The following is a 60,948-nucleotide window of genomic DNA, read 5'->3' on the forward strand; positions in this document are numbered from 1 at the left end:
CTCTGTGGATAGCTTTAAAGCACAGCTCAAGACCTATTTCTTTGTGTTGTTATTCATGTCCTCACTGTTTTGCCTGATTCACTGTTTCATGCTTTAGCTTTTATTTTTTTGCTTTATTGTTAAATTATTTGTACTTTTTCTGTAATTGTATTCTTGCTCTGTAAAGCACTTTGAGCTGCATTTCATGTCATGAAAGGTGCTATACAAATAAAGTGTATTATTATTATTATTATTAAGTGGTTAACCAGAGTCACAAGTGGACGAGGAGACAACTGGCTGGATGGCTGCAGTGATATTTTCTCAGTTCATTCTGGCATATTGGATAATTTTCTGCATTTCTTTAGTTTTTTTTACGACCCGTCTGTGATAAATCAGCAGGGTGCACAATTAAAAGTTGCAACAGATTGTAAAAAGGGGATATGATAATGACTATGGCATATCGTTAGAAAATGCTGTTGTGATAATAGAGTGAGAACAGGCCTGACAGTGAGGCTGGGAGCAGAGAGACTTTCTCTCAGAATCTTCTGCCATTTATGCTTGGGGGGGGGGGGGGGACATACATGGCTCCTGTCTGGTTTCCATGGCAACCTGAAGGCTATTATCGCACCTTGCCATTCATTATGAAAGGACTTCAGTTGACAGAGAGAGAGAAAGAAAGAGAGAGAAAGAGAGAGTGGGAAGAATGGAGGATAGCGTGATGCATTTTCCTAGTTAGGGGATGAAAACGAGAATCCACTACAATAGCATGTACAGATACGTACTGTAGGCCTTTTCAGTTTCCAAACACTGAAAATAGCTGATTAAGCTTTCAATATAAGCATTCATACTTTTATTTACTACACAACAGTTTATTGCATTACATTAAGATAGGTCAGAAAATGAGGAAAATGCCACTAGATAATAAAAGGATGTTAAATCAGTTACAAAATGCATAAACATCGTACGGTTAGTACAGACACTACCATATCGTTGCTGTTGGGTGGAAACCTTGTATGTCCAAACCTTTTACTTTTCAGGAAAGAGAAAAAAAGAACATGTGTTCCTATGGATCGGATGTGGTTATTACTTAGTGATAAGCTCTTGTTAATTATTTTTATTGGTTGAATATTTGTTATTAACCACTTTCACATCACTTATATACACATATTATTTGTGCCCTGGTCCCCTTAACTCTTTCAGTGCCATGCTTATTTATGGAATTTTGGTTCTGAGTGCCACAACCAAAATTAATTGTAAAAAAAAAAGTGCTTAGGAGCCGAGATACAGCCTTTTTCAGTAAAAAGTTAAACAAGAAGTGAATGGATGTTTCTTTTTTTTTTTCATGACGTATTTGACGTCTTGTGGCACACGGGGCGTCAGGCCTCATGACGTATTTGACGTCTTGTGGCACTGAAAGAGTTAATGTAGTGCTGGAAATATTTTCTTCAATTCATTCTAGACTTTTTTTCATTAATTCTGCAGTCACATGAGGCGTGGTTTCTGAATTGTGTGTAGTTGCGCTGCATGTCAGTATCATGCTCAGAATCATGTCAGTATCATGGTCAGTATCATGTCAGCATCATGTCAGTATCATGGTCAGTATCATGTCATCATCATGTCAGTATCATGGTCAGTATCATGTCAGCATCATGTCAGTATCATGGTCAGTATCATGTCAGCATCATGTCAGTATCATGGTCAGTATCATGGTCAGTATTATGTCAGTATCATGGTCAGTATCATGTCAGTATCATGGTCAGTATCATGTCAGTATCATGGTCAGTATCATGTCAGTATCATGTCAGTATCATGGTCAGTATCATGGTCAGTATCATGTCAGTATCGTGGTCAGTATCATGGTCAGTATCATGTCAGTATCATGGTCAGTATCATGGTCAGTATCATGGTCAGTATCATGGTCAGTATCATGTCAGTATCATGGTCAGTATCATGGTCAGTATCATGGTCAGTATCGTGGTCAGTATCGTGGTCAGTATCATGTCAGTATCATGGGCAGTATCATGTCAGTATCATGGGCAGTATCATGGTTGGTATCATGTCAGTATCATGGTCGGTATCATGTCACAGGGCTGAGGCAGGGCCTGACATCCCTGTCACAGGGCCTGTCACAGGGAGGTCAGGCCCTGTCACGGGGATGTCAGGCCCTGTCACATTAGGCCCCTCTCACAGCACTGTGACAGTCATGGTAACATGTTACAATGTTACTATGGTAACATGGCAGGGCCTGTGACTGGGCCATGACAGCCCCGCAATTCAGTGCAGTGACAGGGCCTGATATCCATACAATTTTCTACTTCTGATCGTAACAGGCTTTCTTCCCTCTCCCTGGGAAGTAGGCTAATAATTACATACTAACAGTCCAGTTTGATGTAAAATTGGATATTTGGAAATAGATTCGATGTTTTCTTAATTATATATTGCAACACAATACAATTTGAATTGGGTGTGGGGGGCGGTAAGGGACCTGGATATTGGATAGGGGGTACTGGCCCAAAAAAGGTCACTGCCTTAATGTAAATGGTTTATTTTTGGATAATTGCTTAAAAAAACCTTCATGTAATAAATGTAGCCAACTGTACATGCAGGAGTAATCTATTCCCATTCAAGTTCATGGGTCAGAAGTAGGCTACAGCATTTAGACTAGTTCTCAAACAAACAGTCATTACTGAATACAGTTCTTGGGCGTCTATCTATTGTCCATTGTTCACTGTTGATGGAACTCGTATGGAGCCTACTGTAGCTTCATGAAATGCTTCAAATGTTTTTGCAAAGTGAAACAATACACACAGAAAAGAAAAGTTCCAGTAGACACTTATATTTTTATGGATATGAAGGCCTATCAGTAGAAAATATAGAGGCGTTGTAACAGATTGAGTAATGCTTAATTCATAGGCTAAAATAGCAGATCTACAATGAGCTTGAAGATATTACAGGTGCAAGCGCAACAGCATTATGCTATGCAATGAAGTAGCGGCTACTTCATTGTATAATGCTGTCGCACGTGCTACTTAGTAGCCTATAAATCAGGCTTAACATGTCAGCCTGATTAAATAATTTTCAACATGACCAACAAGTCAGAGATTAGTGCTGAGCTGGGCAGCTGTGTGGCCACTGCTGCTGCTCTGTGTGTGTGGCGAAGGAAGGAGAGAGGCCAATGTGCCAATGCATTAGCAGCCATCGTCCATTCCCCCCGTCCCCAGAGAAGACATATTAACATTCTCCTCAGAAGAGCCATGGGATCTGCCTTCAATGCTGTCTGACCCTGAACAAAAGACAGTGTGTGTGTGTGTGTGTGTGTGTGTGTGTGTGTGTGTGTGTGTGTGTGTGTGTGTGTGTGTGTGTGTGTGTGTGTGTGTGTGTGTGTGTGTGTGTGTGCGCGTGCGCGTGTAACTGTGTAAGACGAGGAGAAAGCGACAGGCAGAGTGAATGCAATCTAGGAAAGAAATCATTTCCATTATGTATATGGATTTGCACTGTACCTGTCAAGTGTACCATTTAAAACAAAAACAACTAATCTCTCCAAATGAATACTTTGAGAAACGTTGAAGGTTGGTTTTACTGTCATACAGGCACTTGGAGCCAATCAATCTGGTTCACCAAAGAACTATCACCTATACAATGTTTATAATGGCCATGAAGCTTTGTTATTAGTTCCATACTCCATAATTTGGCTATTGGACACAAAACCAGGTGAAAAGATAGAGAAATGGAAACTAACTTAAAAACTGTAATGGATTATACAACATCGTTTATGCTGGATATTTGTTTCAATTTAGTGAAACAATACAAACTAGACCGGAATGTGGGATTTCGGAGGTGGTTTGCAGGAATACGAACCAGGAACGTTCAACGCCAGATTTAAAGTATTGGGTACAGTACTGCATGGTATCACTGCTTTATGTGCTAATGAAAATGGGCTTCGGGATCTCAGGGAAAAATATGGTCTTGAGAACTGTCAGGTACTGTGCTGGCAGTTAAGGGAAAAGAACAGGTCCTTCCATGGATGCAACAGTTTAATTAATCTACAACAAGAGCTGGTGAAATGCAGGGGTGACTCTGTGCTTTACATGAACTAAACTAAATTAATAATGAAATCTCAGATCAAAACATTGGTTTAAATTATAATTCACATACATGGAAAGAGTTCTGTAGTTTTGAAAATGTAAAAACTTTTATGTAATGGAAGCTTAATGCATGTTTCTGTAGTCATCATGTAAATTCAACATGAAATATACTGTATTTAGCTTAGCATTATACCAACTAAAAAGTACTGTACAATAAAGATGGAAAGGCTGAAAGACCAAGTCGGTGTTAGAACAATACAGTATGTTAGTTTGAAGCTGGCAAATGTCCCCAAATCAGGCATACACTGTAGAGTATCTGCAGTATTTGTCAATCAAATGTGGTACAGGATGGGGCGGTGCAGTGCTAAAGTACCTGCCCACCACCACAGTCTGGGGGTTCGAATCCATCTCGGTGCATCTGGCTTTGACGAGCGTCTACAGTGTGTAGACTGACACAATTGGCCCGTGTTCAGGGGAGGGAGGACGGCGTCGGGCGGGGAGGGTGGTATTAGTCACTGCACGTACTCCCTACGGAATGGGGCGGCACCTGTCAGCAGGGAGTGTTGGGCAGGAGGAGCAGGACGAAGGCACGACGACTACGTCCTCCCGGTGGAGGCTCCTCACTGGCAGGTGAGCCAGTAGGATACAACAGAAGTGACAACACACAGAAACGTGTGTGGGGAGGAATCAATTGGCATAACGTCTAAATGGGGGAGAAAAAGTCAAATAAAAATGTATAAAAATGAAATAAATGTGGTGCAGTATTTTTCAATTAAATGTATTATACTGTAAGTTACTGGTATAATTTGCTCAAGATGTGAGAGTGACATGTGTACACATGCAGCTTATTACTTAGATTATTTTCTCCTCAATCATAGTAAGGAAACAAGTATAACTAGAAAAAGTGCTCCTCGGAGCACAGGTCTCCGCCAGGTCAGGTAGGCTATTGTGGCCCCCTGGTGGCGCTATAATAGGCCAATGTGAAAAGGGTGCCAGTTCTTCTTAGGCCTTGCACGACAATCGGACACTGACTGCATTCATGATTTGAGGCATTTTGTTAAAAATATTTGTTTTGCTAAATTAGACCTGCTGGTGGCGCTATAACACGCCAATGTTAAAAGGGTGGCATTTGTTCCTCAACATAGTGTGAATGTGCGTGCAAAGTTTGACCGCAATCGGACGGTGCGTTCATGATTTGCGGAATTTTGTTCAAAACAAGCCAATAATGCAAACTTTAGATGTCAATCTTAGCCAATCAGGATGGAATATGAAAAATCAAACACATCCGTCTTGATCACATGACTATAGAGATCATGTGTACCGATTTGCGTGAAATTTGGATACAATTGGAAAGAGTAGTATAAAATAATGTGTTTTACATAAGTCGGCCTCCTGGTGGCGCTATAAAAGGCAGATGTGAAAAATGCAGGGCAAAGGTTTTTCCTTGACCTCTAGGGAGTGTGCATACAAAGTTTTACACAGATCGGTGCAGTTATAGGTAAAAACACGAATCGGCCAGTTATAGCGCCACCATGAGGCTGATTTGAAAATTTGTATTTCTTCCTCTGCCTAATGGGAATGTGTGTGCAAAATTTCACGGAAATCGCATGCTGTGTTCATGATTTGAGGCATTTTATTCAAAACGGAGCACTCCTGCAAACTTTGGAAGACATTTTTAGCCAATCAGAATGGAATCTGAAAAATCTGAAAAAACAGTTTTGTTTAATGACTATAGAGATACTGTGTACCGATTTGCGTGATTTTTGGACAAAATCTGTAGGAGTACTGTCAAAAAATATGTTTTGCACAAATCGGCCTCCTGATGGCGCTATAAAAGGCCCATGAGAAAAATTTGGGGCAGAGGTTCTGAATTGACATCCAGGGAGTGTGTGTGCACAGTTTCGCTGCGATCAAGCCAACGGTGCCGGAGATTAGCTGGTCACAGACGGACGGACGGACGGACGGACACACACACGGACGGACGGACACACGGACGGACAGGGGGAAAAACATACTCTCTCGCCATGCCTTTCGGCCTGGCGGAGACAATTACAATCATTTCATTCAGAATGAGTAAACTCCCAGAAAAGAGTCTGGTGCAGAGGCCAGGTCCTGCTTCACATCATCCCTCTCAACTCTCGTTACCTCCAAGCTTCCTCTTTCATCTTCACTTTACTCAGCTGACCCTGTTGTCGTTTCCACTTTTCTGACAAGGTTTTAAACTGAATAGCTTCTCAATTCACAGTCTATTTGCCATAGCCATCTAGTTGTTCAAGCCAAAAACAAAGACAGAAACGTCTCCCTTTGAAAAAGTCATAGTTCAAAGGTCTGAACATTAACTTATTTTCATGAATTTGTACCTGCCCAGATCAAGCCTGTTCCATTATTTTCAAGTTTACCAATGCACCTGGCTGACTGACAGAGTGGCTTATACTAGAGTTGCTGCTTGGTTGCAGCTAAGATTCTGATCAGATCTCTGGTAACCAAAAGACTATCTGGTGTTCCATTATGAGATATTCAAGTTAGAATTGAATATAATTAATTGAAATTGAATTATGCTCACTTGTACAGTATTCATTAATTCTGCATCACACATATTGTTAATTGGATAGCCGAAAAAGAATATGCCTGCTGTTTAGCTACTATAGCCTATCATTATTCAGAACACCTGAACATTCAGTAGTCAATTCAATTAGGGAATGTTTGGCATAAGTACTACAGGAAGCTGCAATGAAATAATTAAGCTGTATGTGAGTTATAATTACCTTAATTGCCAAGCACAGTTCATGTGTCTAAGTTTGTTTTTACGGTATTGCTGTACAATTTATTCAATTTATTATGCACGCATTACCTGCTAAACAACATAATGTAAATGATCACTGTGCAACAAATGAACAATAACTTCAGTGTCACAAAATTGTTTGAATTGAAAGAAATACCCACTCTTCACCACGAGAGAATTATGTGTTTATTCTGTCAACATTATCCTACGGTACAGCAGCCGAGTGTGAGATGGGCTTATGAAAATCACATTCATTTAAATCAGTCTCAAACAAAGCATTTCGGTTGAGGGAGAGATCATCAGTGCTGCTTTCATTCATCTCAGCCATATTTCAATTTTGAATCACACAAAGATTTGGTGGTCAGAGCGAGATCTGTACACTGCTTAGTAGCTCTGATTACACAGCTCTGTGATTGGTTCACAGCTGGTGGGACCAGGGCCTAAACCATCTCCACTGACCTGAAAATGGGGAATGTTAGACAAGGCTGAAAAAACTCTTCAACTGTTATGCAAAAAAAACATTAGGGCCAATGTGTATTATAAATACCTACTGCATGAGACCCCAGGAAGAGTAGCTGCTGTAACAGTACAGTAAGCTAATGGGGATCTACTAAATAAATCAAATCTATCGCAAAACGGATGATTACATTAACAGAGGCTGACAAAATAAAAACGTAGTCATACAGATTAAGAACCGTTTCAATTTCTTAGTTCTTTTTTTATATCATTGGTAAAGGGTCTTTTTTGCTGGGTGTCTGGCTCACTCTGACAATACTCCCATCCATATCCCTCAACAGTGTTTCTCAAACTTTTTAATTTCAAGAAGCCCCCATAACTCAGTGAGTATACAGATGTATACTCAATGAGTTAGAGACCTGTAAGGGTCAATTTAGAACCCCCTAAACTAAGGAACCATGAGGGTCCCTGGATCCCACTTTGAGAACCACTGCTCAGAATATTCAGTAACACAAACATGATTACACACTACACAACTGATGTAACAACATAGAAAGAACTGCAGGAGCAACCACATGTTCTGCAGAAGTTTCAATGGTCTACAATACAAATATATATACATTCTTTTTTGATGAGGTCAGATACGTCAGATACTGGATTTACATTTACAATACAATATACAATAGTTGTTGACGCTTCTTTTTCCATGTTTAACCATTTGCACTTCACCTGAAACAAACATGACATTCTGTTAGTCCATAGTATTGCAAAAGAAAAACATAATCACTTTCACAGCAATAAACTTACAAGGTATGTGTCTGTCTGTCATGAGAATAATGATTAAGTACCTGTCAAGAAGAGTTACTGTATCAGTTCTTCCTCTTCCTCATACATCCCACCCCCCACACACACACACACACACACACACACACACACACACACACACACACACACACACACACACACACACACACACACACACACACACACTATGTAAGCATACAGTATGAGAGTTTCATATGCTCCCAACATACACTGACACCAGAACATGACACATGTCAGGAGCCGGTACAGTACATACAGACAGGAAGGCTACAGTATATCTATATCAAGGTTACTAGGTGACATCATCTGCAGTAATAGGTCACTGGTCTCTGTTCCATGACAGCTTTACTGTTTTAGAACAAGAACGGGCTGCACATGGAAAAGTGTCAGGTAAGCAGCTTGTGGCTTAAAACTGTGGCTATTAGCCGGGCACGGAGAAAATAATGTGATCCGCTTGTCGTAGGAAGGCGTTGGCAGGAGAGAAAAAAAAAGAAAAAAGAAAATTGTGGCAGGAGACAGAGGCTGATTTGGGTCGAGTGCGGCAGAGGCAGAAAGCCTGGGAGTGCGAAACGCACAAGATGGCGGCAGTCTGCAGCAGCAGCAGCAGCAGTGATGGGAGGGGGTTACAACTCAGCTCTGTCCGGGCCGGCGAGAGCCGAGGCTTGAAGCGAGAAGGTTAACCTGCACAGGGCACTTGGGTGCCAAGTATCACAGTGACTCGGAGCCAGCCCCTTCCCACAGCCCCCCGTCCAGAGGGGTGGGGCAGGCAGAGTGGCGCCAGTACCCAGAGAAACATAGCTAGGTGAAGAGGGAGGGTACAAGAACAATAGCATGCCTAGCGCCCAGACAGAAGCTGCAGCACTGCAGTGATAAGGGAGGGAGCAGGGTGGGGTGGGGGGGGGGGGGGGGCGCACCTGCGACAGGCTGAATGAACCCAAATGGACTGAGTAACCGAGCTACATTCACAGACATGGGTTCAGTCTTCCAGCCAGGGAGCAGAGGGCATTTCAGGTCTCTCAGTGAGCATGAGTGGGCAGGAGGATGGTGGCACACAGTGGCTACTCTCACTGGTGTTAGACTACTGTATACTCTCGCATAACGCTGTTACAGATGTGTGCATTCAAAGAAAGCAAACGAAAAGAACTGCAACTGTAAATGCATAAAAGATGTTTATGCAAAATGCGAAATCTATTAAGGCTTCGTTGGGGAAAATGCAACCTTTTTTCTCTTAAACACTCCTTTTACCCGTCACCTGTTACAGATTGAAAATGTTCTGATTAGATTCTGAAGTCCTACTTGCTTGCTGGTAAACCCCTAAAAACAGGTTGTTACAAGGATTAAACTTAGGAGAAGGAATCCTATGCTGTTAAAACTGAGAGAGAGAGAGAGAGAGAGAGAGAGAGAGAGAGAGAGAGAGAGAGAGAGAGAGAGAGAGAGAGAGAGAGAGAGAGAGAGAGAGAGAGAGAGAGAGAGTGTAGTAGATAGATAGATTTATATATACAGTAGATATCTCCACAAGTGAAATCTAGATCTTATTTTCTGAGCTTCATATTTCATCTGAAATCCAATTAAGGTGATTAGTTCAGACATAATCTAATGAGCAAATACCGTACATACTGTAATTGCCAAACGTCATCTTCATAGTTTAGATAAGTCTATATGACCATCAGCATCTATACAAAACTTGAATGAAAAAAAATTGCAACATGCAAAACAGTGAAATCAACTTTTTGTTCAACAAGGTGTCAATTTGCTTTTTCATTATCAATTGTCTTGTCTTCATGTGCACGACTGTCCTGCTCGGTGATATAATTAATGCATCTCATTAATTCAAAAAACAACTAAAAACAAAACCTACTGTGATTGAATTGAGTTCTAAATGAATATTGATGGGATTGTATGTGTGTTAAGTGTGGCAGAGTGGCTCATAGCCTCCGCCTAATGACCAAAAGCCTAGTATCTCCCCCCGGGCAAGGGGGAATTCCCCTTTAGGCTAGTGGCTAAGATGTTGGCCTTCCACGCGGGAGACCCGTGGTCGAATCTCTTAGCACTGCCTCTGACTTCAAATAACACCTGTTGAGGTGTACTGACACGTGAATGTCACTGATGTTTGATGACCAAAATCACCGTTATACTATAGGTCTTTAAATTGCGGGTTGCAGTTTAGATGGACGATCTGTTTTTACGGTAAATGACTGGCCAGGAACGGATCCAGGAAAGTTTGTGCCACAAAGATTTGTTTGTCAAGTCTGAGAGTGTACAAATGGAACCGAATTGGACCCGTATGGGTCCATTTGTACACTCGCAGAGTAAAATTAACATTCATGATTTTAATGTGTACAGTAAAGCATCTCGTTACAGCTGGAACATACCGAAAGAGGAGATTAACAATGTCAGCATTTTAATGATGTCAGCAATTATTAAACAGCATTTCTAGAAAATATTACACCAGAACCAGTTTTTATTTTCTTCTGAAATGACTGATTAAACCAAACAGTCAGGAGATTATTATTTAATTTATGTAAAACATTTCCCATGCATGTTTCATGTAGAAAAAAAAGCCTTGCCTAGTATTTCAATTAATTTCATCCTCTCCCAAGGAAGGTGTACCAATTATATGACTGTATACCACACACTGTGCCAAAGTTCATAGTGACAAATAACATACTAATCAATGTTCTCAAACATTTGAAATCATCAAAATCTATTAAGTAATTAAAGGAAATGCCACTGGGATAAAAAAAAATAAGCCGGAAAGCCTGACAATAACTTCAGAGATGTTCTAGTGTTGCTCGGAAGCATTATGAGTTTTCACTTTGAGACAGTAGTTTCCAAACTTAATGTGCCCAAGGTTCAGGAAAGGGTAAGTCAGAATCTCAAGGCACTCCTGTATTCATAACATTACATTACATTACAGTCATTTAGCAGACGCTTTTATCCAAAGCGACTTACAATAAGTGCATTCAACATAGGCAGGGAAAGAAACTACTAATCACCAGAAGCATTAAGTGCATTCTCTTCTAAAACAAGCAACCAAGAGTATACCTAGCGCTAAAGTAAAAGTGCAATATATCAGCTAACCTACTTTCATAAACGGATGAGAGAAAATAGGATGGGCTTGTTGATCAGCTATTTCTGCTATTTTAAAATGACGCCCAGAATAGGGACGCCAGGTTGAAAGTGGTTAAAATATATATATATTTAATGGTATATAATTTGTCTCTGAAAGGTCATTCGTAACTTATGTAAGGTTGTATTGCAATAGTACAAAATCCCAAGGCACACACGGACTTGTCTCATGGCACACCGTTTGAGAACCACTCCTTTAATACACAATGAGCTATAGTGCTGTGTCGATGGTCGGCCATTTTACAACTTAGCAAATATCTGGCAAACACTGGGTGGCAGTGGTGAGGTAGAAGGTCTGGTCTTCATTACTCTTGCGACACACACACACACACACACACACACACACACACACACTAGGGGCGCATGTCATCCCAGTGTACCAAATTCAACCCTTCAGAATGACTCAAGCACGTTGGTCAAATATGTACTACTGTAGTGGTAAATAATGGCACATCAGCAGCAACACTATTCCATCACAGAAAAGAGATAATATTGCAAGCATTCTGGGACATACACGCTGAAATCGGATCTGTTATCAATCTACACATTTGCCATCTATAGTACTGTACGGTCTACCCATGTCCCCCATGTGCGTTCTCTCTGTCTCTCTACAGCTCCAATCCCTCCTTTTCCCCCTGTACTCACTCCCTCTCTCTCTCTCTCTCTCTCTCTCTCTCTCTCTCTATCTCTCTCTATCTCTCTGACTGTCTGTCTGTCTGTCTCTGTCTCTCTCTCCCCTCCGTCTCCCTGTCTCTTCTCAGTCTTTGTGTGTGTCTGCTGGCTGAGGGAAACAGTGCCATTCTGGCACCATCAGCAACACACTAAACTCCTCAATTTAACTTTGAGAGAGTACAATAGTAACCAAATGGGTCATGCATAATATATTGTTCACCATATTGGTATCGTTTTGAGGTTTACTTAAGAATACAATATCGGTATCAAACCAATATCAAAATAATCCTCATTTTTAGCCGATATTTTATTTCATATTTATGTTTGAATGTGAAGAAAAAGCCTTTTGTGATGAGTCAAGGCAGCAGATTCAATCAGTGTTTTCCAGGGAAGCTTTCAAAAGCGTCTACCTGTAGAACAAATAAAAGCAAACAAGTTGGAAAAATGTTAAGCAAAAATTAAATGTTTCTGTATCTTTATTACATTCAAGTGGTTTGATGTGCTCATCTCCTTCAGTAGTGAAAGCATACTGTACATTTAGAAACGTGTAGTGTTCATCAGTAGGCCTAATAAATCAGTTAATAAGGATGCACTGTGTTTTAATAGTCTGCACTATACTATACTGTATAACAGGTGTAAGGTAAACCCTACCGTATTGCAATATCAGTATCAGTATTCAAATTGGGTTGTCCATTTGGTTCCATTTGTGCACTCCCAGAGTTAGATTAACACAGATTTTACAGTGTACTGCTGTATACCTATGGCTCCAAATGGGAAAGCCTGATGAGCTCAGATGGCACCACATGCAACCAGAGGACAGCACGCACGCACACGATTGCACAGATTTTCACAAATGGTACACAGTAAAGAGTATTGATTTATCTTATCTCCACTGTGTTGCAGTACACACACACACGCGCACACACACTCAAACCTTTATGTAGACACACTACATAACATGTATATACAGTAAAAGACAGCAGAATCACACAAAGTGGATTTCTGCTGCATCCAGCATCATGCACACTCACCCACTCTTTACTACTATACGTACAAAAGTAATCTCACACACACACACACACACACACACACACACACACACACACACACACACACACACACACACACACACACACACACACACACACACACACACACACCCCCCCCCCCCCCCCCCTCCTGCATTGAGAATCCAAGGATTGTGTGCACGATATTGGTGCTGTAACATGTACTGCAGACCACTGCAACGGCAGATCATTAGACCGCATTCAGCTTCATGCCAAACTCCTTAGCAATCACCACAACATCCTGTTGGGTTTTATTAGGAGGAACACTAAAATGTATGTCATTTGTGTGTCTAAGTCCGTTGTCTCCCTCTCCCAATGGAGAGGAAACTGCAACAATGTCGGAACTACAATAAAGATGGCGACGCAGTGTCCAATCAGGTGTGCCGTCTGCTTCAAATAACTGACACTGACATTGTCAACCAGGAAGTGTACTACCTGACACCAGGGTTGAACATTTTCAATAGAAGAGTGAAGGAGAGGGAAACCACCTCCAACCACTGCAGATGTGCTAGTTATATCGTATTAACATACTCTACCATACAGATAGCGTAAAATAATGTTTTATTCTTTATCTTTAAAATAAGTCCTGGATGATTTGAGACCGATTTTATATACGTGTCTGTCTAATATTGATGTTGGGGCCATAACAGAAAACAAATTGTCCATCAATTGTTCATCTAAATACAGCTGAAAATACCCTAAAAGTTAAACTAATGATGAGAATTGCAACCTCATAATCATGCCTCAATGTGAAGGGAAAAGAAGATTGGAGAAAAAACATTAAACACTATCATTATAATGAATATGAATGGAGCTCATTGAAAGACAAAAGAGACGAACATAGTCGACACGTGAGGGGTTACATTCACAGAAACCATTTCTAAAGTGATATTTTCATTCACTAAAACCTCTGCGTGTTTTTTTCAATGAGTTTTGAGTAGTGAAAGCACCACATGGCAGACGACTGGCCAAAAACCTAAAATGACCTGTCTCTCAGCCTTCCATCAATCACTCCATCTTATCCGTTCACACTTCCTCCAATCACATCCATTATTTAATGGCACACAACTGTCAAATATAAATTATTATGATTAAAAATAGATTAGATTAGATAGATATTTGGCTTGCAGCTTTAGATTTATTAACCACTTAAGCCCTATTTTATACTTCAGCTAATCAAACAAGCTCACAATGCGTGGCATCGCGATGTGTTCTGAGCTAATAATTCATCATTATTATTAACTTTTTATAAAACATTTTGCCACAATGCCATGCCCAAAACAGGGATGCCAGTGTTAATGTGGTTAAAGGGCGTAGGGTCGAAGCTGCCCTGCAGTGCACAAGCAAAACTAGAATGAACTTAATTCCATCTAGGATCCAGTTTCACGATTCAGCATCCTCTACATTCAATAGTGAAGTGATAATGAGAACCTCATGTCTCATTGCACACAAGGGGTTATCATTGCAATGGGCCATATAGACATGCACTGCCACGGACACATGCCATGGTGTGCAAATCATATACTCAAACACACAGGCACAGAGATCCCCCCCCCCCCACACACACACACACACACAATGTTACACACACAACGTTTTTTGGAAATCGCATTGACTTACACATTTATTTCATATCTAGTTATCTTCAATAACCCAAAACCTTTACCCTCACATATAACCTTAAACCTAGCCTCAGGAAACTGCAGCAACGTCATACACCAATTTCATCCCATGCGTCCTCAATCAACTGATGTGATGTTCAGAATTTGTCCCAAAATGTGGTCTATGTCGGGAACACACACGCACGCACACACACACACACGCGCGCACGCAAGATAGGCAGACGAGAATTTCCATGAGGTCAAGCACAAGTATACTGAGCTTTCAGTATCACGCTCTCTCCAGTACTTTGTGCTGCTCTCAAGATAAGGCATGCAGAGCTTCTGGACAGAGGGAGTGGAGTAAGTGGCAAGGGCCATTATTGGTGTGCCTTTTCTCTGGTTTGTATGGAAAACATGTTCAATGCTTTTCAATATGCAGCCTCAATAAGATTAACGGTGCACTGGAACACTCTCAGACTCATCTCATTATCGTTTATCTCCTTAAAAGTGTTTTCTTGTGCATACAAGAACAATGCATTACACTGTACGACACTCACTAGTATGTCCTAGATGACTGCTTCCTCACCGCCAGTGCGGTATTCCTATATTGCATTGTGTCTGTGTATTTGCATGTACGCATAACATATATGTCTAGATGTCCATGTCGCTGTCAATGTGTCTGGGCATTTCTATGGAGTCAAATTCTTTGTGCATTCTTTAACTGCTTAAGCCAGACTCATACTTTGTCGTACAACGGTGTCGCACGGCTAAAATAGTCGATGGACAAGTTCACAACGTGTTGTGAGCTTGACAATCGGGTGTATTCGCAGTGCGACACCAGCATATGATGGAATATAAATTAAAGGGATACTTCACTTTCACATAAAATAAACATTAAAAAAAATATTTTAAAAAAATGAAAGAAGTTATGGCAAAATAAAGGCCCCCTCACACATTAGTAGGACACTCTAATGCGTGAGGGGGCCGTGATTTTTCCATTACTTTTTTCATTTATTTTTAATATATTTTTTAAATGTTTATTTTATGTGAAAGTGAAGTATCCCTTTAAGAATATATACAGTAGGCGTAGGTTATTTTGGGGAATATATGACATGCCCTAGTAAACAGGGAGGCCAGGGTTTATGTGGTTAATTCAGGGCCCTCCCCAAAAGATTCAGTGTGGTTCTGCAAGTGACAGGATGGTGACGGTGTCACCTCACACATACAGTACAGTAGAGTAGCCACTGTCTGGTCGTCCCTTCATTCTAGTCACATGTGCTTCAGGCACCAACATTCCACTCTCCATGTTCCCCCCCCCCCGTCTGTCCTCTGTGCCCTGCACCCTACCCAGCAAAAATCCTGAGAGTTAATCAAACTCCTAGAGTGTAGAAATGGACCTGCGAGCGTGCAATTTTACACTCTCGGAGTTCAATTAGCGCTGAGGATTTTGCAGCGTGTATGCCTCCCTCTGGGTCTCCTCATTCTGAAAGAAACTCAATGTTCTTCCCTTCTCGTTTCTCTCTATCCCCGTCTGTATTTTCTCACTATGGGTGGATCGAGCCAACATTCCTCGCTACCTTGCCTAACGGATAGAATTTTTTTTTTGAATAATGATTTCCCTATTTATTTATTTTTGCATCTTTTGTTTCTCCGCCATTTTAGCTTAAAATACTTTCCCATTCCCCCCCCCACACTCTTTTTACAGTTATTCCTTGGAGACGTGTGAGTGCCCCTCGCAGCTCCCAAGAACCCAACCCGTGCACATCACAGCAAAACGTCACAAGTTAGGGTCTCAGGGAATGAGAGAGGTACAGATTGTTTTTCGGTTTGGCTTTCCCCATAAGCGACATACAGTACAGTAGATAGGATATCTGCTGCTGTTTTAGAGTGCCATGCCTGTGTGTGAATGGAGCAGACAATGGAAGCTTCCTCCCTCGCTGGCTTTGTGCTCCAGCACTGTACATCTCAGTCTTCTTATCACATAGATACGGAGTCCAGCCTGGACAGGACAAGTCCAGACCCACACCGCTCTACCTCCCATGGACAAGTGTCCGTAACATTTGGTGTATAAATTGATATGCATATATCCAGACAGTAGCCAAATACTGCTATACATACACACACTCCAAAAAGCAGCACACTGGATTACTATAACACAACTATAGACCCACAATTCATGTGCAAATTGACCTGGACCTACACACACCTACACAGTAAAATCCCAGTGTTAATCTAACTACAAAGAGCGTACAAATGGAACCACGGGTCCATTTCGGTTCCATTTGTACTCTTTGGAGTTAAATTGACACTATCGATTTTACTATGTACTGAATGGTTGCCACTGCATGCCAAGTCACACCCAGGCACACAGCACTTTGCTATTACATGATGTTCAGAGCCTCAATTATCTTCTGGCATCGCTGTCACACCTCCAGTCTGGCTTGGCCAAACTAAGCATGGGACATTGATCGATATCGGACGGCCCCTGCCTTCGCTGACCACACAAACGATACCACAGACAGCAGCACAATACCGACTGCAGCAGACGGCCCAAATACACTTGATCATGATCCTACTTTCGTGGAAATGCCTCCACTTTGTTAAAACGGCCCGAATTCCCCCCACTAGAGCTCCACGATGCCCCCGTGTCGAGGGTTCCAGCCAGCATAGACAGCATCCATCAATCACACCAATATAACCGCTAGACCGTACTCATTTATATGGTTCACACGGAACTGACTTTTAAGGAGATGGTGAGGATGAGGAGGTGGGGGGATGGGGGGGGGGGGGGGGGTGACATGAGAAAAGAGGTAGAATGAGAAAGAGAGAAAACTCACCCAGCTATCCATGGTGGCTGAGGCTGCCTGCCGCAGTCCTCTCTCCATGTCTAATGCTTGTCATTCTAACAGATGGAGAGAGACAGAGAGCGAGCAGGAGAGGATGAGGCGAGAGGAAACGGCAGGACGTGATGGGGTTAAAAGAGAGAGGGGAAAGCTAGATTGATTAGAAATAGATTTCAGCGTCACTCGCTCTGGCTTTGTTCGCAAGGAATCCTACGGGCTGCCACATGAGGCTGCTCGAGCAGACTGCTGTCTGGCCGTCTGCTGCTCAGACATGCAACGGCTCCACCATGTGCAGCGAGCGAGAAAGAGAGAGAGAGAGAGTGGACGAGGGAGAGAGGGAGAGAGAGAGAGCGAGAGAGAGAGCGAGAGAGAGAGAGAGAGAGGGGACGAGGGAGAGAGAGAGGGAGAGAAGAGAGAAGGACAGGTGAGAGGTTGATACACTGAAATGGGTGAAACAGGGAACATGGAGACGAAGGGGGGGGGGGGGACAAAAGGAACAAACTGGTGCTAAAAAAGAGAGAATTAACTTCTGAGAAATAAAACAGAATGTCTAAAATGGGAAGAGGATAAGAACATGCATGTACCATAAGCCCAGGCAGCGGTGCAAACATTTTATGTGCCAACATTATAGATGCAAAAAAAATAATAATGAAGAAATTAAACAATCCAGAGAAGATCAGTTAAGTTAAGTATGGTTAATATGGCTATCCAGTTAGAAAGCATGCAAGCAGCAGGGTGAAGGCAGGAATAAAAGCACAGGGCCAAAATATTCAGTCAAGCCCTGTCCCTTGTAGAGACAGGCTACTAGACGAGAGCAATAAAAGCTGACACACAAAGCATCCTACAGACCTCACATATGATAACGTGTACCGTATAGATATTGTTGTGCCCATGATCTCAGCGCACTGCATGCTAAAGTTTCCACATTAGAGAAAAACAGACGGAAGCGGTGCATTATCATCCGTTTTTTTTCCCAGACAAAAGTTTGAGAGCTACGAAAACAGCAGGCAATGGAGAGCTGGAACGGTCACGCTACTGAATAATAGGAAAGAATGTGTCAACTCCTGTTGCTGTAGTCTCTCTGCCCTCCTCTCTCTCTCCCCTGTGACAGTGGAACCCATCTACAGTATGCCACCTTTTTCTGTCTCTCGTTTCCTTCCGTCTGTCTCTCTCCCTCTTTCACACACACGCTCTTTCTTTTGCCTCTGGGTTTGCTGCTTGTACTTTCTTCAGTTTCAATATGTCTCACCTCTCTTTTTGTTCTTCCTTTTCTTCCTCTCTCCCTGAACGCTTGCTGGACCGCTGCAAATCTCTAGGGCAGAGGAGCCGTAGCGGACCATCTGCCTTGCCCCCTCGCTCAGCCTGCTAAAGAACAGCATCCGACGTAGCCGTAGCCTCGCTAGACAGAGAGACAAATAAATAATATCATCCATTCATTTGCTCTCCCACAGCTGAAACGAGTTGGAAGCCAGCAAGAGCGACAGAAAGGACAGAACGACAGAGATGAACACAGAGTGGCAGAGAGAGAGAGAGAGAGAGAGAGAGAGAGAGAGAGAGAGAGAGAGAGAGAGAGAGAGAGAGAGAGAGAGAGAGAGAAAACGAAGGAGCTTGTAGAGCTTAGGAGAGGAAGCATGGAAGGAAAGGAAAGTCAGCCACATTTTGTCTTACACTGTCTCTCATCATGCGCCTTTTCATTAAAGGAAAGAAGAAAAAAATCTGAATCCTTTTCCAGTCAGTGAGTTCGGCATTCGGCTCCCCCCTCTCTCTCCCTCTCTCGCTCTCCCTCTGTGTCTCTCTCTGCCCCCCGCCCCCCCCCCCTCGCTCTCTCTCTCTCTCTCTCTCTCTGTGACTCTCTGTGAGAATGAGGCATTACAGCGTGTGTTTCATGGAGAAGAAAAAAAGGAGGGTGGGAACAAGAGAGGGCTGAAAGAGAATAGGAGTGAGTGAGAGAGCAGAGGAAATGTGGAGCGAGTGCAGGGAACGATGGAGGGAGACGACAGCGGGGGGAATCCTATGGCGGTCGGGACGTCTCTTCGCAGCATTTCGTCGCTGGCGAAGCCGCGTAAAAACGGTCACGAGAATAGGGCCGGGGGGGATATGGTGGAAAAAGCGAGACGAATGGGGTGAGAAGTGAACTGCCCCGAGAGGGTTCCTCCGACGGACGACACAAAGTGGGCTGAGATCAGCGACAGCAGACAAAGTGGCCTATATACAGTAGCACACTCACCCTGTGTTCTTCTATTATTAAACCATTCCCGTTGGTTTTCCTATAGGAAATTATTTACTTTAGAAAGCACAAGCAACAACAAAGCACAGCATCCTCACTTCAGAGTCCCATTCATTATGTCTTCCATCTCCTATGCCTACACCGCTAAATCCTGAGCTTTCATCCAACTGTCGAGAGTGCAAAAATGGACCCTTACAGCTCCAGAGAGTTAGATGAATGCTCAGGATTTTGCAGAGTAGTATGTGCATTTCCAAAGCTGATGTCTCTCTGGGTCACAGACGTCACATGGTGCATTGGCTCATCAGCATCACATGCACTTCAGGCAGTGCAGTGTTGTTTCACCCCCACCATTCTGCACACATTCTCTTTGTTTCTCTTTCCCCACATTACTGTCACACATTACGGCCGACGACACACGACAGAAAAATCGTCAGATCGTCATCAAAACAGGAAAAACTATGTGTATAAATAGTCAGCGGAGAGACTCCATGCTGCATTGTCATCTCACAGCTCACACCACATACAGTATCACACGAGAGCTAGAGAGATATTGCAGAGGGCTTTACTCCTCCTGCTGTATACAGTAACACACTACGCTCAAGTCTCCAGAACCCACAGCTTACAGCTAATGGACACAAAACCAAACCACTTTTGATCGAACTTTGAGAAAGCACCCAAAAAGGGATAATTATGTCTTTTGAGACAGACATCGCCAGATTTTAATAGGCAGCAGTTGACTTTTCACCCCTTTCCTTCATGCTGTCCCATACCAAAAGCCCCCCACACACACACACACACACACACACACACACACACACTCCGTTCTTGCCTATAGAATTCCCTCCCACCCACAGTCACCTCACCCAGTGGCCTTGGGACAGAGAACAAAGTGTTAGAGCGGAAAATGTTCCTCATCATCACATCACTCCCCTGCTCCACACCAAAGAACACTATGGTCCAACACATCACAGGAGGCCACCACTGCCATCTGTCCTTCAGAGGGAGGTATAGGCCATACAGTACATGCATGCAAGAGTGGAACAGGTTTAGACATAGCACTGGATGGGACAACTAAAGACACTGGTATTTAGTCAGAATTATGGAATTCCTATATAAGTCAACTGGAAATCCTGTTTCCAGCAACTATAGTTCCACTTCAGCCAATGTACAGCAAATGCTGCCCCCATTTCTAGGAAAGCCTCTGCTTAGATCTGCACAAATAATGCAATCACTGCACAACACTAGCTTAACAGTGATGCCCCTCACAAGTCACATTTCACAGGAATGCACAATGGGTCGTTTGTTTGGAGCGGTACTGTAAGGTGGCATTCTGAAATGAACCCATAACTGGAATTCCAACACCTCAAAGTCAAGAGCTTAGAGAATGCGGAAGGGATTTAAATGTAACCCACGACAGAGATTCAAAATATCCAGCTAAATGTCATGCAGTTGACGGCAAAGCACAACAAACTGGCTTGGATATGCCTGAGAGTGCGATAAACAGTAACGGCAATATGTGATTCACACTACTGAGACGGACATGATTTCAGGGATCTGTGATTCCCCTCGGTTTCATGTAGTGAAAGTAGTCATTGGCTGTTTTGTTCGCATCAGTTTCCTTACCACATAGTTGTGTAGAGGAAATATGTCTTTTTGGTTAAGTGAAAGTGAACTTTGTACATAACTGGCTGCCAAGTCCAAGTTCTCCCCCTGCGGCCCAATGGTTTTTCCCCTCAGCTGCATCTCTTTCATTAGAACTGCCCACAATCCTCTCTGCTCCACTATGTTGCACTATATGGTGTTCTCTCGCTTCAACTCTTCTATATATATTTGACCTCATTGTCTTTCACTCTGTGACTTACATCTTTATTATGTCTTTACTGTTCTTAATCTACAACTAGAAAAGTGTGCTCCTCTGAGCGCAGATCTCCACCAGGCTGTCGGAATGACATTTTGATCACATGACTCCAGAGAGTCGCAACTTCGCAACATTATTTGGAAGTACAGGGTTGTGTATATTGCATAATGTCAATTCTGAAGTGCGATTGATGAAAGGGAGTGCAGAGCCTTGATTTGTGCGGATCACAGGTTTATCTCCTTTTTGTTTGTAAGTCACAAGCACGCTCCCGTGGATATCATTTGTGATGTTCCACGCCCTATTTAAGACCTTAAAAGGCAACTGGAAACATCCAACGTCATCAACATCATCACTCTTCAAAATGAACTGATCTACAAGCTTACAATGTGTCTCGGCCCACCGTCTTGACAACCTGTAGATCAGTGTATTTTTGGCAAGCGAGTCCCTCACGCGATCGATCCACTGAACGTTAATAAAGTAATAGCCTATAATGAGAATAAGAGGTTTACAAATTTTAACCTCAAGACCAAAGGCTAATGAAACTTGGATATTATATACTGTATATAAGCCCTTTTACTGAACAGAACAATTGCTCAAATGAAACATGGAAATGTACGGGTATGAGCAAGTACAAATAATGTGCGGACCCGAGCTTAGTGAATGAGGCCCAATGTGTACCAATTTGTGTGGGTTTTGGACAAAATCAGTGGGAGTAGTAGCAAAAACTGTGAGAAAACGCAGAATGGCAGAAAATCTAGTCTGGCACAAATGGATGGGGCCTATATGGGGAGTTGTGTCATGAGCCAGAGAGTCCAGGGAAATTGTTTTTGACAGACAGTTCAAGAGTTATAGGCTAAAACGTGAAGCGGCCTGTTATAGTGCCACCATGTGGCCGATTTGAAGCCACCATGTAGCCGTTCCCAGACAGACTGACAGACAAACAGACGAACAGACAGGGACAGGGGTAAAAACATCATCTCTGCCCTTTGCCGGAGATACAGTAACAATCTTACAATGTTCATCCTATACTGTGTGATGTTTGTTATAAGAGTATCTCTTCCTGCATCCTGGGGGAAAAAAAGTGAACAATATTTTTAAAAGTCTGCCATTTCCATTACACATGAGTGAAAGAAAACTAAAAACAACAACAACAACGGTCCACCTGACGACACAGCCTCACAAGGCAGCCGGTGCATGCGATGATGTTGCTCGATCCAGAGCGTGAGGTGTTTCCTCAGGGAAAGCTAGGAGGCTGTACAGTTATCTCCTGTGATGTCACTCTGAACTATACAACCTACTACCTCAGCCTGTGGAACACTTTCTGGAGAGATTGGGAGGGTAGGAATATGTCAGCAGTAGCAGTGGTAGTTGGAACACATGACTTTAGGGTGGGAATGCCATGTAACCTATGTTTGCGCTCAAGAATGGAACCAGAATATGGTGATATATATAGTTTAACTCTCTCAGTGCCAATGAAATAAAAACATATGTTCATACTGTGTCAGCAAAAAAAATAAAAAATCAAAGTAAAAAAAAAAGTACTTACAGTAGGAAGCGAGATACAGCCTTTTTCAGTTATAAGTTAAACAAGGAGTGGATGGAGCTGCAAATCTTCAGATAATGATATCTTGGGTTCTGATTTTTTTTTCTCCAAAAAAATTATAATAAAAATAATAATTATTATTTCTATTTATTTTTTAAAAACTCAGGATTTTTCGTTCTTGGCACTGAGGGCATTCAGAAAAAACTCCGGATATCTTGTTGTGTGGCACTGAGAGAGTTAAGTGGGGGAGTCCAGGTACTGTATGTTCTGCTATTGTGCCGGTGCTTTAACCCATTCAATCCGGGAACGCATCTCTGTCATTTTAGATTTATTTGGCTATTCAAAAATAGCAGATCTACAAGCTCCTCTGTGAGCTTGCCTTGTAGATCTGCAAAAAAAAATTTAATCGTGATTGTTTTTCTGAAAAACTATTGTTGCTATATCAGTGGTGCTCAAACTTTTTCTTGTCAAGGACGCCCAAAATTATGTTTTCGGTTCGCCAAAAGTATAAAAATAATGGTTATAGCTAAAATCTAAAATGACACAGACGTGTCCCGGATTGAATGGGTTAATGACCAGGTAGACAAGTACAAGTACTACTTGTTGACCCTGTTCTGCTATGGCATTGGTGTTGCCAGGTAAGACACATTCCTATAGATACAAGCTTGATAAGCACTTAAAACCTATACTTGGCTGACCAGTCCCTCAGGGCTCTATAATAGTGACTTCTCTCTATTTGCTTTACATTAACCCATTCAATCCAGGAACGCATCTATGTCATTTTAGATTTCTTTGGCTATTCAAAAATAGCAGATATATTATGAGCTTGTAGATCTGCTATTTTTTGGAAAAGTCGTGAAAATGTGTGCAAATCTTTGAATATATATATTTTTAAAGGGAACATCTGTAACTCAAATCTTTGCCTCTGAGGGTCCCTGGAACACAATATTTTACAAATATTCGCTTTAAAAAAATTCAAAAGATTTGCACACATTTTCACGATTTTTCAAAAATAGCAGATCTACAAGCTCATGGCGCGGCACTCGGTGCAGCGCTGTGAGGTTGTATATCTGCTATTTTTGAATAACCAAAAGAAATCTAAAATGACAAGAGATGCGTTCCCAGATTGAATGGCGGGTTAAAGATCTTCGCTGAAAATAGCCAAATCTACAAACTGGTAGATCGGCTATTTTCTGCAAAGGTCTTTCCCCACAATATGGATGCTGGGGTTTTAAGTGGTCAACATTCTTCTATAGTGACGTGCTGTAAGGGTCAGGTCGATAAAATACCTACGGTATAGATACGAGCTTGTTTAACCACGTTCTGCTATAGTGCCGGGTGTTGTAATGGCCAGGTAGACACATACCTATAGATACGAGCTTGTGCAGCCAGTCACCACAAGTTCGGATCTACGGGTTTGTGACAGTTGGCGTCTCTTCAGGAACAAATAAGAGAGGAAGTGGCACATGGCAAACTTTGAAACTAAAATGTCTTTGTGTTCTCAAATGAGACCTAAAGCAGAGAAACCTTCAGGTTAATGTTCTACACATCCCCTCATTCAGTGTGTTCACTGCAGCGATCCAAGCCACAAGTGTCACACAAACAACCACTCTCATTCACCGTTAGGCTACCTCGATGGATCTCAAACTTTTTCATGTCAAGGACCCCCAAATTGATATGTTGTTGGCCGCAGACCCACATCGGATTTTTTTTTGTGGCAAGGACCCCCAGAGGAGGAGGTTTGTGTTAAAAAAATGATTAAACATTTTCAAAACATTTGATACTTTTCCAAAGTAAAACAATTTCAAAAATAGCAGATGTACACGCACGTTTCGTGCCGCGAGCTTGTACATCTGCTAATTTTGAAATGCCAACATATAAATGGATGAAGTGGTTAAAATGATTGTGCTATATTAACTCCTTTAGCTGGGGACCCCCTCAAGGACCCCTGGGGGTCTCCGGACCCCACTTTGACCACTGGGCTAAATAACAACCGTGCTACACTACTAATGCGATGAACAATGATTTATTCACTGTCAATGTCAATAAATATTGATAGCTACAATAAATGTTGATATCTTACCTGTGATGTTTACTGTTTACACATTCAAATCAATTTCTATGTTTTAAGGTCAATAATTGTAAAAAAAAAAAAAAGAAGCTTCTTCACGATACATCCTTTATTTTATTTGCAGTAGTAAAAACTATTTGGAAATTGTGACTAGTTCAACGAAGTTAAAGAATATGTCTAATATTATCTATCTATAATACTGTACATACAAGTAGCATTATTATGATAACTTATCATATAATTATGTACTTATTAATATTACGTTGTTGATAGATATGTTAATTATTTTATATCCTTAAAAGAAAATCATATTCCATGATTACTAATGTCTCATTCGAATAACTGAATGTAGAATATAAGGCACCAAACCAAAATCATAGTGCTATATCATCTGCAACCAGAGGCTAACTGCTTGTTATTATATGATGAAATATGGTAATATGAATAAAATGTTTTAAGATTACCAAACTGTTCTTCCAGGTCAGATTGTTGAATTTGAATTGAGAAAAAGCCAAAGACCATTGCAGTGTTCACTAAAGACCAAAAAGATAATTTTGCAACAAACTGAAAAAGTGCAATCGCAACCGAAAACTTGAATATGACATGGAAAATGTGTATTTAGTGAACTGCTACTATTCATCACTTATAAACTATTTTGTATTACTGCACATAACGCCATTTTGTTCCCTGTAACTATTTCACCAACAATAGACAGTAAACAACATCATTTCATGAGGAGGGAAGAAGACATGGAGAGACACAGCAGTGACTGAACACCTTACAACACGTGCAGTGTCAGGACCAAGAACCCATTCTTGGCATGAATGTACTTCTTAAACTTTATATTAATAAGGAAATGCCAACATACCAGTGGGTCCCTGGACCTGTGCTGGTCAGACATACTCTGGCATCGAAATGGAGACAGGCTTGGGGGGGCAGTGTAGGCCGATCGTCCAGCAGAAATGTGAAAACCTAGACAGACAGATACAGTAAGTATCCCCATCATCACAAACACACTGTGAACATAACAGAAAGTCCTAAATCCTGAAATAAGATATCCATGCGTACACACCCAAAAGCACACAGTCACACAAGCACGTGCCAGCCCAAGTATGCCCTTAAACACAAAAGAGGCTTAAAACTACAAGAAAAAAACAGTTCCGTTAACAAAAACGTTAAAAAGATATCGCTAAATGACAAATACAAGAGAAAAGAGGATATCCCCTCTTTCTCTCGCCTACCCTGTTGTCCAGTCCCCATTTTTCAGAGTTCAACACCTCAAGATGGCTTAAAAAAAAAGAAAAAGTACGGCAAGAGAGAAATGGCAAAAGGTTGAATGCGGTAAGATGTGGACAAGGAGGAGTTGCAGCACAGGGCTGGCTACAGAGAAAGTGGAATTTGTGACCAAGCAAAGGAAAGGGTGGTGATTTCTCTTTTTTTGGTGCTTCATTCTGCTTGTTTTTTCTTTTTTTTTTGGATCCCAGCAGGGTCCTTGGCTGTAGCTCTGTCTCTCCTTAGTGCTGCCAAAAATTTGGACATGTCCCTCTGTATTTAAAATTCCCTTGCATAAAATGAAATTGGGGGATAACAAAAGATATAACCTGAAAGAGGGGGTGAAAGGAAACCTTGAACGTCAAACAGAATCAAAGTTCTAACAGGAAAAGGATTGGAGAAAGACAGGCAGCAATACAAAGGCAAAAAAAAAAAAAAACAACAACAAAAAATGGCCACGGCTTTAACGGCAGACTAAAGAACAAGAAAAAAAGTGTAGACCAAAAATGGTTGCTTTCAAAATCATACTTTTCTCTGCAAACATGTTATCTCCCACGTGCGAGCCGCTCCGCTAGCTGCTTGACAACACAGCAGCCAAAGCCTATCCAATCTTTGCCACGTAGTGAGGGAGAAAGAGAGAAGCCACTTTTTTAACCCTCCAATATGGCTGAGGGCCGGAGAAAAGAAGCAATGAGCTGAAAGGGAGAATGGTGCTAACCGTCCTGCTTTGGGGAGGGTTTGACGACTCTACGATCATCTCTCTCTCTCTCTCTCTCTTTCTCTCTCTCCTTTTCCTCTCTCACGCCCTTTGTCCCATTAACCCTTTTTCCAGGCCAGAGAAATACACTAGAGTACAGCTGTTTTGTCATCCTATAAGAAATTGTGGCGGCAGCACTGGATACGGCCACTGTAAAGCGGTAATGGTGATATAGGCAACCTTGTTGCCTGTCTCTCATATACCCCACCCCCCTGCAGGGATCCTCTACATGTATCTCTGGCTGTATACATGTGTCCTCCTGTTGATTTTATAAATGTCTCTTTATGCACATCCATGTAAATATGTATGGGGGATAAATTAAGTTCTCCATCATTCAGCGGTGATTCAATGACGTTTGTATGCAGCACTCCATTTTAACATTCTTAATTTGCATTTTATGTGATGTTCATTACTATTTTCACTATTAGTTGTGCCTCACTTTTGCATGTGATCTTTGCATCACCTTAAGTGTGTGACAGTTGGGGATTTGTAACAAAGTTATCTTTTTGTATTCCATAAAGCTGGTATAAATGTTAAATTGATTATGTGAACTTAAATGTGAACAGACACTGCTTAGATATGTTCTGTGAAGGATAAAGATTTCACTATTGTAAGTTTATTTGACCTAATAGCTCTGCTGATCTCTTAATTACTCTTCTTAGAGGTTTTGTGGGAATTACAGGAGTATGTTCATTGGTTCATTTCATAGTATGAAATAGTGTCTTCATGAAGGGTGTTCACTGTCACCAAAGCTAGTTCAACACAAGTATAGTCTATCTTAAGGTTCCACCTGGATTGCTTAACTAAATGTGCTTAACTACAAAATGAACTATTAAACTACAACATGTTGTCATACAATTTTATAAGTTAATAGAAATGCTTGGACTGTGTAAAATAATAAATATACTTCAAGTAAATTCCATTTATGTATGATTCATTGATGAACATACTGTATGAGAAAAAGGTTTCCTTAGCTCATATAACCCATGTATACAAAGTATTGCTGTTGTGAAAAAGAAAAACGTATTGAGGATAGTGAGTGCTGGATCTTAGTCTGCCAGAGCATGCCAAGAGTCCGCTGTCTCTATGCTATGCTCACCACTTGAATCTAAATGAACAGATTTGACTTTCAGGATATTGCCAACAGCCTTGTCTCAGTGCCTACACAGAGAATGGTTTCTCCAGAGCAGAAGGGTGAACAAACAGACTGACTGACAACGGCAGAACACTAAACCCAATCTCATGAACCCCCTCACACCAGATCTTGGGGGGAAAAGAGAAAGAGAGAAGATGGCCGCCAGAAATGAGTAGGCATTTAGCGATTCACTCAACTCACGATACGATTCGAATCACAATACTAGGTTCACGATACGATTTTCAAGATCTTTTAAACACAAAATTATTTTCCAGACAAATGACCAAAAAATCTTTTTAAAATGTATTTCTCTTACACAAATCCAGTATTTTTTTATTTTTACAATACTGCGTTTTCTCTTATCTGCTTTTCTCAATTCTCTTACAAAGATCCTGTATTTTCTTTTGCACATGTCTTTTCACACTGACGAATCCTTGGTATTTTTATAACCAGCTTCGAGCATAATGGCTTACGTCCATGCTACTTCCGTGTTGCTTAACACATCGGGTGCCAAACACGGTCTGAACCGTGTTTGCGCAGAGTAGCGGTCCGGTGCCGAACACGGTCCAGACCGTGAAATATGTCTTTTTGTTTTTTTCGTTTTTCTCCACACGGGCGGGGCTAGAGCAGCTCTGGGAGTACCCATTGTGATCTTGAGAAGGATAGGCCAGATAGATCACCGGAAAAACAAAAACATGGCTCCCATCCACTTCCTGTCTATTTCCTTCTTTAAAACACCTATATCTCCGAATCTGTTTCCGGTGGGGAAAACCGGTCATGCGCGATGCGCGATCCCCCCCCATTGTAACTCGCGAGTGAAATGTTATCGTTCCAGGCTGTAGCCAGGGTCATCGCGCAACATGAATGGATGTTTTTTTTTACATGGATTTGCTCCTCGTGGAGTCTAGAGCTTTAAACAGCAAAGCGCAGTCAATGGGGAGAATACTGGCACCCAACGTAAGTTGTTATGAAAAAATGCTGGCACCCAATGTGTTAACAGTGACATCACTGTCGAATCCTTGGTGTCTTTATCGTAGCCTTTCAACGTGTGTTGATCAGCGATGTCACTACAGGCTGTATTTTGATTTTTTTCACGCTTGTGCTAATGAAACACTAAATGGGATTATTATTTCATGTCAACATTCAAGTACAACTATCAGAAGATGTAACCCAGGTAAAGTAATGTGTCACTCTGCAAGTTTAACTCAAGTTTTCCACCTGTCCAAATTTTCTTCTGGCAATTCTTTGCATCGTGATTCACATTTTATTAAATCGATTTAAATCTTCACCAGTTTGAATAGATTTTTTATCGATTTACGATAAATCATTACATGCCTAGAAATGAGCCAAGATAAGTATGAACTTGCTGATGGTGTGCATTGCAACTTGGTCACACAACATCAGGCAGGACAGAATGGACAAGCATCATTGAATTTAGTTTGATCTTCTAATACTTTCACATTTAGCGTATCACTACTGTTCTCCAAAGAAGGGCCTTGTCCTTAGTGCCTGACTTCCATATGCAAACATGCTGAGCATATAAAAAAAGATGAAAAAGTATCTACAAATGTATTTACATTCCACTGTTAAAAGATGAAGTCAAAATATTCCCATTAAGCAATTACTTGTGTAGTTACACAATTATATCGACTTCATCTTTCTCCTTTCCCTGCTCTAGCAGGATTGAGGTTTTTGACAAGTGGACACAAAATGACTTAATTAAAACCTGCTCTTGCAGCCAAACTATTTCCTATATGAAATAGTGAACAGTGAACACATTCACCAAGGTGTAGAACTCAGCGTGAGTATTCAAGGGTCAATGCCCACTGCCCTTTTTGCTCGCGGTGCCCAAAATGCCCATTTCACATCTCAAAAGCCCTTGAGTGAAAGACCAATACTCTAGTGGACACTTCAGTGCTTTAGATTTGCCCTACGACTATTCTTTTTTCTTTAATAGAAGTAGGATTAACTTCAAACCCCGCCCGTCCTATCTTGAATGTTTATAACAAGATCAGTTGCTGGGATACTGAGTTTCTTCTTTTTTTTTCTTTGAATAATGCATCATACTTGTTGTAAACCAGGCTATTAATTGCTATGGTACATTACGTTCATTTCACCTTTGCATAGAAGTCACCAGAAATTAATATGTACAGTATAATGAGTTTCTTGATGAAACATAATGTACTCTGGACCATTTTGTTGAGGGCCTATAATGCACAACTCTGGACAGACATGTAAAGCTACTAAGCCAGACATGCTATTGATGATTTGAAAAGTATATAACACTGGAATCTCCTCATTAAGATAAGTATGTATGTTTATATGTATTAAGTATGTTTAGAAGAAATACTGCTCAAGAGACCAGACATGGACAGCAGATTTCAAACCTCAAACTGATTATCATGATAGTCATGTGACTGTACTACATACTGTATATATTTTTACTTGCCGGAAATGCTGTCACCCTGATGCACTATGACAACTTTGTAACGGTTTATATACTTAAAATAAACGATTGTAATACTTTATTTGTAATATCGACGTACTTTCAGAAATCAACTCTATTTCTGAAAGTAGACAGATAGGTGTCTTGGGGTTTTGTTATCCACCAACATGAACTGTTAAACGGTTAACACCTGTATAAGAATCACACAAAACTTGTCCGCAAGTTGCATGAATAGCTGCATAATGAGGTAACTACAGCTGCGTACCATCTTTGTTCTTCCATAGCCTCATCAATATTTGGCAACCTCATTTTGCTTTTCTACACAAAGGCCACCCTGGCCTGGATTTGAGCTTTGTCTTGCCATTGGATTGTACTACTGCAGTGTGCGTAACATCTGTTTATGCCGACTTAACACCCATTAGTTTTTTATCTCTGTATTCTGCCCTGTAAATTAACTTAACCACTTTAACCCTGGCATCCCTATTTTGAATAAAATGTCACAATTCTACAAAATGTTACAATTTGAATAATTTAAAAAAAATAGCTTAAATAGCTGATCTACAAGCTCAATGTGTCACGATACGTAGATCGTATATTTTCACTATTTGTTGTACGACAGAGTATATAGGGCTTAAGCGGTTAGAGAAATTATCTGGAAGTGTGTGTCTATCGTACAGTCGACTATGCAATCCTAGACAGCATTAGTATTTGTTACAATACATGTTTGTTTTTTTGTCACGTGCATCTCATGTTCCCGACGTTTGGCTTTTGCCATTTTTCCCCCCAGCTTCTTTCCTCATTTGATCTCGAGAATCTCTTGCCGTGGCTTGTCCCTCACTTCACTCTCTATCGCCTCCTCTCCCTCCCTGTTGCAAATATTCTGCTCACGCACAACTGCGGCACCCTTTCTCCCATGCACTCCATTAATCCACACCACAGACATCTTGGCCCAGTGTCTCGTCTCTCCCAACATGCACTCCAGAACTCTCAAAGTCGAGGCGGCGGTGGTAAGAGTAGCGACCTACACATTATTCACAGACCATGAGGTGCACTGCTGAACACGCTTGTTACAGGATAAAACTATAATTAGTATTTTAAACCACTCCTCCTCCCATGGAGTACCACTAATTAGAAATACTTGGCACAGTGAACGTGTCGATTGCAGATTTTCAATAAATGACGGTCTGTGTTAACTTAACATTCTTTTCAGGAGAGAAAGTAATCTTTATTTCCACCACTGATACCGATAGAAGGAATATGACAGATGTAACAGGAGAGGACACTATTAGTAAAGCAAAATAATTCAACATTATTGAATGATTATACAGTAAATATAATAGATGAGTTATCAAATATACTACCTCCTGATTTTCTAACATCCAACTATAACATTTTATGCCTGCCCGTATTCAGAATAAATCAAGGAAATCATATAGCTTAATTCCTAATTTATACTTCTTTATACTATGCTGTTTACAGAAAATATGTGATCTTCAACTGAAAAACATGAAGCATACAGTATTTTCAGTGAGTAGCATGGTCGTAGGACAAAATATAAATTTGACTTATAATCTCCATTAGAAGTGTTCAGCTAGGCTTAGCACAGCCATTTTATAAGAGCAGGTACTGAACAGACCTTAAATGAACATTTAATTTCAGCACCTGACTGAAATAAACTATAAAACAATTTGACAGATTTATTAATAAACAGGGCTAAAAAAGGAAACAAGAAATTAGGAGCACATCTAAAATGTTTTTAATGTTTTAATTTCGTATTTATTTTCAATACAAAGGGTTATTGAATTATCAAATAGCTCCCTTTGAGAAGAAAAAACTAAACAGATGCATCAATACAACTTATTGATTTTGTCCACACACTGACGATCAAAACAAACCTTTTCATTTGATTTTATTGGTAATAAAGAACTGCCACCTCAAAACCTTTTACTTTCAAGCCTTGATTCTGTTTCATTCTAAGATCCAGGGTTCTAGGGATCCTAGCAATAGATTGCTCTATTTTTCTTGTCTAGTTGAAATGTTAAATATGAGCAGCATTTGCACTGTGGTAAGCACAAGGTAAAAAGAAATTATCAGTAATGGGTTTCATGTGGGTTCTTAAAGTGTTTTCCAGAAAGAAAGTTGAAAGGACAAGAGCACAATAACAGAGCAGGGGTGAGGTTGAAAGAAAGAAAACAATTTATGAACGGCTTCTTTTCTATTCATCTGCAGGACAGGAGTCGCTGCCTTGGGCTAATCACACCGAGAACGCAGCCAAATATTGCATTATTAACACATCTTCTATGACAGGCCGAAGAATGAGTCACGAAGCAGCGGCATTGAGACCCATTAACCCATTAAGACCGGGAACGACATCTGTGAAACCACTTTAACCATCATTTTATACTTTGGCTATTCAAAAATTGAGCTTGTAGATTTGAAAAATCTTGAAAATTTGTGCGAATCTTTGAATATATATATTTTTAAAGCGAACATTTTGTACTCAAACCGTTGCATCTGGGGGTCCCTGGAACGGCATATTGGGGGTCCGCGGCCAAATACATATCATTTTGGGGGTCATTGACATGAAAAAGTTTGAGCAACACTGATATTATAGCAGCATCAGTGTTTCAGAAAACGGTTAGGATTTAGAAGACATTTGTAGAATCCTATCTCAGGTCTTAATGGGTTAAAGAAAACAACCAATGCTGGCCCTCTGGTTAGTGGAGCACAGTGGTGGACAAAGCAGTCAACCCTACTTGAGTCAAAGCATAGATATACTCCTGGTCAAATATTATACCCACTACAAATGAAAGTTGCTCTGTCAATTGTTTTACTTGAGTTAAAGTACTGGAGTAATTGCTTTTAAAAAATATGTAAGTACAAGTATTCAAATGTACCAATTACAAAGTGCGTTTTCTTTTTAATGCAATGCACTGTATTGAAATTCAAAAATTCAAAGATTTTCAAGAAATATCAATAATAGAGAAAATTGTAGATCTACAAGCTCACAACGCATCGCGATGTGCCATGTTGTGAGCTTGTAGATCAAAAGTACAATATTTGTCTATGAAATGTAGTGGCGGAAAGTCATAAGTATCCAAAAATACAAGTAAAGTACAGATAATCAAAAAATGTACTTGAGTACAGTACTCAAGTAAATGAACTTATTTACAGTCCACCACTAGTCCACTCAAGTTATCGAAGGTGGAAGCAGGCAAGGAACTGCAAGGAGTGCAATCTTCAGATTTTATCGTATAGTGTGTATTAAAACACAGGGTAAGTAATGATAAGTATTCTAGAGATGAGATCTGCTAGTGTGGCTTGATGCCAATACTTTTGTACTTTCAGTCAAATACATTTTTTAATAAAGACCTTTTACTTTGTAACAGAGTATTTTCATATCATGGTATTGCTACTTTTCTGAAATAAACACAAATCTGAGCACTTCTTCCACTACTGGCGCAGACCACACATTTTCCCCTGATCCTTCTTCGTCTCTTTTCTCACTCTCATTCATTCAGTTTAATGTTGAACTCTGCTCTGCTAGACAAGGCAGAGAGGGTAAGCTCCATGGTTACCTGGCACCAAGCCATCTCATAACAGCGCCAATTGATTCTGGACAACCGCCATATCCGCTGCCCCCCTCCCCTCCCCTCCCCCATTCCGTCCACCTTCCATGCACCCTCCTAGACTGTCTGTAGTAAAGCATTCGTAAGTCATAACCAATAGGAAAGGAATCGCTCCAATAACTAATTGGAGCTATTCCACCAAATCTGAGATTTCCACTACTACTGTAACATGACATCCCTCCCTATTATAGGGCATTTCATTATAAGCAAACATTTTGAAAATAATATATTATGTACAAAACGAAAAAAACAACAATCTGACATTTTCACATGACACCGTCGTACAACAAAGTATAAAATAGGGCTTAAGTGGTTTTAAAGCACTAGCATTCATACACTTAACATTCAATAAGAACAGTGATCCCAAAACAACTTACAGAGTATAACACTCACACTCTCATTTGCAATTAATTTAATTAATTAAATAATTCTAACAATAATGATGAATTAAAAAACAGTATTTTACTCATGTGACCTTTCAAGAAGAAGCTATGACAGACTACAATATACTGTACCTATGGAAGACATTCATTCTGGATGGCATGGTATGCACAGCATGTTTAATAGGTTTTAACATTCAATCATTTGATAAGGTGACAGAATGCATACACAGAAATAAGCCACTAATGTATCGTAATATCCTCCTATAATATCAATGATGTCTCCTGACAACTCAACTGTCTGCCATTCAGAACTCAATCAATGTCATACTGTATGACTCATCTCGCCCTTTAAGACCATCAGTCAATGACGGGCAGCAAAGGGGCGGTTTCTACTACTGTGCCCCAGCTTATGGGGCTGTGACTCAGCTTGCCTCCCTGTCTGCCACTGCCGCCAGATGCCAGGGTCATGACCTCTGGGTCACATGGGGATTTGAGGAGATCAGGAGTCAAAAGGAACCATAAAGCCATGTGTTGGTGTGTCCACTGTGCCAGTCAAATCACCACGTTTAATAGACATTCACTGTTCCCGTTAAATACAGAGAGCATAGTAACTCTTTTTCACTGTCATAGAAGAGAAAGTAGGTCAAATTACGAATAAGAATTTTGCTCATTCAAGCTACAATGCTGTGGGCTGGATTCTGTGTCATGTATCGGTTTTGTTCTGCTCTCTAAGCTCATGCGATCATGAAAACCTTGCCACCATGCAATACACAGCAGAGCATTGTTCACAGACATCAGTGATGTCTGTAGACAAAATAACGGATTGGCAGATTTCTATGAAACTTGGTGGGAATGATCAGAAGTCTGCACCAAAGAGATTATTAAGTTTTGGGTCAAAAAGATCAAAGGGAAAGGTCACAATTTACAATCAAGGTCAAAGTAAAAAAGAAAAGAAAATCTAGATTTTTTTCATGAAACTTGGAGGGAATGATTGGTAGGCTGCCCTGAAGAGGTACTTAACTTTTGCTTTGAAAAGGACAAAGGTCAAGCTCACTATAAAGATCAAGGCCTATATAGTCATATCTCAGTAATATAGAGAAGTAGAACACAGGACGTTGAGGCGGGCAGTACGGTTGTCAATTTAATGAAATTCTGTATCGACGATTAATTGTCGTAGAAAGAATTGCGATTCACGATTTAATTGTCTTTTTCGGCATTAAACACTAAAATATATAAATCAAAATTACATTTCCGTTTGCCTTTTAGGCTTTGTGAAGTGTATGAGATCAATCTGGAGAGATATACCCCGCAAACTGCCACTTGCACGTTCAAGAGAATATTTATTGATGCAACAACAACAACGCTTGTCGTAGACCTTTCTCAAGTTCTCTCTCCAGATTGATTCTCATAGCGTTTGTCGCTTACGCACCTGCTCTGAAACTGACTGGGTGTGCGGACGTCTTTTTCACCAGACTTTCTAAACAGATATGTAATTATTCTAAACAAAACCAATGTTCAAAAATAGCCACGTGGAGCAAGTATCTCAACCCTGGAACACATCCACTCAGAAAATGTATTGCATAAAAGTGCAAAATAAACACATGAATCGTTGAAGCATTGGCCATCATTAATTGAACTTAGCTTTTCTTTCATATTGTAGTAAAAGTGCATGGGTGTTTTTCTGTTTGGTTTTATTTAGTTTATTTTCCCCATGAGAACATGGATCATACTGTGAACAACAGTTTACAATATTGAACCATTAAGAAAAATCATGGAAGTTAGTTGAATCATAACCACATGTTTATTTTCATTCTAATGTCCATACCAACTTTAACAACTTGAACCCCAGCATCCATATTCTGGGGGGAAACATTAGCCAAAAACAGCAGATCCACAAGCTCAAAACGTGTTGTGTTGCGACTTGTAGATCGGCTATTTTTGGTGGTGTTGACGGGAAAAAAGCGGTCCAAGTACAGTTGTAACTCAGGTTGGTTTTACTAAGAATAGAGGGTTTAAAGGGATATTTCACTTTCAAAAAAACTTTTGGTCATTTTATCATCTACTCAGGCCTTTGTGAGCCCCCCAGACAGTTTTTACGTTGCTTGATTCAGTATTTAGATATTTCATATTCATTTTATCAGACACGCCCCCTTCCTATACAAACCCATTGTAACTTCAAACTACATTTTAACCATGTTAGATTCATCGAAAACACCCGTCCTTGGTTCTGGTGACTCACCCTGCCCTCCTAATGCATGAGGGGGCCGTGTTTTTCCGATAATTCTTTTAATTAATTTTATTTTTTTATTGTATTTTATTTTTTTCATTTTCCTAAAAAAATATTAAAAATAAATGAAAAAAGTAATTGAAAAAACACGGCCCCCTCGCGTATTAGGGGGGCGGTATGAGTCACCAGAACCAAGGACGGGTGTTTTTGATGAATCTAACATGGTTAAAATGGAGTTTGAAGTTACAATGGGTTTGTATAGGAAGGGGGCATGTCTTATAAAATTAATATCAAATATCTAAATACTGAATCGAGCAACTTAAAAACTGTCTGGGGGGCTCACAAAGGCCTGAGTAGACGAAAAAATGACAAAAAGTTTTTTTGAAAGTGAAATATCCCTTTAAGTGGTTAATCACAGTTGATTTGTGCGATTGTCAGGAAAACGTTTTACTTCGCATGAAGCTAAATAATGTTAAATGCTTGGCAAACTAAAATAGTACCCTCTTATGTATTGAACTTATAAAGGGACATGTCTTTACAATGAACGTAATGCATCACCATACCAAAGGGTGGATCTCAGAGCTCAGAAACCTGGGGAGATTACATGACCACAATGTGGATTGGCTTCATACGTTTGGGCCTTGAATATGAAAATAATTGAATTCAGTGAAGCACGATGCGGCAGAAACCTGCGTTTGATAGATGCTCCTCATTTGTAAACTGTATTTGGAATGTTTACATCCATGGTATTCCAAGAGACCAGTCATTATTATCCTTATAAGATGATATCAGATGCCTCTTGTCTTGATATTTATGTTTATGTTTTGACATTACAGTATATGAATTAAAATGTAAGATTTTGATTGAATGGAATCAATTTGGAGCTATGTTCACGTAGCCTACTGCAAGTGCCACAATCAGAAAATCTGTAGCAAGTCTCAATAAATTCATGTAAAAATAATGAGGGTCTTTAGAACACATTTTAATACAACATCAATATGGCTGTCAATTACTGTAGTTATTTTATAAAAGTGTGCCTATTCTAAAATCGATTATTCTTTATATTCTGAAATCATATTAAAATCTTACAACTACCAAATTAATCCATTACAAATGTCACGTATCAATGGATTAATGAATGGCAATCCCGTTAATGTCGATGATTGCAATCATACGATTTACAGATCGGGGTTAGGCAAAAATGGATAATGCAATAAAGGGTTTAGAGAGTTTGTCTCTGCAAAAAAACTGAAGGTTGGAGATGGGCCTCCCCACTTTGGGGCCCCTTTCCTGTACATACACACGGGTTGTCTAAGGACACAGTGAACTGGGCTACCCATTCTAGGGAAGGGGCCATGCAGGGGGAGCCGCGACGGGACGGCCAGCTGGAAGAAATACTCTTAGAATCCCAAGAGCTCACGCTGCCTGCTTAATGTTCGTGGAAGCAGAGAGCGGCGCTTGGTAGAGAGAACGGTGATTGGCTGGTCTGAAAAGCGAGGGGAGGAGCCCACTCTCACGAGGAGGCAGAGATAGATTTACAGACAGCTCTAGGTAAAAAAAAAATGGTGGGGGGGGGGGGACTGAGTCAGGTCCAAGGTAGAAATTTCCCCCTATACTGTAAATGTACAGTGTACTGTAGATCAAAGGCTATGCTCTTACAGATCAAACTGAATCCATTTTAAATTTAGTATACAGAAGTACCTAAAACAAGTACACCTAAAACATATTTGATGTTTTAGGTGTTCTTGCGTGTTCTGTATTGACATTATGTGAAAAGTGCGCTCTCAGCAACACCATCGTGCCTTATGCATGGACACCGAAGCTTGATTTGTTATCACCAGTTATTTTAATTCAATCCGTTTTCAATGAACCTCCATCACACCTGCATTCTGGAGAGAATGGGAACTGCCACACAGACCTTCTCCCATTGCCCCCCCCTTGTTGTCTCTCTCTTTGGTACCTTCTATCCCCTCTCTACTGTGCTCCTCTCCTCCCGTTGCCCTGTGTCTGTGTGAGTGTGTCTGGGTCCTGCTGGAGGGGCTTTGTCTGGGAACACTGGAGCCCGGACCCAGCCCACAGGGGCCAGAGCCATGAATACCCACAGAGAGCCCTACTCTTTCACTTCACACTCTACAGGAATGCCTGAGCAGTGAGGTAAGACACATACGCACACACAGACACACACTCTTTCCCTGCCTCACACACAAGTGTGTACGTACACACACACACACACACACACACACACACACACACTGAGTGAGTCATGCAGTGATGAAAAGCCAGTGTTTTGTGTGTGAACCCTCTCACCCTGGACTCACATCCTGAGAGCCTTTCTCCTTCATCAGTTCCTGCCAAGCTTTCCCTCTAATTAAAAATCATTGGGTCCAATAGCACAAGTCCAGCCTCCTCAGACCCCCTAGACCATGCCCCATCCCCAGCCTATGGAGGTCCTCCTCCCCCAGACCCCTAGACCATGCCCCATCCCCAGCCTATGGAGGTCCGTCTCCCAAGTAGACCCCTAGAACATGCCCCATCCCCAGCCTATGGAGGTCCTTCTCCCAAGCAGACCCCTAGACCATACCCCACCCCTAGCCTATGGATGTCCTCCTCCCCCAGACCACTAGCCCATACCCCTTCCAGCCAATGGGAAGGTGCTGAGGTCAGCTGATTGCACCTAAAGGAGCTCTCTCCCGTTCCTGCAGGACATACAGATGATAGCAAGGCCTTGAGTAGGGCAAAAAATTATTTTGAAGGAATTTGTATTAGGTGATCCAGATCATTCTGTTTTTGCCTGGGTGTCGGTGTGTCTGTATGTGACTACGAGCAGCAAATCTTGGGCACCGCTAGACCGATCGGCGTGAAACCTTTCACGCACATTCCCAGTAGGCCAAAGGGTAACCGGCGACCGGTTTGGTATTCGGCCAAAGAAGAGCCTCCACCCACATTTTTCAAATGGACCTCATGGTTGCGCTAAAACAGGTGGTACAACATGTTGGCTTGAACTGTAGGTGGTATAATCAAAGATTCTTTTTCCTTGGAGCCATTTCGCATTTTCTTCAAAACACAGTTTTCTTCAAAACACAGTTTTCTTCAAAACACAGTGGCTACTACTGCTACACATTTTGCCCAAAACGTACACAAATTGATACACCTCATCTCTGGATCAACATTTTTCATTTACCATTCTGATGGGCTTCAATCGTTTAGCAATCATCAACAATCATAAATCATGAATGCAGCGTTCAATCTGTTCAAAATTGTAATCACACATTGAGGCACCTCAAAACAACGCAGACCTAAAAGCTCTACAAATGCTACAGATGTCACATTCTGTTGCAGAAACGTGATGTTTTTCACCAAATTAGGCACAAATGCTCTCGTGTGTCATGTGACAATGACCATCCAAACACAAACAGGGTTTTGACACTCCATACCATTTGCCTGTAATTAGATTCACAAAAGTGTGGGGGATTTTCTTACAAAACATCAACATCCAATCATCCCCAAATTGGAATCGCATGTTGAGGGGCTTCTATAGAGAGCATCTCCAAAAGTGTTTTCACTTCAGGGGCCTCCACAAATGCTAAAAAGTTGCACCGTCTGTTGTGCAAACTCCATTTCTCTCTGCAGCTTCCTTGTGTCCTGACGGCTGTACCCCACGACTGACAGAGCCCTGGGTAGGCAACCCGGCCTGGCGGAGATCTGCGTTCTGAGGAGCGCACCTTTCTAGTTATATTGAATTGTGTACAGCCTCTGCAGAACATGTCCCGCCAACATTTCGCTGCTTGTCCATTCACTGGATATGTTTATACTGAATTATTCTATTGGATGAACTTGACATTAAAGCTTCTTGCATGAAATAATCTTTGAAATACATTGTTAAATGATCTTATTGCTACAATAATCAAAAGAAAATATCCCATATCTAATCAATTTATGCATGGGTTAGACATGCTTAAATTTGGCTTAGGAAGATCATGAAATCACCAAATCCATTCCTCGATGTTATCCAGGAATGGATTTTTCTATTTAATATAACTCCCTGTCCACTGGGACATTGTAATCTCTTAAATATGTGTGGTTCAACCCCACCTTAAGAAACCTATCTTGAATCTATTCACTCCCTGAAGCTAGACTATGAATGAGCCAGAGTCATTACTTTACAATCTGTTGACGCAAATAATACAAATATGTTTTCGGAGAGAATCCACACCATTAAATTTAATTAAGAACATGCTGAAAGACAAATATTAACACAAATAAGAAAAGAATAACTGTGATGCCTCTGTACTACTACTTTAATTGTAGTATTTGTGTGTGTGCGAGTGCAAGTGTGTGTGTGTGTGTGTGTGTGTGTGTGTGTGTGTGTGTGTGTGTGTGTGACCTGACCAACATGTGGATATGCAAAATATTGCACAAACATTACAAGGCTGTTACACATGCTGGCAAAGTGCTAGACTGAGACTGACCACTATGTTGAGTCACAAGAGGCCGGCAGAAATTAATCTGAGATGATTGGAAGTAGGCGTCACTGGAGGGTAACAAATACAGGATCAATAATATATTTTTCCATCACGAACCTAGCCTTTATTATCATGACCTGAGTCAGTGTGATAGAAGCCTTGAGAGGGTGATAAGCTTGTGCTCATTGGTCAGCTGCAGTATAACACCTAGGGCGGATACGGCAACTGACTGATCAATGGCAAGGTGAGCGGAACTGGCACCGCGAGCGACCATGTTAAGGAACTCAATATGTCAACCATAGATGAAACCCAGCCGCCAAACACGGTTGCCTCGTAATTGACGCTTTGTCACGTCTCGCCTGTGATCCCACCCCTCTTCCGTGACGATTGGTTGCTGTTGGTTCCTCTCTCCCCATCCACTAACATAAAAGAAACGTGCATTTCAGTTGCCTCGTATTAATATCTAATGTATTCAATTCTTATTTTGAACTTGGTCTTAGTAAAAAGGAACATCTCAGGTGCAGTATAATGACTGGGCATAACGTTTTTTATCCACCAAAACTGGACATTTTTCTCATGTTTAGCAAACTCTGCATAAATCTTGAGAGTCAATGTCTCAGTCAAATAGCCAGTCACCGTCAGTCCCCCTTTAAACAGATCCTCGCTCGATCATGACGTTAGTGTTGGCTTTATTTCCACACTTCGCTACCGAGAACAACAATGTTTATGACAGATCAGCTGTCGAGATTGCGTTACCTCCCCCATACCGAAGGCCTACTCAGGATCAGACGGGACGGTCCGCTCGGCTCCCAGAACAGGATGGCAAATAATCCGAATCCAATGCTTCTTCCAGGATCATATCAGGACGGACAACAGAGCCATGACCGCAATCTAATTTAATATAACCGGACTGGTTATATCGCGGGGTCAAAGGTAGGCCAGCTAGAGGCAGACCCGACACCTCTGCGTCTCCTCCCCAGTTTGACAGCCGGCTTGTAGTACGTGCCACACTTTGAATCCATTCACAAATTACTCGAGGGGTGTGTATGTGTGTGTGTTGTGGGGAACGAAGTTAAAGGCACAGGTCGCCACAGTATATACAGTGGGGTTTAAGTGGTTCAACTGTAGCATTCAATATGGTACTGCACAATCTGGGAACCCATTCGGTAAAAAAAAAGAAGAAAAAAAGAAATTCTTTTTTGGAACTCGGTTAGGCTCCTCCCCTTTCGTAGTTCACTTCCTCCCGGGTGCTTCTGCGTTTATTCCTACTAACAACACTACATGTTTAGGGCAGTGGTGCTGACAGAATCTGTCTTGAGAGATTAGGTACTACATAGCCAACAATGGTTTCCCTTCCACAGTATGGACTGCATTCATTGACGGGTTTCTATCAAGGAAGTATTGTCTGTATGACATCTGGAGCAACAATTTTTGAATTGTTGCTCCAGATGTATTAAGGAAAATTGTATCATTCTCTTTCTGGAACAACCAACTTTGTTTTCTTGAAACAATAGATGCAACATGTACTTGGGTGGGTCTTTCCAGTTCCCTTTGAGACATGATTCAGTAACAGAACACTGGATCTTCCAGCCACTGAGTGCTGAATACTCTATATTCTGCTCTACAGAATATCTATGTAGGTAGCGATATTCTACATTGTGTGTGTGTGTGTGTGTGTGTGTGTGTGTGTGTGTGTGTGTGTGTGTGTGTGTGTGTGTGTGTGTGTGTGTGTGTGTGTGTGTGTGTGTGTGTGTGTGTGTGGTATTGATGACCACAACCGGGTGTATGATGACTCAGTTGGTCTTTCATTTGTGGCAGGGATGCGAACTGAACTGGTCATTCATATTTTCTTCCACATCCAATACTCCTATCCTAGACCACACACACACACACACACACACACACACACACACACACACACACACAACACAATGAAGTAGTACACTCCTCTTAGTCATATCCTCATGCAGTAGGAAGGGCAGACACACCCAAGTCGACACATGCTCTCCTCACCCTGTCTGCAGACTCACTCTGCACACACCACCCTGTCCGCGTGTGTCATGCCTAAAGTTTGGAAGCTAGGAAGGACATGGGCGTTGTGTGGGGGTGATGCACAACATACAAGGTATGTAGGCTGCACAATGGCATCTCTAGAATCTTTCTCGCTAGAGCCTAGACCACCGAATACCAATGTTTTTACAGATATTTAGTCAAAACGTTTTTAAAAAATCTAATCAATTTGAAAAACATTGATTTGATTAAAGTAATCAAATCAAAAATAGCTAATTAAAAATAGGCGATCTATAAGCTCACAATGCGTTGTAGATCGGCATTTTTTTACCAATTTTGAAAGCCTTCACCTAGAATGACACATCGGCAACATAATTGCCGATAACGATGTGGTCAAAAAAGACAAATAATGGCCGATACATCAGCCAGACCGATGTATCATAGCCTGGCTCAACTCCTTGTACACCACCCTGCACTGAAAGACAGTCGACACAGTGTGTTCACGTGTTCTCCACAGAATGTCTGTGTAGCAGGAGAGAATGCTTGGTTTGTCTTTCCCAGGTCCTCATGAGTGAGGCTGGTGAGAAGAGGCTGCAGTGGCATTCTTCTCGTGACCAGGAATAAACAGTAAGAATGTGAAATATGTGGCTGCTGGCCCAGTGGAGCTTTGAGCAGAACGTAGAAGAACAATAAAACAATATTAGCGATATCTAACCCAGATGGCATTACGGTCTGCGATTCAAAACCAGGATTTGATTACATACTGTGTATGAATTCATACAACTGACAGAGGAACAAGATGGAAGATACTCCAACTGTGTAACATGCCATAAGCACACATACTGTACAGTATTTTAGAGATGAAGGATTTTACTGTATTTTTCATTGATAGTAGGGAACACTTTTCAGACCTTTATATACAGAGCTATCACAACAAAGCTAGATGTTTACATAATGGTACAACATTTTGCAAATCCTTACCATCTAATTTCTGCAAGAATGATATAGTGCTTGGTGTTATAAATGATTTTTGTATTTATTATTATTATTATTTAAACTGAGAGTAGAGAAAACATAAATGAAAACTACCTTTAAAAAAAATGTAATAGTATATCAAAATATAAATTACAGTATAAGGGGTCAGTAAGTTTCGCAGTAACAGGTAAATAAATGTGAGTTAGACCCCAGATCTACAGTGTGTAGACAGATGAATTCCTTCTGTATGGCATACAACTGTAACAAACTGAGCTGCAGTTAAGGTGTGGCCCTCTCTGCAACATGAGAATCAATCCCTCATTGATGCACGATCACGTATTTAAAAGTAGAGCAGAGGAGTAACATTCTATCACACACATCACTGCATCACACGATACTACACACATACAGCCCTTGGAATTACAGTTAAGTGACCTAAAGTTTAAGTGTATAATTGTCTTCAGGCCATCCACTATATCAGTGGTTCTCCAACGTTTTCATGTCAAGAACCCCCAAAGTGTGTATTTGGCTCCGGACTCCCATCTGAAAAGATTTTGTGCCAGGGACCCCCCCATACAAGATTTGGGTTGTTAAAATGATTTCCAAAAAGACAATTTACAAGATTTAGTTTTTAACCCATTGAGAGCTGAAGCCGATTCTACATGTCTCCTAAATCTCAACAGTATTCTGAAAAACTTATGTTTCTATATCAGTGGTGCTCAATCTTTTTCACGTCAAGGACCCCCAAAAGTATATGTATTTGGCCGCAGACCCCCATCAAAATATTTTGTTCCAGGGACCCCCAGAAGCAAAGATTTGAGTTAAAAATGTTCGCTTTAAAAATATATCTATTCAAAGATTTGCACACATTTTCACGATTTTTCAAAAATAGCAGATCTACAAGCTCGTAGCGCGGCACTCGGTGCCGCACTATGAGCTTGTAGATCTGCTATTTTTGAATAGCCAAAGTTTAAAATAATGCTTTTTAGCTCAAATCTAAAAATGACACAGTTCCAGGTCTTAATGGGTTAAATAGACACTTTGTGAGCTTGTACTGTACAAGCCCACATGATGTAACGCGTTCTGGGCTTGTAAATGGTCTATTTTGAAATAGCCAATGTATATACTGTAAGTGGTTCAACTGATTTTGATGCTTATTAGCTCATTTGGCTGGGGACCCCCTGGAATCCCCTCAAGGACCCCACTTTGAGAACCACTGCACTTATAAAGTAAAGGCTTACACGAGACAGAACTTAAAATACTCAACAACCCTGAATTGTACAAACTACAAAGCTCTACCTGCACCACCATCTGACCTAACCACAAAAGACATGATCAATACTGTATGAACGACCTCAGCATCTACGAATCGACCTCGGCATCCCATTTGCAGAAAATGGTGGCAATAAAATGCCGGTCATATTAGTCTGCGCTCACCCACAGAGGGTTACGTGAAAACTAAAAGCTTCTACAGTATGTCACTGTGCATCTAAACCGTCATGGGCGTATATTGTAACATCCATACATCAGTCATTCACTTAACCCATTAAAAAAACCTGAGATACGATTCTACAAATGTCTTCTAAATCCTAACAGTTTTCTGAAACACTTACAGTATGTTGCTATATATCAGTGTTGCTCAAACCTTCCATGTCAAGGACCCCCAAAATTATATGTATTTGGTTGCGGATCTCGCCCCTCCTGGAGAATATGTCGTTCCAGGGACCCCCAGATGCAAAGATTTTAGTAAAAAATGTTCGCTTAAAAAAAATATATATTTATAAGATTTGCACACATTTTCACGATAAAAAAAAAAATGCAGATCTACACGCTCATAGCGCGGCACTGTATATCTGCTATTTTTGAGTAGCCAAAGTATAAAATGATGGTTAAAGTGCTTACACAGATGCGTTCCCAACTTCCCAGTCTTAATGGGTTAATGTACACACACATGCGATGCGATAAGAGAGTGAGGACTAGCCAACACCAACTCGGAACGCCTGAATCCTCTGCCCTCCACACCCTCATGTCTAGCATCAGGGTCTGGAGCTCTGCAGTGTTCCTTCCGCTTTGCTTTGGGAACTTGCTGGAGCTTCTCGTTGGTTTTGCATCAGCGAAGCTTTGGTAGCAGGCCGTTATGCTCACCACCTCCACCTCCTGCAGTGCTTGGAACCTGTTCTTGATTTCCACTGCATAGCGTTCCTGTAGCCGAGGGTCCATCTGCAGTTGACTCCATTCATATTTCACCTTCCTCCTTCCATGGTGCCCTCAGGCTCAGCCTCACTGTTGCAGTGACCATCCTGTGGTCTGAGCAGAGTGAGCTGAAGAACCTGTATGCCTCACTGTTAGTGACCCTTCTCCTCCATTTCCTCCGTGTTTAGGATGTAGCCGATCTGGTGTGCCGTGTTGTGTGGTGACATCCATGTCTACAGCTTCCCCCTCTTCTTTTGGAACATTGTGTCGGTGGCCAGCAATTGGTGTTCCTCCATAATCTCTAACATGCGTTGTCCATTGTCATTGGTGACCTCAGGTTGTGAGGGAACAGTGCATCTTTTGGGCAGAGATGTGTGTTGAGGTCGCCCAGCTAGGATGGCCAAGAAGTTATATGGCTGGACTCTTTCAATTGCCTACTTGAGCTTGAGTTGTAGAACTGTGCTTTGTCGTTCTTCAGTTGGGGAGTAAGCTATGATGACTGTGGGGGCAGGGTTTCCCTTGAATGACGCTGTGATGATTTGTTTGGATATGCGTTCGACGCCGATCAGTAGCTTCTGTACCTGTATCACAGATTTCCGAAAAATCCTTACTGCCCCAGACCTAGCTGCTTTTCTTCTACAGCTGTGATTGACTGCGCAGACACTGGAGTTGACAGGCCACCTCTGGGGGTGATTCTTTCAGGTGTTCCAGCTGAGGTTTGGGTGAGGATGCAATGAGGTCACAAGGTTTACTACGTACAATGTTATTGGATAGCATGTGGTTCTTAGATAGATGCCAGGTTTAGCTGGCATCCTATAGTTACTTCGTAGAACTTAATTGTTTGCACGCCGTTTACTGTGGTTCAAGCTCTCTTCAATCTTTCTTACACTTTGTAAGTCACGCTGGATAAGAGCATCTGCTAAATGCGTAAATTGTAAATTTTCAGGGGTGATATGGGAACCAAAGCAGTGCATTAAGAAGAGCCCATGCTCGGCTTGCTCGTGATTGTTCCTCAGCTGGAACAATCAATCCTTTTCCATTATTGCCTATTATATTTACATGCAATAGGAATTTCTCTTTGGTTCATTTGAAAATGTCCCGACTGAATGAATGGGTTCGGAAACATTGCCATACTAAGTGAGCATCACCAATCAGATACGTCGACATTACCAGATGTAGCTTTAGCGTTGTGGGTAATGAAGTATTTCTCTGTGAGATCGCATGTTGAACACTAGAGTGATTGCATACAGATGTGTGGCTTCTACAGGAGCATATAGGACCATGTTACAACCAGGATCCTAATGGCAAGTCTACATTGGATTGTTATGACATTATAATAGCTGATAATTAAATCCACTATGGAGGAAAAGGAATGTGACCTTTACTTCCGGAACCTCGCTGCGAAGTCTATACTTCTTGCTTGATACATACAACTGTTTGTAAATGTACCCCACTATACAGTTTGCTGCAGGATAAACAGGTAGGGGAAAGGTTGTGTGGTCATTTAAAATGATACAGCACCCGTGAAGAAGATGGATGGAGACTGGTATCTCTTACAATGCTGGACACGCTTACAGTCACACGGGCACCAGGGCCAATTGAATGTCCATCTAGAGTACATGTCTCTGGCTCTGCAGAGTGGAAGTGAACTATAATCCAGCAGAGTCATGGCCTAGTCTCAGTCCATTCAACCCTCTCTGACAGAGGCGACTCAACTAGAAAAACTCCTAGCACACCTCAGGACAACAGTCTTAATAGCAATTTGTTTGAAATACCACATAGGCTCCATAGAGTAGACACCACCACAACATGTAGGCCATAGGGTAGTGACTCACTTCTTCATGTGGTCTTCAGGCGCCAAAGAAAACGCACAAATAGCACACATCTCAACGTTGTACAGTTAAGTGGTTTTGATTGATTGTACTAGGGCTGGTATGCTGCTGACTCACTGGACATGCCAACACAACTGTCATTCTTTGCGTGTGTGTGTGTGTGTGTGTGTGTGTGTGTGTGTGTGTGTGTGTGTGTGTGTGTGTGTGTGTGTGTGTGTGTGGTGTGGATGGGTAGCTGAGGTAATTTCCTTCCCTGGTGATATTTTATTACTTTCTCTCTCTCTCTCTCTCTCTCTCGCTCTCTCTCACTACACTGGGCGTCCAATAGTCTGCTGCATCATGCTTTCAGTTAGGCATAAGAGCTCAGAGTTTCTGTTTGCTTCGGTGCTGTTACTCCACAAACTCAATGGGTAGCAGCTTTTGGAAATGGGAGCTGTGACTTCCACCTGCAGGCCAGCCCTGGAAGTGAAGTTTGGTGAACAGAACGTTGAACTTACCATTTTAGACGGTTGGCACTTTTCTCCTTCCCTGTCCATGGGTTTACACAGCCACCTAAAGGACACAAGAGAGACATGTCATGGTATGACAAGGATAAGTGCTGAAAGAAAGAGAAAAGTGAGCTGTTTGTCAAACATAGAACCTGCTTGTAATAGTGATGACTGACATTTAGTTGTTCTCACTGACTGCCGCATAGCAAGCTCACGCCTTAAAAACTAAAATCTATTAAGTACATCGTTTTATCTGCGATACAATGGACGGCGACGGAGAGTCTAATATTCAAATCTGATGCTGAGCAAAAGCCATTATTGAGAGCATTTAGGTCAAACATTTCATGACAAAATGCAGTATTTGAACCCAACAAATGCTACATGTAGGAATGCAGTTCAGTTCAAGTGGAAAAGGCTTGGCTTATATACTGTAGACTGCGGCACCGTCTGAGTTCCCATCTTGTGACTCCCTGCGCCAAAACAGATGTCCCTGACAGTGGCAAGCCGTACCACTTTTCTTCGTCCCCTCCCTTCTATTTCGGTCTTTCTCCATCAGTTTGTCCTCCTGACCTTTTTTATGCAGCTCCATCCCTACTCTTAATGTCTCCTAATCTGTGCTCTATACAATTTCATGTCTCCAATTAAAAACATCCCCTTTCCTTGCTTCGATTGTAATAACTCGTCTGGCACGATCAATCAATGAATTGATAGATAGACAGGCAGGCAGGCAGGCAGACAGACAGGCGGACAGGCAGACAGGCAGACAGAGAAAGCTGACAGTGGATTAGACAGTGTTCCTCTGCCCTTCCTCAATGTCATTAGGTTATTGTCAATCTGTCATTGCCACCTTCTTTTTTTCTCTCTCATTCCCTCTTCTCATTCCTCTTGATGGAGGAAGGGTGGGATATCCGCATTGGTTGCTATGGCACCAGACAGCTCCTAGTTTCCTCAGACAAGGGCTAACTGTGATTGTATGCGAGTGTGTGCGCGTGCGTGCATGCTTGCGTGTGCATGCACATACAGTATGTGCATCCTCATCCAATGCAGTGATGCACTAGTGTGTAAGGCTCGCCGACTTGGTATTCTCATCATAATCAGTGTCTGTGATAGGCATTCATATGGTGTAATGACTGTAACCTCTCATTGAAGATTCATCATTCATTACTGGTAAACAGCTGCCTCTCTCTTAGGATGTGTGTTGAAAAAGGGAATTTGAGCTAATGACTACATTTGAATAAAGGTTAGGTTAGGTTAGAGCTGGCAGATAACCATTTGATTTTTATGGGCTGGGACGTGGGTCCATGTGAACGTGAATGTGTATGTGGGCTGGTACGTGGGTCCATGTGAACGTGTTCTAGAATGTTTATGTGGGCTGGGACGTGGGTCCACGTGAACGTGTTCTAGACACACTGAATGTGTATGTGGGCTGGGACGTGGGTCCATGTGAACGTGTTCTAGAATGTGTATGTGGGCTGGGACGTGGGTCCATGTGAACGTGTTCTAGAATGTGTATGTACTGTACTGTAGGCTGGGACGTGGGTCCATGTGAACGTGTTCTAGACACACTGAATGTGTATGTGGGCTGGGACGTGGGTCCATGTGAACGTGTTCTAGACACACTGAATGTGTATGTGGGCTGGGGAGTGGGTCCATGTGTGTGCATGTGTCTAATCTCAACCTCATCTTACACAGCAAGATTGTACCAGGTCCATCTTTTCATTCTCAGAGTTAAATGAACACTGAGGATTTTACTGTGTACTCTCTCTTCTGTTATTACTCCTGCAGGGGGCACCATGCGCCTACAACTAAACGTTTCATCATACAACCATTCAAGTTTTTTTTTATGAACAGACTTAGCCTGTTTGCAGAAAACACTCTCTGACCTTGCTTTTCTTTTCTTTCTTATGAAAACACCCTCAGTACACCAGAACTTATAAATCAGATCTGCCTCATTTAATACCTCTCAAAACCTCTACGCCCTTAAGTAGAGCATGGAGCAGATAACTAAAATGTTAAAATGATGTGTACATTTTAATCAGTCTGCATTGTTTAATTAGTTGTTAATGCAGCCCATGTTTATTATGTAACAATCTAAGCTCACCTATTGTGTGTTGTAGTCAACAGGGGTTCAAAAGATGCAGTAGTTCTCTTACAGAATCATGGAGGTTCTGAAGCAGAGGGTCAGGCCTCTAGATTCTTTAAACTGAGATGGCTGGAAACTCTCGAAACTACAGGAACTAGCTGCCCCGACAGCTGGGGTGGTGAAGAAAAGGATCACTAAAGACGTGTGTGTGTGTGTGTGTGTGTGTGTGTGTGTGTGTGTGTGTGTGTGTGTGTGTGTGTGTGTGTGCACTTGCATTACTATACTAGTGAGGACCAAATGTCCCCACGAGCATGGTAGAATTCGAGAAATAAGACATTGCGAAGACAATTTTCCTGGACCTCACAAGAGAAATGTTTCATGGTTTTTAGAGCTATAGGCTTACAGTACAACTAGGAAATTATTCAGGTTGAGGTTAGGTTTAAGCATTTAGAAGTTAGGTTTTAAGGGTTGGGGGTTGGACTTATGCATGGCTTTGAACTTAGTTGCACGGCAGTGTCACGTACCGAAAAATAGCCGCTCTACAATTTTGTACAAAAGGCTATTTTCAATACCGTCCTAGAATTTGTATGTGCTCACAAGTATAGTAATACGTGTGTGTGTGTGTGTGTGTGTGTGTGTGTGTGTGTGTGTGTGTGTGTGTGTGTGTGTGTGTGTGTGTGTGTGTGTGTGTGTGTGTGTGTGTGTATGGTGTCGGGTGAAAGAGGTGTGTTTTTTCCACCCTGAGGGGCCTCAGGCTGGGGCAGGGTGAGGCGGAGCTTTGGGGGCGCAGCATGGGGTGGGCTGTTTCAGCTGAACTCAATGCACTGTAACAGCGCTCGGGGCGTGAGGTCACAGAGTCCGGCATTCCTCTGGAGCTCTCTCTGTTTACACGACTACTGCTGTGCGGGGGGGAGGCAGCAGCTCTGCATAGCTACACATTTATGTACATCATCGGCCAGGAAGATAAGAACCCTTTATTCATTGTTTCAGCTGTAGAAATGTTAATTATTGGTCAATCTTACAAGCCTTGCCGCTCTTTTTTTCCCCTCCCCCTTCTTTTTTTTTTTGTAATTAATGTTATTGTCTCATTCACTAGTAACTCTGTAAAGTCGATAATGGCTTCAAAGTCGAATTGACAAGTACATTTTGATACCAATACTTTTGTACTTTTACTCAAGTTTTAAATACCTTACTTTTACTTGTAACAGAGTAGTTCTACATTGCAGTATTGATAATTGTACTTAAGTAAGAAAAAAATAAGTAGTATTTTTTCCACCACTGACTGCTAACTGTACTACTGTAATGAATATACAGCACTACTGTAAGCTGTCTCCTATCACCATAGTGCAAACCACAGTACTGTAAAGAGGGAGAGACGTAGTGAATAATAATGACTGGGTGAACTCAGTGCAACCATGGTCTGAGCATGGATCAGTCACAGGGAGACTGGCAGTGGTGGAAAAAGTACTACATTTTTTTACTTAAGTAAAAGTGTCAATACTGCAATGTAGAAATACTCTGTTACAAGTAAAAGTCCGGAATTAAAAATGTACTTGAGTAAAAGTACAAAAGTATTGGTATCAAAATGTACTTAAAAGTACCAAAAGTAAAAAGTACACATTATGCAGAATGTCCCATTTCACAAGTTTTCAAATGTATAAAATGTCTAAAAAATCTTTTGAAACTAGCAGATCTACAAGCTCACGCATTGTGTTCTTGTAGATCGGCTATTTTCAAATGGTCGAAATGTATATAGGGCTGAAGTGGATAATGTATGTTTTGTAATAATAATCCAAATCTACAAAGTAACTAAAGTTTTCAAATAATTGTAGTGGAGTAAAAGTGCAATATTTGCCTCTGAGATGTAGTGGAGTAGAAGTAAAAGTACTGAAAATACTCCAGTAAAGTAAAAAAAAAATACCTCAAAATTGTACTTAAGTACAGTACTTGAGTAAATGTACTTGTTACTTTACACCTCTGGAGACTGGAACAGAGATCGTCAAGCAGCATTCCAATGTATTATCACTGCAACTATGTGCAATGACTGGCGCATGGAATTAAACCAGATTCAACCTCGATTTTGGGACCTTCATGTGTGAATTTTTATATTGCTGTAAATATACCGTGCTTATTTTTCATCAGTTTAATCGGATTAACATAGTGGAACCTAATGCACATCTTACAATAACAAATATGCTTTCAATCTCACATTTCAAATCATAAGAACAAGGTACCAACTCAAGGTGCCTTCTGGTAATAAATTATACATTGTGTCCTCATAGTAAAATGGTTAGTGTTGATTTAACAGTGTATAAATCATAGACCGTGAAAAAAGAATGGACAGAGTTGGTTTCTACAGACCGTAAATGAAGCCTATTTTTCTGCGATTTCAAATCCGCCATCCTTCTATATGCAGTCCAAACATGCTAACGGAAATGAATGCTATTGGCTGCAAACGCAGCGAGGGCGGGCCTTCACTCGGTAAAACCAGTAGAAACCCTAGAAACATACCCCAATAAAAAAAAATATGGGACCATAATTTACTAAACGCATATCATGATGATTTAAAAAAGACTTTAAAACATAGCGATTGAAAACATAGTGTTTATGAGGAGGTTTACTAAGGTAATGAAATCAAGTGTAAAGTTCGCCCCAAAACCTTGACTCGGATTGAGATTATAACGTATTGCTACCGGAGAAGGTGAAATAGCGACATCTGCTGGGTCATTATTAGGAACAGCAGGCTGAACGAGAACCCGGACGTGAGTTTCAATTCCAGCGAAGCGGGTTTGCCCCTTGGCGTAAATAGCCAAATTGAGTACATTTATCACTATGAACAATAAGAAAGGTAACAGATTTACATCAATAAAAAATACACTGTGTATGCTGAAATCAAAGTTGGAGCTGGTTTAATTCCTGGTGCCAATAAAATGCACATAGCTGTATGTAGGTGAAAAATTGGGTGTAAGAGTTTAATCACATAAGCTCTATATATACACTTCATCATATGAAAAATAGAGAAAATAGCCCATCTACAAGTATTACTTTTTACCCAAAATAGCGACGCCAGAGTTAATGTGGTTAAGGCATAAGGCATACAAATGGATCTTAAGGCCGGTTATAACTAATTTGTGGGTCCATTATTACACTTACATTTTAGATTTTTACTGTGAATTTGTTATTATGCGTAAATGCTCCTTTTACCGTAGAAATAAGAAAAACATTTATGAAAGCCTGCCCCTGGATTGGACTGGGGAGGACCAGGACACTCCTGAGGTGAGCTCATCATGGCTGGGTTGGGTTGAGGAGGGCTGAAATGAAGCAAAGCTTATCTGCATAGGGCTTATTTATGTTGGAATGGGCTGAACTTGGCTGAGCTGAACTCCTCTGTCGGGCTCTCTGCTGGCCTGACCTTGGCTAAAGCTGCAGTGAACTTTGACTGTAACTTCTCTGTGCTGCTACCCTCGCATCCCAGGGCCTGGAAGCCAGCTGGTCAGCTCCAGGGGAGTACTACAGGGATGGGGAGTGACACCCAAGCCCCAGAGAGACAGTGCACTGACTGTACTGAGTGCCGGGGAGGGGGGGCTGTGGCTCTCAAAGGCCCCATTGTCTGCCAGGCCAGCATGGCTTCACGTGCAGCGCATGATTCTCGCTGTGGGTCTGAACTGTAGCCCAGTCTGACCTAAACTGTCCGGGAGGATGTAGCCGTGGCCTCCCTGGGCAGGTTAAAGTGTAACCGTGTCCGTGTTTTCTCAGGAAAGTGTGTTTATCTAGAGGACCAACACGGAGGCCCTTTTGTTTAACTAAGTGGAGAGGCTCGCCCTAAAAGTAAAGCTCTTTGAAAACACACAGGAACCAGGTGGCCCTTCTCTGTTCCATTTACTGCTGGTTAGGTACAGTGTACATGCATACAGTAAGTGTCTCTCTGTGTTTGATTGTTTGTAGTTGTACACATGTGTGAAAAGTAACGCAAAGTAATGCAGTCACAAGCAATAACAAACAATTCAATCCGGAGAAGAGAAACCTGAACTGATATTTTTATACTATAACTATGACAAATTTACAGTATCTAGCAAGGTTATTAAAATGTAAACAGCTGCACCCAATTTTAAATGCTAAGTATTGTGAGATGTGGCAGAGTTCAACATGCTGCAAGGTGGATAGACAGACTGGTTTCTTAGCTGTGACTGACAGACATCCGATCAATGTATCATCCATCGTTCATCAATGCTGAGGTTGAAAAATGTCACATTTTGAGGATTTGAATGGCTGTTACATTCCAAACTCACCTGTAAAGAGTCTGTAAGCCCATATGTGCTGAGCTTCTGAAGAAGCAGTTATCCATCTATACATTTCATAAACCTGTCTGTCTGTCTGTCTTGGGCATAACTCAGTCACGTCCAACCGTTTAACTTCAAACTTGGTATGTATGTCGCAGATGACCCAAGGGTGTGTGCAATTAAATTCCGAGTGGCAATTTGATCTGACCAACAGTTTCCAAGAGAATCATTTGTGTATGCCCATGTATGTCATCAACACAACATCAGCCGTTTTGGACAACAAGCGATCCCTCTATCTCCATATTTAGTCGATCGGTCGTATGTTAAAGGGTACCGCATTGGGTACTCTAACAACAGGTACAACAAGCAATCTCTAGTCTGACAAGAAGTACAACAAGTACAGCATAAACAGGTGGGACATGCAATTCCAACTTGCATTGTGCGTGGTCCACGAGTGGTTTATTGTCATAGATGGCCGACGTCATAAACTGGCTGATATCGGTATATTCTGGAGTCTCTGGACACACAGTGTTGACGTCTGCCTTGTACCAGGGAGATTACATGGCAAAAGAAAACGGCTTTCGTCCGAACAGCAGTTGTCCAGAAACCAAACGACAAATGTCTGCAACATGTCTGTCTGCGAGGGGGTGTAAGTGTTGGCTTCCCCGATTGGCCAACCTTTACGGATTGGCCGAGCTTTGTGTCACATTTGTGCCACTGCACCAATATAAGTGGTAGCGTGCACAATAGAACTCCGGGGCAATGTTTGAAATGTTTGTATGTTCCTGTCTGTGTCACAATGTTTCTGACGATATCAGGGATCCCCGATTCCCTGTATCTCCATATTTAGTCAATGGATCATATGGTACCACACTGGGTACTCTGACAATGCGTACAATGGTTACTCTGACAAGTACAAGTACAACAGGTACTGCAAGTGCGTGGGGTGTGCATTCCCAAATTGCATCGTTCCTGACCTGCATCGTTTCCGAGTAGGTCGGTGCCCGTTTATAAATAAGCCATTCGTTTTGTGGTAACGGCTACCACACTGGGCACTCTTAACAATGGGTACAGCGACTACTCTCACAACAGGCACGAGTAATGCATAACCGGGTGGGGCATGGATTCCCAACTTGCATCGTTCCCAACTTACACCGTTTGCGACTTATGTGGCTGCTACCCACCGGTCTAGTATATACAATTGTCTTTATATCACCAGTCGATTTCAAAGGCTGTGATTTGAACTGTAACGAGCCCCCCACAGTAACTACAGTATAACGATAATAACAATACAAGTGGATGGAAGACTCCACACCAACAACGATTGGCGAACAATATAATTGGAATCACTTTCAGAGCAATTGGAGGAAAGACAGAAACACTGACAGCCAGTGAACATTTATCCGAGTTTAACGGGCATCAATTTCAACACATCATGTTCAACACATCACTTATGTTCAACATAGCAGATAACTTCGCTAAACAACCTCACATCAGTGAGGTTCAAAAATATTTTATAATGTGGGCCGGAAGGGACCCCAATCTACACTGTAAAATCTTCAGTGTTATTAATTTAAAGTCATACTGTGTAACCTTTTCAATTAAACAGTTATTTTTTATATAATCTTTCACTGGTATATTTTTCACAATACCCATTCCACATAAATGTGTTTTTTGACAACTTCTATAAAACACTATTTACACGATTTTTATTCTCAAGTATCTGTTAATTAAATACAGTTTTTGACCACTTGTTGAGTTCCAAAATATCGTTGTGTGCTAGGACCATGCAGCATTAGTTTTTTGAGCGGCACTTCCATATAGACAATGGGAGGGAGGGTATTTTGTATTTTGGTACACAGTGTAAAAAGTTTTAGAACCACTATCAGGCATGCAAACAGCCCGAGGTGAAAAAGGTGACAACATGTTGTTTTCTTTCGGGTCAGGTGTCACACAATTGCCCTATTTGGGTTCAAAAAGGTGACTGTAGCTGAAAAGTGACACTTTTGCATGTCTGCACTATTCTACACGGCAAACGTTTTATGCACTCCTTTCAGTTACAGCCCACATAATCTGAGTTCCCAGAAGTTTTCGCCAGCTCTCGCATACAAACGGGAGGGGCGAGGAACTTCTGGGCCAAAGCCCTGGTATTTGTGGGCGGGATGCAACTTACGCTCAGAATCTGAGCGGACACGCCTCTTACCGGTCTGAGAGCTGTGCAACTCGTCTAAAAAGTCAGACGAGAGGCAAACAGCAGTACACAACAATGGCGGCCGCAATTTCTCAAGGGGAGATTGCTTCCCATCGCTCCCATTTACATGCAACACCCACTGCATGTGGATCCCGCCCCCTTTTCTTCATTGGCTGTTGATTTGAATCAGAAAGCAGTGGCCGCGCCCCTGCTGTCCAGGCTTTGAGCCGAAGCCTCCCAGACTACAGCCCACATAACATGACAACATGGCGACATGACAGCATATCCTGTGCACCTATGATACGCACATGCATTCGCACACTCCGGACACAGAGAGATGGACTACTTTATCAAGCTGTGAAGAAGAACACTATGTAATATTATACATACAATACTTTCTGCCATCCAGTGCTGCTACGACAAACAGTTGCATTTATTCAACCACTCTGTAACTCTTTGTTACAATGCCACTATCATAGGACGACAGCTTTACTCTTGAACATTACAACACCTCACCTAAAAACACATTAATACAGATTCTAGTCAGCGCACCCCTGCCATGACATACCCAGTCATTTTACCTATACAATGTTTACTATATGCAAGGGCATGGATCTAACAACATACATGCTTTTTGGGTTGATGAAATGTCACACATCATCCCTGCTAATGTCGCATTCTGTCTCGTGGACATCAGTGGGTAGGCCACCCAGCCTGGCAAAGATACACACTCTGCGGTGCACGCCTTTTCTTGTAGAAATTATGTAGCAGATTTGCGTGTCTGACTGGCCAGATTTCGACCTAAAACAGTGCCAACAGTGCTCATTCCTGCATGGAAACACACTGTTAAACTTAGCTGTAAGTTAACTATACATCTTGCTGTACAACAAGTGCCAAAGTCAACCATTATTCTCTTGAATGACTGGTCCCTGCAAGTAAATGAAGGAAGAAAAACTACATTTTATATACATGAACACTGAGCGTTCCCAGGTGTTGTTTCTTACTGTACATATTGTACCTGGTATTTGACAAATTCGTAGTCATAATTTGATAGTTGCCTAGCCATGCCTTTGCCAGTCATGGGGTTGGTGCAGCCGGTGAAATAATTTGTACGACAGACAGTGCAATTGTTTGTGTTTGTAGCGGCCCTTATGGGGCAGAAGTGAAAACGGTTTATAGAGGCCCCTCAACATGCCATTCAAATGTGGCTATGATTGGATATTGCGTTCATTATATGTGGCGTTGTTGTAAGACATAGGCCCCTCCCACAAATTTGTGAAGGCAATTACAGGTAGAGGCAGGTATGAAAACCCTGTTTGACAGTGGCACATGACTCACAAGACCATCTGTGCCTTGTTTCAGCAATAAACAGTTCAAAACAATGGGTTGTGCAAATCCAGTTTGTTGCTGGTGCTGGACACAAATTGACAGTTTAAAAGAATGTTTTTTTTTTTACTCAGCAACAAACAGTGCCATTTGAAGAACTTGTGGCCCCTATGGGTGTAAGTAAAAACGTTTTTGGCTTTGTGTTGATTAGAGGCCTCTCAATGTGTGATCCAAATGGGGGGCATTTGTGGCATTTTGTGCGAAATGGGCACCTCCCACAAACTTGTAGCCAATCAGAATGGAATCTTAAAAATCTGATACATCTTGACTGACTCCAGAGATCATATGTAGTGGTAGCAGTAGTAGCAGTAGTAGCTAGTAGTAGTAGTAGTAGCAGTAGTAGCAGTTGCAGTGGTGTAGTATGTAGAGTAGTAGCAAAAAGTGTGTTTTGAAGAAAATAGCAAATTGGTCAGGTGGAAATGAGTGGGGCCTATATGGGAATTGTGCCATGATCCAAGGAATCCAGGGGAAGAAAGATATGATTATATGACTCATGGTTCAAGAGTTATAGGCCAAAAGTACAGTGGCCTGTTATAGTGTCAACATGAGGCCACTGAGGAAAAGTTTGAGTTGAAGGGTGGAGTTGAAGGGTGGAGGTTCTTCCTTGGCGTGCAAAGTTTCACGCCGATCGGTGCCTGAGATCAGTTGCTCACTCACAGTCACAGTCACTCTCTCACACACACACACACACACACACACACACACACACACACACACACACACACCGTTCTGACCCAGCAACAATAATGTAATCAGTGAATAATGGAGAAGGAGATGGATAAGTTCTACAAGCAAATGCAGATTCATTAGCTCATCAGCTGCAGAGAAAAGTGGAGCTTGGGACTTGCATACATGATTTCATAATATAAAACAGAAACATTTGAGGCACTTAAAAAGGCTATTTCTGATTACCTTGCATTGAATCTCTGGAGAATTAAGAGATCCATCCGATTTCAGGACATAATTATGAAGTGGTGGTCTGCCAGATGTCCAGAATAGTTCCACCTGTAGAGGTGCAAAGAGATTCAAAGTGGTTGGGATATGATCTGCTTATAATCAACACTGTTTGGTTAGTAAAAAAGACTTTAAAAAAAACTTAATTCGAAACATTACACAAAACTTTCAAGTAATCCAGTCTAAGCGATATTTCCTGGACTACGCTAAGGGGGAAGGCTGGATTTCTGACAATGATTAAAGGTACAGTGCAATGACATTGCTTTTGGTCATTTTATTTTGAAGTTTCAGTCTGAAACGGCCTCGCAACCAATCAGAAGGTCCCATTCACTTCAGGAATGGCACAGTAGAACCTCAGTCACAAGGTGCGCAGTGCTAGTGTTTGTAACCTGCAGGATCAGGCTGGCCAAGGGATAGAGACTGCACAGAATGTTTGTTACCAAGTTGCTTATTTCTAACATGTTTTCAGATACACATTTTTGTGTGCTGATTAAGTTTACAATGAGTAATACACCGTCTGGACGTCATCTTGAATGAGATTCAAAACGGAGTAGTTCTGTGATTAAAATCAGCTGTGTTTGGAGGAATGTGCAGCTATGGGAATCATACACGTGGATGTAATCAAGATTCATTTATATTCATTAAAGTGTATCTATGTCATCACGCAGTATGTTTTCGTTTACAGGAAGTGATTAAGATTGGCTTTTTAGTCCCCAAGGAGCTTAAGAATGAACTAATATGTATGCATGTATTAATATATTGTGTTTTGACTTGATGTGTGTGTCAATAAAGCCTATTAATACATGTTACATGTTATGTTCTGATGAGTGTGCTTTACTGTGTCATGTTTATAATACAATATTATACAATACATGCGCACAACGCATGATGTCCCTGGTCTCGTAAGACCCGTGAATAATTCTAAACCGATTTTTGACTCTGATTTATTGTTATTGCCCGTCTTATTAAAACGCCAATGTCCATGTCTCCTAGTAAAAACTATAAGGTTAAAAACTTGGATGGAGTGTGTTTTGCGACAGCGCCGCTGTCCATGGTGCTCAAGCGTGCATAGGGGTATATCTAGCACACAGCACCCCCTACTCAAA

General features: G+C 41.4%; 1 long non-coding RNA gene across 1 annotated transcript; it reads right to left on the reverse strand.

The window, feature by feature from the left end:
• Positions 1-26,004: 26,004 nt before the first annotated feature.
• LOC308089661 lies at positions 26,005-59,895 on the reverse strand. Its single transcript, XR_013933528.1, has 3 exons — positions 59,801-59,895; positions 48,958-49,012; positions 26,005-26,110 (listed from the first exon to the last, which is right to left on the reverse strand). It is a non-coding gene; the product is annotated as an uncharacterized lncRNA (long non-coding RNA).
• Positions 59,896-60,948: the final 1,053 nt, after the last annotated feature.

This window comes from Gymnoscopelus braueri (genome assembly GCF_963280865.1).
Source record: "Gymnoscopelus braueri genome assembly, chromosome: 8".
Classification (NCBI taxonomy): domain Eukaryota; kingdom Metazoa; phylum Chordata; class Actinopteri; order Myctophiformes; family Myctophidae; genus Gymnoscopelus; species Gymnoscopelus braueri.